The following is a 72,089-nucleotide window of genomic DNA, read 5'->3' as shown; positions in this document are numbered from 1 at the left end:
GAACTCCATTGTTGTTTTTGGAAGTGTGAAGTCCATTTTCAACTTAGAGAATACATGTGTCAAGGATAAATTCCCCATAAGGTTTTCCTAAATTGTAATTTTTCCCCCTAAACAGTTTTATTGGGACATAATCTACATAGCCTGCAATTCAATGGATCAGTCATATCAAGATTTGTGCAATCCTCACCATAATCCATTTCAGAACATTTTCTTCTCATGCTCATTGGATGAGTATTTCCCCATTTCCCCCTAACCTCCTATGCCGTGCTCTCACATAATTATTAATCCAGTTACTGTCTCTTTAGATTTACTCATCCATTTCATATGCAACAAACTCCCCCCCAAACCAAAGAAACAAAAACACTTACAACAATAACAAAGTAAATTAGAGAAACACCCCAATTGAAAAGAAAGCAGAAAACATTAAAAACCAGAACAACTTTAAAATGGGTCAAAAGGGAGATCAAATGATAAGGTGTTACATTTTAACCTAGCTATGTTTTCCATAATTCACTTTTCAATTTACTCTGCATGATTCCAGAGTTATGCACATCCCTCGACTATGGTCACAACAAATTCACAGGAGGCTTAATCTATGTGTGGCTCTTGCAAACAGGTTGTGGGCTTCCACTGTCATCCACAGCCTGGTTTCCCAATTGAAGCTGATACCATTCCCACATCAGATGTGGATTATGTTACTTACAATCCTTGGATCACACAAGCTGGGGTGCTTCCACGTGGCCTTAGTTGATGCCTCACTTAGATGACCGCTTAGATCACAAGACAAGCCTTTATGATAGCAGAGTATTACCTAGTTTCTTCACCACGCCTTGCTATAGCACCCATATCTTCAGTGATCTCTTGAGGAGGGTGAGTATCAAGCAGGGCCATGTCATAAGAACTGATTGTTCTTAGATTGGGGCTAGAATTAAATGTCTCAAAATCCCAGGCAGCTTCTGGGGTGCTTCTGAGTAGGGTTGAACCACCAAATTGCGAGCGCTTTGCCCTTGTGCCCCTCAGTGACCTAGCAATACTAAGTACTCAAAGACAAGCAGCCCGTTCAATGAAGGAGTGAAGTGGTAAGTTCGAAACGTGTCTGTTTTCAAAGTGTAGACTCACCCAGAAGACTGGAGTCGCTGTAAGACGGGGGAGTGGACATTAGGACACTTAACTTGACACAGGTGTGACCGGTGCTATTAAGTTGTCTATGTTAATTACATCTCATGGTAATAGAAGTAGAACTGGCCCATAGGGATTTCTTGGCTGTCATCCTAATGAAGACATAGCTAGCCCCATCTTTCACACCAGCTTTGGGTGTGTTTGAACCTTCAACCCTTAGGTTAGTAGTTGCCTGAGAATCAGTTGTACCACATGGGGTCCGTTCTGATACACTGTACGGGTTTACAAATAGCATGGTATCTTGCACCTAAAAGGAGTCCTGTAGGTTATGTATTGGGCTGCTAGTCACAAGTTCAGTAGTTTGAACCCATCAAGTTCTTCCTGGGAGAAAGAGGAGATGTTCTGCTCTTATAGAGGTATACAGCTTGGAAACCCACAGGGTCAGTTCTACTCTGTCCTAGTTGGAATTCACTCAATGGTAGTAAATGTTTGTTGTTGTTATGTTTGTTTGTTTTGGGGGTTGAATTTAGACGACTCTCAACATATTTTTATTAATTTGAGTGGCCTTTTTTCGCTACAAGGGAGAGGGATTGATAGGCAGAGGTGCAAGAGTTGACCCCCTGTCAGTTAACTACCCGGGGAGACTTAACATCGTTTGGGATTTGATCTGTTGAGAATAAGTGTTTAAAGTTACCCAGAGTCCAACAGCCCCTCCCTTGTAGTAAAAATTCCCTTTAAACCTATCAGCAAGGATGTTCTAATGCAGAAAAGGGGAATTAGGGCCATTTAGATAAGCAGTGGAGCCTGCAATCTTAGGGGAACCCGGTCAGAGAAAGCCTGGGGGTTTACCGGTGGCACAGCCCGGAGTAATGAAGATATCACTTGATGGTCTGATAATCCCTTGGAGAAATGTGATGGTTTTCCCTGGGAAGCTTGCTCTCCTTTGTCTCACTGCTTGAAAGTCCTCTGATTCTTGTAAAACCGGTTCATCACTTCCTGGGACTATAGCAAAGCTGGTTTCTTGTCTCATAGTTTAGGTCAACAACTTGCTTAATTTGGACTGAATCTTGGCGGCGGTTTGAAGGTCGCAAACCCAAGTGTTCCCTTCTTCTAGTGGATGCAGAAATAAATGGAGAATATCACGAATCAACTTGGTCTCTGTCTTTGGCTATGAGTAACAGGCTCTCCCAGACCCCTTTTTAGCTGGCAACATGAGGATCTGTTCCCATACAAACTCAGAAACCCCAGAGAGCATTTCTACTGTCTTACAGTGTTGCTGTGAGTTGGGATTGGCTGAGTGGCAGGCAGCATGGGTTGAGGTAGGGTTAATACAGCAGTCAGGGCAAAGGGAGAGGTTAAGGACAGCAGTCCCTGCCTCGTATGACCTCATGGGAGGCTGTGTGATGTCATAAAGGCCAGGATCAGCCCTGACACTTGTTCCCCTCTCATTGGCCCTGAGAGGTACAAGGAGAAAGGTGGTCCATTTCAGGTTTTATTCAAAAGTTGTTTTCCATTTGGAGTAGAACAGGCCAACAGCAAGGCTGAGGGGACTCAGCCAGCAGCATATTGAACATGTAAGTCCTAAGCCGTGCAGGGCCCTCAGCAGTCTCTCTCTCTCTCTCTCTCTGTCTCTCTCTCTCCTGTTCCAGGATTCTCTTTCTCAATTGGACTCTGTGGATTGCCTGGTAACAGAATTTTGTCTTTTGCAGCCCGCCGGTAAGGCCCTGAGAGCGTTGAACGTGCTGTGCTCCAGGTTCGTTGGGTGTCTTTGTTCATCCTTAAACTACTACAATGAAATATGACCCGGAGTTCAAAAAGTCCCCCGCACATCTGCTGAAGAAATTTGCAGGTAATGTAGAAAAACAAACACGCGCAAACCACACTTCTTTGCAAGGGGAGGCAAGGGGAAGGGGAGACGCTGACCATTAGCCCACATCACCCCGCAAAGCAAGGGGTGTTTCAGAAATAACTCAGGGAAACCCTTCCAAGTCTTCCTTGTCTTCAGTTTCATTGCCCCAAACACCTTAGGTTTGTGGCATAAGAAATACAGGTAACACTTGCCCGGATGGTTAAGTGATCAAACCTCAAACACGCATCCCCACTGCTGTATACATTTTCCGGCAGGAGTGACTTTTTTATTCAGGGGGAAAAAAGTATTTCTCGATAATAAAACGCCACTTTCCCTGTCCCAGGTGAGAGTGGTCTGATACAGGAGCCCTGTACCTGGGTATTTCGAAGGAATCTCACATTTGAAATGTGATTTCTATCAGGCCCATTGCTTGTACGCACTCTCATTTGTGTATAGGTTGGTATCTGCTAAAAAATGATGCCCAGAAAATGTCGATGGATGTGGGTCTGTCCTGGGGAGGAGAGTGAGATCCAAAGGGACTGAACGAGAAGAGGGGACTTCCATTTTCTGCCGTATCGATTAGGAGCCCTGGTGGCACTGTGGGTTAAATGTCAGACGGCGAATCTCAGGGTCAGTGGTCCAAACTGAGTGGCCACGCAGCGGGAGGAAGCGGAGGCTGCCAGGCCCTGTAAAGGTACAGATTCGAGACCCTCTGTAAGGTCATTATGTGTCAGAATCCACTCGGGGCAGTGGGTGGGGCTATAGGTATTGGAGTATTTTACTTTCTGCAGATGAGTTTCTCTTCATGAAATTCTTTAGTTTTAAACCAAAGGCAAGAAAGTGGAAGGAGGTTGGATTTTCTTCTGTTTGTTGGTTTTGCTTGAAGTCTAGACCTAGGGAGTGATTCCCAGGCTGGCCAACATTCCACAAAGTGTATTTTTAATTCTTACAAGCGGTTTGGAACCCCTTCTTACAGCGGGGCTTGAGTCATGGCTCTGGAATCCTGGAATGTGGCGGAGGGGCGCTGGAGCCTGGGAAGGAGGCTTGCGCGTGAGCCACTTGCTGCTCCCCAAGCCCTTTCTCAGACGTGGCCTCATGAAGTCTGCGCTACATCCCCAGGAGGGCAGGCAGGGCGCTTTCTTGGCCCTTGGGGAGAAAGGCGATGGCAAATCAGGCTGTGAGGAACTTTCTGGCCGGAGAGCAGCAGAAGCCAAACTTCAAACCAAGTCTGTCAATGAACTTGGGGCTTTTGATCCAGAACACACAGCCCTTGAACAAGGCTGGTAGGGGGCTCTGAGCCGCAGAAAGGGGCCACTGGGTGGGTCTTCTGAATGCAGCAGAGTGGTCAGGCCCGAGGTTCGCTGGGTTGTGGGTGTTCATTTCTGTTGGGTTGGCCCAACTCTTGGCTGTGAGAGAATGGCGCCGATCTGGCCCTACACCAGCAGCACCAAGCTCCTTGGGCCGTTTGAGTCCACAGGTGAAGTCTCTCTGTCAATCCATCCCATGGAGGTTTCCCTCACTTCCCGAGATCCACTCCTTTACCAACCACCACCTCTTCCCAAAGCCCCGCGGTCCTCACGTCTGCGCAGCGCGGTTGGGTTGTCATTGGTCTTGGGCTGACCCGTCTGTGGTTCTGGCAGGCCCCAGAACAGCCTGCCTGCGTTTCCTGTCCCACCAGTGGAATGCACTGCTTCCTGTTCAGCCTTCCTCTCTCCCGATCCAGCTTTCGCCTGCAGAGGAGAGATGGAAAAGACCACGAGGGGCTCCTCGGCCTGGAGGGGCCCAGCTTTGCCTTGCCGGCTCCCAGGTGGTCGCTCGCAGCAGAGGCGCCCACTCATCACTGGATTCCTGACTTCGCTCCCAGGGCCCTCGGTGGTGGATTCGAGTAGAAGGAACTCTGTGACAACTTTGACACACCACCCTCCCCGCCCCCAGCTTATTATGATGTTCATCGGTCCCTTTGGGAAGATGTTTCTTTCTCCCATGTTCATGCAGTGCGGATCAGATGGCCCCGTATGGACAGTCTGGCTCCAGGGCAGTGAGCAACAATGGTGGTTGTGGGTGCCATGTGGGTGCCTTGGGCTGTGGGGAGACCCCATGTTCCCGTCTGCAGCTGGGAATGGAAAGGAGGCTGAGGGGTTGCCGAGACTGGTCTTTCTGCACGAGCACCTGGCTCTCAGTGGGACGTGAAGGGCCAGTCTGGGGCCAGCCCAAGAGCCTCCTTTTCTGAGCCTAGAGGAACTGGGGCTGAGGGTGGCAGGGAGGAAGAGGGCTGTGATTTCTGTTTGTAACATCTCAGTTGTCCAAGGTTCTTCAAGCCAAGCCCAGGGCACACGACCTGAGCTGGCCTTCCAGAGGCTCAGAGGGGAGGTTGTTTTCAGTTTTGGAAATTACCTGCAGCAGAACCCAACTTTCCCTATGTTTAAAGATGGGCCTGCTGTATTTTGCCTTTATTCAGTTTTATTTTATTTTGATTTTTTTTCCAGTTTGGAGGGTGAATGTAAGACTACTGTCTTTATTGTTCTTGGAGGCTTTGAAGTGGCCATTTAGTTTTTTGTTGTTATTGTTTTTTTTAAGGCTTGTTGAAGAATAGTTAAGTTACAATTCTGTCTTTGTCTATTGCCTGTTGGCCCTGCCCTATTTTCAACTTTGGCCTTTGATGGCTCAGGTTTTTGTGTTGTTGACGGGCGCCCCCTGGTGGACACTGACTACAACTGTCTGAGGGTTGGAACTGGACAAAGGAGGAGGAAGATACCCCCCCCCACCCAAAGAAGATGTTACATATTACACCCCACCCTCCAGCCAAGCCTTCGTCTATCTTCTAAGTCACCAGGGCGTGGCACACATGAAGATCTGCCACATCCTTCTACGGAGTTCCAGGCCAACATTGCAGTTAGTTACCCGATATCCTTCCAGTCTTACCTTCATAGCAGAGCCCAGTCCTCGGTTACAATAGCTCACTGCACTCATGGTTCCCAGGCGCTTCTCCCTCTATTTCCCACGAAACGGCCTCAGAGACATTCCCTTCTATAAAAACTGTCAAGGATTCCGAATAACTTCCAGGAAAAGGTTGAAACTCAGCACGGAAGGCTCTCCACGGGTTGGTACCTGCCTCATCTGCTATCCGAAAATCCACAACCATTTCCCAGCTGCGTAGAGCAACATGCAACTCATCCAACATCGTGACCTTGCACAATTCCATACCTTTGTTCATGTGGAGTCCCCTGCCGCCCACACCTCCTCTGCATGCTTCAAAAATTCTACTAAAGCCGTCTGGGGTCTTAAAGGCTTGAAGATAAGCAAACGGTCATCTAGCTGAGAAGCAACAAAGCCCACATGGTAGCATCAAAATCTGTGTAATCATGAGGTATTGATGGGATCAGGTATAAGGCATCAAAGACCCAGAACAAAAAATCATATCAATGTGAATGGGGGTGGGGTTGAGTGGAGACCCTAGCCCATCTGCAGACAATTGGACATCCCCTTACAGAAAAGTCACAAGGAAGAGATGACCCCTTACAGAAAAGTCACAAGGATGCAGTATAGCACCGAGGAAACATACAACTTTCCTCTAGTTTTTGAATGCTTCCCCCCACCCCCCACACTATCATGATCCCAATTCTACTATACAAATCCAGGTAGACCAGAGCATGTACATAGGTATAGATAAGAGCCAGAAACATAGGGAATCCAGGACAGATAAACCCCTAAGGACCAATAATGAGAGTAGCGATACCAGGAGGGTAAGGGGAAGGTGGGTGGAGAAAGGGGGAACTCACCACAATGATCTAAATATAACCCCCTCTCAGGGGGATGGACAATAGAACAGTGGGTGAAGGGAGACATCGGTCAGTGTAAGACATGAAAAAATATAAATTATCAAGGGTTCAAGGAAGGGTAGGGGCGGGGGGAAATGAGCCGATACCAAGAGCTCAAGTAAAAAGAAAATGTTTTGAAAATGATGATGGCAACAAATGTACAAAGGTGCTTGACACAGTGGATGCATGTATGGATTGTGATAAGAGTGTTAGGAACCCTCAATAAAATGATTTTTGCAGACACTTCGGTGGTAGAGGTGACCTGGCTCCCGGCGGCTGGTTGTGCAGGTAGAAAAATGCCCTTCCCGTCCCCAATCATGTCGGCACCAATCAGAGTGCTGGTGACTGGAGCGGCGGGTCAGATTGCATACTCCCTGCTGTACAGCATTGGAAATGGCGCGGTTTTTGGTAAAGACCAGCCCCTGATCCTCGTGCTGTTGGATATCCCCCCCATGATGGGGGTCCTGGAGGGTGTCCTGATGGAGCTGCAAGACTGTGCACTTCCCCTCCTAAAAGATATCATTACAACTGACAAGGAGGAGGTCGCCTTCAAAGACCTGGATGTGGCCGTTCTCGTGGGCTCCATGCCAAGAAGGGAGGGCATGGAGAGGAAAGACCTGCTGAAAGCAAATGTGAAAATCTTCAAATCCCAGGGGACAGCCTTGGATAAATATGCCAAGAAGTCAGTTAAGGTTATCGTTGTGGGCAACCCAGCCAATACCAACTGCCTGACTGCCATGAAGTCAGCCCCATCCATCCCCAAGGAGAACTTCAGTTGCTTGACTCGTTTGGATCATAACAGAGCTATGGCTCAAATTGCTCTTAAACTTGGTGTGACTGCTCGAGACATAAAGAATGTCATCATCTGGGGGAACCACTCCTCGACTCAGTATCCAGATGTCAACCATGCCAAGGTGAAGGTGCAAGGAAAGGAAGTCCGTGTTTACGAAGCGCTGAAAAATGACAGCTGGCTCAAGGGAGACTTTGTCTCGACCGTGCAGCAGCGAGGCGCCGCTGTCATCAAGGCTCGGAAGCTGTCCAGTGCGATGTCAGCGGCGAAAGCCATTGGTGACCACATCAGGGACATCTGGTTTGGAACCCCAGAGGGCGAGTTTGTGTCCATGGGAATCATCTCTGATGGAAACTCCTATGGTGTCCCTGACGATCTGCTCTACTCCTTCCCCGTCGTCATCAAGAATAAGACCTGGAAGATTGTTGAGGGTCTCCATATCAATGACTTCTCACGGGAGAAGATGGATCTTACTGCAAAGGAACTGACAGAAGGAAAAGAAAGTGCTTTTGAATTTCTTGCCACTGCCTGACTAGACAATCATCATGTTACTAAATGCCCCAAAGCCGAGGAAGCTAAATGTCGTCTTTGACTCTAGTACCAAGTAATAATAAAGCTATACTTAAAGTACTTGTAGGGAGAAAAAAAAATTCACATTTTAGGGATCACGTGTTCTTGACACAGATTTGTGACCGTTTATCATCATGGTATCAGTGTTGCATTCTAAATAAAAATATATATTCAAATGAAAAAAAATGATTTTTAAACAATTCTGCTAATCCCTGGGTGGATGCCATTCCAGCTGCTGCTTCTAAGCCCAGAGGCGTTCCTCCTCTATTTCATGTCCATGCTTCACCCTTGGCTGAGTTGCTGACTCCTGTCCCTGTAGACTGCACATTTGCTTAGTGGCAGGGGCGGGGTATTGCTCCGTGTCGTAGCATCAATGGCCAGCAGTGCCCGGCAGCAGAATAGGTGCTACATGATGGAACATAAAAGACAACGAATGAATAAAGGCCAAAAGACCTCGTGCAAAGAGCGGTGGGTTGCCTCATCTTGGCTTCCAACTGGACACAGTTGAGCGGACTTGGCGGTGCCCAGTTCTGTCTCTGGAGGCTAGGGATTCTTGTCTCATGAATTTCTGCACTCTTCGTGCCTGGCGCATGCCTAGCAGCATTGAATAGGGGCTTCCCAAATATTTGTAGCATGAACATTGTTGAACAAGGGCTCTAGGATTGACCTGGACATGCATCTGCTCTGGGTGAACAAATGTAAAAGGTCCATTGGCAGGAGCCCAGGTTGAAGGGCACGGAGGCTTGGATCTCTATTGTGGAAGACACAGATATAACTCTGTTCAGTGGAAAGGATAATGCATTGCCCCGTCCTTCAGGAGGCAATCTGTGAGAAATACTGCATGAATGGTGAGAATCAAGGTAGTAATTCAACTTTTTTGCGAATACTTTTATTAACTGCATGCTAAATATTGTGTACAGACCCTGCCTGGTGCAGATAGTGGGGTTCCCTTCCCCTCAGGTGCCTCAGAAGAAGGCCTGGGAATCCACTTCTGAAACCTATTTGAACTTATTTTGCACTAAGCACAGTTCAAGCACGTGAGTCAGCACCAATTCCATGGCAGTGCTTTAGTGGATTTTTTATTTTTAACATACTGGCGATTTTTCTCTCCTTGAAGGTAAAATGACAAAGTGGACACATTTCTTGCCCTTGGCATGGAGAGCTGTCCTTGGGTTCCTTCATCTGTAAACTAGCAATAATAATGATGCCCTCATTGTCATCCGGTTGATTCTGACTCATAGCGATCCCCGGGGACAAACCAGCACTGCCCTTGTGGGTTTCTGAGACGGTATTCCCTGTGGGGAGTAGAAAGCCTTATATTTCTCCGGGTGCAGCCAGCTGGTGGTTTCAAACTGCTGATCTTGTGTGTAGCAGCCCAACCTTTCAGCCCACCCCACTTTTGCAACCCTAACTCATCTCGAAATGTACCATGCATGGCAAAGGCTCTCACATGTATTCCAACGAACCCTTAAGCCAGCCTCAGCGCAGACGGTCTGGGACCACTCTCCCTTGAGAGCTGGGAACACCTTGACTGACGGTGTTGCCCAGGGCTCCAGGGGGAGTGGTGCATTGGACGCAGCCGTCTGGCTCTCCGGTCTCTGCTTGTAGCCTTTTGTGAGCTGCCATCTCTGCACGGTCTGTTAGTTTGTCTCTAAATTTAATGTCAGTTCTCTCATAGCTGTGAAGGTGGAACAATTTCTGTAGCAGTGCTGTATGAACTTTACAAATGCCATTCATTGTATTTCTCTGGAGAGGCTTGAAAGACAAGGGGTTAAATATAATGAACCCCCGACACACAGGAACAGCCAAAAGAGGCGAAACATTTTGTAAACTCTTTGGAACCTATTTGGATCATTAGCATCGCCCATTTACTTGTTGATGGTAATGAGTTCCATATGTTCTCCTCCTCCACCGTCTTTGAGTTTCTTAGTCCCAGGAGAACTGGTATCTTTTGTTCTAAGGCAACTTGACACACACAGTCGAAAGTCCACAGTATATTAAAAAAAAACAACAGCAACCCAACCCCCCTCCCACCAAGAAAAAGCAAAAACATACAGAGTCTTTTGTACTTAGGGATGTTTATACTGTGCTGGATTATGACATCTGTTAGGAAGAAACTCATGTTAGCCCAGTGATGTGATCGTGTCAATTCTCTTCAGACAGAAAGGGTCAGAGAGACCAGGCCACTCTTGAATGTGGGGTTTGTAAGTCCTCTGGACACAGAAGAGATGTGGGGGCTGAAGCCCCTCTCATCCCCCATCAGTGGATCTAATACGCTAGAATTCTCCCAGAAAGCAAACTTTGTTCTTAGCCCTTGCTCAACTAGACCAAGAATAAATATCTGTTGACTGGGTCTCTGGTTTTGTGCTGGATGGGAACTGGCAAGTGAGGTTGCTTCGAGATTTCGCTGTGCAGTCAGCTTTGTTGAAGGGCCTTTCTGCTGTCAGGTGAAGGAGCGCGGTGGCTTTGTGGGACATTTCCTCAGCAGGTGTTCTATGGGCACAGGGCTCGGGACAACGCACTTTGTTTCCTTCAGCAACCTCGCTGCGACCGGTCTTGGTAGCAGCTCTCTCATGGCTTCATGGGACTCAAGCATCCTGTTGGGAGTGGGTGGGGGTGAGGAGATAGTTTGGTCTCCTAACAGCACCCAGTGACAAGCCTCCTGCTGTCCTTTGTGGCAGAACCTTCTCTTCCATGCCAGTAGCTATTGTGACCCCGTCTGTGTCGGAGCAGCCTTGTCCTCTACGGGGTTTTCAATGACCGATTTGGGGGTTGTAGGTCTCGAGGCCTTTCTTCTGAGTTGCCACTAGGTAGCTGCAAATAGCCAACCTTTTAGTTAGCATCCAGGCACCTTAATTTTAGTACCACGCAGAATCTTTCTTCCCCGGAGAGAAGTGGAATTTCAGAAATTCTGGATGACCTCTGTGTGGTTGTTGTTGGCTGTGCACCTGCTGGAGCTTCCCCTGGAGACCTGGTGGCCTCTCCTCGTTCCTGTTTTATTGAGCCATGTTTTGGACGTCGGGGAGAGCATAGTAGAAGATGGGAGAGAGAGCTGACTCCGGTGTTATAAGAATGGTTTCTGGTTTAGGTCCCACCTCCACGTGGCTGTGTGATGCTTAAGGTCCCAGAGTCCCTCGGAGTTTGGGGGACTTTTCTATCCTTCTACAAAGTATTCTTCTAAGTGGGACTAAACAGCAAGAGAGAATGGAGAGGCCAAGGGAAGGAGGGGGAGGATAGGGTATGCAAGATTTTCAAAGAGATTTCAGAGCCTCACGATGAACCTCTAGCTGTTCTGTTCTACCTCTGAGTAACTGTGAGACCTCTCACCCTTTCTCTCCTTGCCACTCAATAGTCAACAAATAAGCAGGCAAACGAACCAAATCGCTGCTGTGGAGTCAATGATGACTCATAAATCCTGCACGTTCACTGCTATTGAGTCCATTCCAACTTACAGCGCTGCTGTAGGATGGAATAGAACTGCCTCTATGGGACTCCATGGATGTAGATCTTTTATGAGACTTAGTGTCCCTATATAAGCCTTTCATGACCGCCATATCTTGACAGGGGCAGAGAGCCTCAGCTTTCTCCCAGGGAACACTGGTGAGTTTGAACTGCTCACCTGGTGGTTACTCGACCACTCCTTTGTCGTTGACACAACAAACAACAGGAAACGACTCCCTGCCATGGAGTTGATTCTGACCGTCGTGACCCTGCACACAGAAGAAGTGAGATATGGTGTGAAGACGTGTTGCACGGTGTGGGCAAGAAAATGATTATCCTGTTAGCCTAAGAATATTTATCAACCTCCGACGATAAAGACCTTCCTTACACTGTTCAAAAGCTCAAAGGTTACTTTGAGTACTCAGGTGTCCCAGGCCCATGCTTTGGAATGTTCCATAGCAGGTAAAAACTGGGCGATGAAGAAGGAAGGCTAGAGAGACGCCTCTGAAGTATGGTGTCGGTGAGGAATTTTTGAGAGCATCACGTACTGCTTGAAGAACAAGCACATCTCTCCTTGAGGCCATAGAGCCAGAGTGCTCCTTCGAGGCCAGGATGGCAAGACACCGTCTTCACAGACGTTGGCCATCTTATCAGAAGAGCTCCGTCCATGGAGAAGGACATCCTGTGTGGGAAAGCAGAGGGCTGATGAAAAAGAAGACTCAATGAGAGGAATTGACAACAGCGATGACCAGGATGGCAGTAAGCTGGGCAGTGCTTCGTTCTGTCTTCCATGACGACGCTACGAATCAGCTCTGACTCAAAGACACCCACCTACGAGAGGACAGGAACGGCGGCCACCGAGGGGTTGTAGAAAATCCGCAGTTTGAGGTGCCATCTGTGGTTCTGGGTGTAGTTGTGCCTCAGGATGAGTAATGAGTCGAGGGCCCTGGGCCTCAGAGTTAAGCAAGTGAAAGGTGAACGAGCTGCTCAGGTGCGCTTGTTCTTGTGGGTAGGAGGGCAGTGAAGGCCGGATCCCTTTCATTTTGTGGACAACAAGGGCACTGATTTCTCTTCATCCGAATGGTATGTGAAGTCTGTGGGAAAGGGACTGAACATCAGATGGAGTTTTCCCAGGAACGTTTAGACTTTCCCCTCGTGTGTCTGTGAGTGAGTGAAATGGACAGAAAAGAGGGAAAAGCAATGAGACAGATGGTCCAAGGAAACACAGGTGAGCTTGGACACATCCCGGGGAAGCTCATCCCTGGTTTTCACATGTAGTCACAAACCCTGACCTTCCAGACTCCCAACATGACTGCTCACACGAAGCCCTCAGGCTAGTCTGTGGCAATGGCGATTCGTGTGTGTGTGTGTGTGTGTGTGTGTGTGTGCGTGTGTCTATGAGTTTCCATCTATTTATTTTCCGACTTGGCCTCTGCTGTTCTTAAAGGAGAGGCCCACCGTTGGGCCGGCCATGCGAGGCTTCTGCCTTTGCCCTCTTCTGTAGCTTGGTCTTCCTTCTGTGAGTCTGAGCCATGCCTGAGCTGTCATGGAAATTGTAATGAAGGTAGCTGGGCAGTGGGGTCTCCACCGATAGAGTGTGTCATTTGGTGTCCGTGGATAGTCCACGGGGACAGATGGATTCAGAATACTGCTCCGAGAGAGAGAGGCTGAAGTGTCTGTGAGCTTCCTGGCCCAGTGAAGGGCTCTCCCACTCTTAGCTCATTTTCTCACTCACCCCCACCCCCAAGCCTTGTGTCACAGGGGCCCTACACCTTCTGTCCTCCTGTCTCATTAGTGATCCAACAGCATGAGTGGGAGACTGACTTAGGCTGCTGGGTCCAGGTGTTGGTCCTCATATGTAACCTAGCAGCATGATGAGGAAGTGGCAGCTGAAGATAGCTTTGGGTGCCAAGGCTAAGGGTCAGCTGGTGGCACAACCAGTCCTTCATTAACATCCTGGAGCAGGGAGCTGTGCCCTGTCCCTCCCTACATTCCACAGGGGGGCAGAGAGGCTGCTACTCACTGTTGTTGCTGTTTTTGTACTCCATGGGCTCTCCCTCCTGCTTTTAACTCCCTTTTGGGGGTTGTGGGGTAGGCTGAAGGGGCCGTGTCAGGCAGAGTGACATTTGCAGACCGCTTCAGTGCCTTGCTGATGTAAAGAACTGCATTAGGGGATTGTGAGAAGTCCAGGGACATCGTGACACCACTAGAGAAATGGGGGGTCCAAAGAAGATGCCACGAATGAAAACTGGCTGGATTCAAGAGGCAAGGTGAAGTCTCAGAGCAAAGGGAAGAATGGATTTCATAATAGAGGGGTGGAGGTCCAGAGATGATTTAAACACACTAGATCAAAACAGTGGAGATGAAACAAAACAAAACAAACCCCAAGCCCCAAATAAATACATCATGCGAACGCTTTTCTGTCTGCATAGAGATGTTGGAGAGAACCAAAGTCAGTTTATGAATCAAAATTACTCACTCTGTTCCATGAATTATTCCCTGCCCATGCTGTTTGCACAAATTAAACACCTGTCATCACCTGTAGCATGTATTTGGAAACACTTGTTCCTCTTGGCTTTGTAAGGAGGCACCTACTGTTCGCTCCCAGCGGCTTCTGTTGGCTGCACGTTGGTGGGGGAGGCGGAAGGCAGCTCGACACTCCAGCAAGAACACAGACTGCACCTTGAAATCAGATGGAAGGAACGGTGGAGCCCAGCTCTGCCAGGTGCTAGCTTGTATGAGACTTGGGGCAGATGTCATCAAATCTGCAGCTTCATTTTCAGATGAACCCAAACAGAACCTGTATACAGAAGCCACGTGCTTGTCGCCGTCATCGTCATTCCTATAATTTATCATCGTTAGAAAACGGGTAATAACAGCTCTTTCAAAAACTGTCCGTATGGACATAATGTTTGTAAAGCTCCTCACATGTGCCTGTTATGTAGTAGGGACTCAGAAGACGATACTGATGTTTGGAATTTTGAAAATGTGCTTCCTTGCACCCTGTATCATATTAAAAGCAAAACTCAGCGCCTGATCACATCCCCCCGCAAAGCCTCAGGGATACAATAAGCAAGGGCTCAGCTGCCAATCAAGACAGAGAGCATTTGAACTTAACCAAAAAGCCCTGTGGGAAAAAGACATGGTGATCCTTTTCAGCCTAGAAAACCCGATGAAGGCCGTTCTGCTCTGTCTGAATGTCCTGTGAGTGGGAGCCATGTGTTAGGTGGGTAGACTAGAGAAACAAACCCAAGAACACTCATATGCGTATAAGAAAGAGCTTTACGTCAAAGAGGAATTGTATATTAAGAAAATAGCTCAGCCCCGTGCAGATCAAGTCCATAAGTCTGAGATTAGCCCATAAATTCAATACTAGTCCAAAAATCCTTCAGACTCACACAGTCACATGCAACGATGCAAAACTCAGGAAGATCGCAGACCAGTGGGTGCAGAGTCTTGTGGATCCAATGCGCTGGAAGCATCTCCACACTGGTGCACGTCTCTACATGGCCTCTCCAGCTCTCCCTCCCAGTGTGACTCCTCAACAGGAAGGTGAAGGAGAGAGAAAGAGAAAGAGAGAGGAAGTTATAATCCTCCTCATGAGAAGGCCACACCCACAGGGGACATCATCAAGGTGTGGCCTGAGTAACAGGCTAGACTCCACTCCTTCACTCTTATTACTCTCAAGTTGTCACGAGATTATGTAACCACCACAAGTCACATTAAAAAAAAACACAACTGATTACACCCCCTATAAAAAAAATCTTCTTCATAAAGAGATTGTGCATGTGGACTATAGGGACCCTCGGGACAAGCTTTTCTGTTTATCTTCCGGCACATCCTTCTGTCATCCTGTCCTCAAGGGTCACCGGTGAAGTTACCCCCCTGCTCTGCTCGTTGTCATGGAGAGCCGCTAGCCCCTGCCCATCTTCCCCCAGCGTCTGCCATTTCACTTGGGCAAGCAGAACCTGAGGCGAGCATACAGACCTGGCATTCTGTTCAGCAAGCAGGGATGCTCTGGTTTCTAAGACCCCACTGCTTTTGGCGAGGCTGGTGGAGACAGGAAGTTAATGACAAGCCCAAAGACCCTTTTGCAAGTGGAAAGTAGCAAAAGGTAGAGCTATGATTTCTCAACACAGCCTCTATCTAGGTCGATGCACATCTGAATACAGCGTTCTCATCTCTCTTCTCCTTCCCCAAAGAATTCTGCCCTCTCTGATTTACACCACATCAAAAGGGCAGGCTTGACAGCTGGTGGGGATGCAGACTGTGTTCCTTTTCAATGTTCTTTGAGTTTGGGGAGTAAAAGCAAGTCTGAAGGGGCAGGGCCAAGGCTGCAGGGTGGATGAGGTCAGGGATCTCAAGGAAATTCTCACAAGGCAGTCCTTGCTCCCTGGAAGAATGAGTGGGCACATTTGGGCCTTTTTCTCACCAATAGAGGTTTCAATTTTCTTTAAACTTCTTCCTTTTAAGACCCTGTGATGGTCCTGTGTCCTACAAGAAAACCTGTCAAGATGACCTCATTGGAATCCCCACTAACCTTCTGAGCTGACCTCTCTGCCTTGAATTGAACTGCCCCAGCTGACCCCCCTGGAAGCCAATGTTTGTGTTTGACCATTTTAACGAAAGCCCTGGAATGAGAAAAGTGTATTATGGAAAGAACTAGTCTGCTGCCATCCACTAATCACAGAGGCCTTTGTTTGGTTGTTTTTTATTGTGAATTTGCTATAGGTTAAAGAGCAGATCATCAGTTATCAAACTTCCTGTTGTCTTGTTCTGTTCCCATAATTTCCTCTCATCACTCCCACTTCCTCTGGTTGGATATTGTTTTTCGCTTCATCCCAATAACACAGGTCTCTGTGCCCTTTGCTTTTCCCTTCCCTCTGTTTTCCTTCCATCCCTGTCCCATCAAAATCTGGTTGTTGTTGTTTTTTTCAACATGGAACGCTTTTCTTGAGTCTAAAAAAAGTCACTATGGTCTCATGCAATGTTTGCCCTTTTGTGTCTGACTAATTTCACTCAGATGTCCTCTGTGGTAGTTAGATAATTTGTCAATTTGTCTAGCCTGCCAAGCAGGTCATAGCCAATGCGGACTCTGTGTGGGCATGGCTTTCTCCTGAGTAGTCTGGGAACTCCTGTATTCCTCCCTGGAGGTGGGAGGCACTCTTTCTCTCTGTGCACTCCCTGGGAGACTCTACTGACAAGGCTCACTTCCTGGGAGATATTGCAGCTGGCAAGACACATGGAACGACTCTAGTGGCCTGAGCTGGAAGAGCCACATGGAGACCCTGCCAGCACTGAGATGCTTCCACCACCACTGGATTCATAAGTCTTCCCACTCACTGGCCTGTGATCTTCCTGCTTCTGGCATTATTGCATGTGCTTCATGAGTCTGAAGAGGAATTTATAGATTATATCGGATATATGGGCTAATATTGGACTTGATCTGGACTGGGCTGAGATGTTTTCTCAATATTCAATTGCTCTTGTATATAAAGCTCTTTCTTATACACATGAATTTGTCTATGAATTTGTTTCTCTAGTCTACCCAGACTAACACATCCTTTGGGTTCATCCATGTCACGAGGTGTCTTACAGACTCACTGCAATTCTTTAATGTTTTATAGTATTCCATTTTGTGTAGATATCTTCATACCAAGAGTTGCTTCCATATTTTTGCGATTGTGAATAGTGCTGTGACGCACATGGGTGTGCATCTATCTGCTCATGTTATTATTGGCTCTTACATCTTTAGGGCATGTGCGGAATAGGGGAATTGCTAGTGAGGTAGTTTATTGTGCCTACCTGGCTGGTAAACCCATGTGGGGTTAATTGAAGGGTGGAGAGATATAAATGGTTCAGTGAGAGTCGCCTTTCTAGTTCTTGGGTCTCTTGCTTTCTGATGATTGGACCAGGGTGCAGCTGCCTTAGGCAGTTCCCTGCTTCAGGTGGCAAGGCTCACTTCCTGCAAGACATCCCTGAGGAGAAGCCACATGAACCTACCCTGATGCAGACCTGGGTGCTGGAGAAGCCGTGTGGAGACCCTTGTCAGTGCTGAGATGCTTACACGTTCACAGACTCGGCTTTCCTCCTGCAGTCGGCATCATTGCGTGTGTTTTGTGAGATGGAGGAGGACTTGTGGATTGGTGTCAGACATATGGGTTAATGTTGTACTTGTGGGCTTGGGCAGCACTGGATTGGGATGTTTTCTTGATGCGCACTTAACCTACATATAAAACTCTCTCTTATAATTTCTGTGGATTTGTTTCTCTAAAGGACCCAGACTGACACACTGAGTCATAGGGTACTTCTATTCCCAGTTGTTTGAAGAAGCACAGTTTCATTTCCCACAGTGCTCTACCATTTTACAGTCCCATTAGCATTTTGGAAGGGTTCCAGTCACTACACAACTCTCCAGCGTGTGGTTTCCCCTTCAGAGACAGTTGTTTGGAATGTATGTTACTGGAATCCCAGTAGCAATACTTTTTGACTCCCCCTGTCTCTCTGACACACATGTACATACTACATACATCTATAGTAGAGAGGCAAGAAATGAGAGGAAGACCCCGAATGAGATGGATTGACACAGCGGCTGCAGTAACGGGCTCCAATGGAACTGTTGGGAGATGGCCCAGGCCCAGGCGGTGCTTCCTGCCATTGTGCACAGGCTTGCTCTACATTGGAAGTGACTCAATGGCACCTAATAAAGTACAAGTCCACGTCCATGTACAAAGGACCTTCCAAATATACACAGGAAAATGGAATTAAAAGAGAATGGAATTTTTCTACAGAATTTTTGAAGCTCCTCACGGAGAGTTGTGAGTTTGCTTTTCTCTCCTGCGAGACTCTGGCCCCTGAACATTAGTATCCCACCCTGCTCCAGATTTCCAGTACTGTTAAAGGAATGTTGTTAACAGACGGCTCCACACTTCTGACTGGAGGGACAGTAACACACGTGGAGTTGGAATATCTTGGGAAAGAGAGGAAAGGCAATGAGAAACAGCGAGGTTCCCTGGAGATAACTGAGTTTGGAATACCAAGTGCAATGCAAGGAAAATGAATAGGAGCTCTCGTGGCGTAATGGGTATGAGTTGGGCAGCTAATCTCCAGGTCAGCAGTTTGAAACCACCAGCTGCTTCTCAGGAGAAGGCTGAGACTCTCTTCTCCTGTAAAGAGTGACAGACTTGGGAATCCCCAGGGCCAGTGCTATCCTGTCCTACAGGATCACTCTGAGTTAGGACTGACTTATGTCAGTGAGTTTGGTTTTGTCTTGTTCGTGGTTTGGGAAGGTGGGTGGTTTCCTTGCCTCACCTTCTCCCTTGGGGCCATTTGCAGGGTGGGCTGGTGAGGGAGGGCTTGGCCATCCAGACACCAGCACGGTTGGGTTTCCTTTGGTGAGAAGGCAGTTGTCTTCTTTCTGCACTGCTCGCCCTCCCCTTGAACTCTTCCGAAGTCCCCGAGTTGCACAAATGGTTTGTGCTTGACGAGGAACTGGAGGGTGACAGCTCTGGGCCCACTGAGTGGTGCTGAGAAAGAGGCCCAATGCGATCTGCTTCTGCAGAGGTGACGGTCATGAGCGGCACATTGTCTTGCTCTGCACCACACAGGGTCACCCTGAGTCAGACTCGATGGCAAATCGTTTTTACTTTCAGGTCGTACAGGATTTCTTTTATGTATGCCATAGAAATATACTCTAGTCCAATGATTCCGTTCACTTCTTCCCCATGAAGGGAGTGAAATAGCCACATGGCTGACTGAAAATGTATTAGGCTGTGGAAATACACTGAAAACATGGTGACTTGCTCGGCATTTTCTGTTCCCCCCACCCACCCCCACCCACCATTTTCTCTTATAGCATATTGCACTTCCATTATCCTTTCATTTCTTATTATTTTCTGGTATCTGAGTCAAAACTGGCAGCCAGCTTTCTGTCCTTTTGACTCAACTTTTCCATTCCAAAACAATCCCCAGTCCACGTTGATAATTTCAGCTTGCTGTATGCTTAAGTGTGAATTAATTATATGTTACAAACTCAACATCCCAAGACTCATTGTATTAGAGCTTTGTTTTTCATTTTCTTTGGAGAGCGCCGTGCCTGGCGTACCGCTCCACCAAGATGTATTATCTTCTTAATCTTGAGAGGACCATGTTTTATTCCGTGTAATTAACTTGACATTATTTTGCTCAGAAATTTAATTCATTCCAGACCTTAGCTTCCAAGAGAGATTTGCATGACGCATAATTTACAAAGTAACGAAAACCACAACACAGGCCGGCAAATTCCGCCCCCCACCCCCACCCACCCCCTCATCCCCCGACCCACCGACATTAAACCTGGGGTGGCCATGAGTTTGAGAATGACAATGTGATGTGCATCTATGTTTTTGTGGTTTGTTTTTCTGCAGTGTGTGATATTCCTCTGTATGACATATGTGACTACAACGTCTCCAGAGACCGATGCAAGGAACTCGGGTGTTGCTTTTATAAAGACGTCTGCTACGAAAAGGCAGTTCCCAGTGAGTATTCAGGATCCTGCCTCCCAGCTTAGCGTGAACTCCAGAGCCGCTCCGGGGACGCAGGCGGCTTTCCTTGGAGTCTGTGTCGGTCGGAGAGACTCCTCTTTTGACTTATTTTTTTTTTTGGTGGTATGCCAACATGCTTCTGTTCAGTGCATTAGTGGGAGCCTGGAGACCTTGAGGAAAGTTTAACCTACAGGGTTTGTGGAAACCAAAGCCTTACCCACAGCCATTGAGGCCCATCCGACTCACACAGGCTCAGCCCTGTGGCTTACATCGTCTGAGAACGTTCATTCGCAAGTAGGATAGATTGGGTGTTGAAGACGATGTGAAGGTCCCCCTTTCGTGGAAGCATCTGGCCATTCTTGGGGGTTGGAGGAGGCGGGGCTTGAGGAAACAGAGCTATACAGACAGATTGGGGGTAGCCTGGTTCATGCTAGCCACGCAAGTGTCTCATCACAGGTGAGTTAGAGTTATTCAGGTCAGGACCAATCGAAGACAACCTCCTACAGGGCATTCTCTGGGGGCTACATAAAACATAGACCCACGACTGATGGTGTGGTTAAGAGTTAGACTGCTAACTGCAAGACTGGCCATTCAAAACCACCAGGTGCTCCAAAGGAGAAAAGACGGGGTTTCTACTGCCGTCAAGAGTTAAAGCCTTGGGAAGACACGGGGAGTGGATATCAGGGGCTCAAGTGGGAAGAGAAGGCTTTGAAAACGATGATGGCGGCATATGTGCAAATGTGCTGGACACACTGGATGGATGTATGGAATGTGATGAGATGTACGATCTCCCAATAAAAGTATTTAATAATAAAAAAGAGTTACAGCCTCAGAAACCCAAGGGGGCAGTTCTGTCTTGTCCAGGAGTCTTGCTGGAAGTCTGCGAGGCCTCCATGGTAGTAAGGTTTTCTTTTTGAAATCCCTCAAGTGTGAAATGCTTCCTGGTGGAAGGGTCTGAACAAGTAGGCACTCATGGAAGGGGCAGACCACCGGCAAGTTGGGGAGAGCCATTCACCCCTCACCATTCACCCTCGACCGCTTCCCCCATCAGGCCTCGAAGGCTTCGTAAAGCAGACACATCCTCACAAGAACCACAGCATTTCCCCCTGCCCCGAGTGCAGCGAAAGGGAGCGGGTGCAGCGGGAGATGCACAACGCATGCTGTCGTCGGCATGGGATGTTTTAATTCTATTGTCTGGATACGATCTGACATGCTGGAGCTTGGCCTTCTGGGCCTCAGCCATTTTACAAATTAGTATTTCCAAATAGTCACAGCGTTCCACTTGAAAGTTCATACTCTTCCTTGCCCTGTTTAGTGTCCCTTGAAAAGAGAAGGCAAATGAGATCCGAGAACTGACTGGGAAGCGCCATGTGCAGTGGAATGAAAGGCGTGCAAGTCATGTCTGTACAACTCCGCTCAGGTGGGAAGTCCTCCCCCCGCAGGGCAGATGTAGCTGGTACAGAATTACGGCACTGATGGTTTGGGAAAAGCCACTCGACTCTCCTTGCTTCAGGCCACCCATCTTTTCTATCTGTGCCACTCTCAGTCACAGGACACTTGCTGTCTGTGACGTGGCAGGATGACCCCGGCCCTGGTGGCACAGCGGTTAAGTGTTCAGCAGCTAACCATAAATGCCAGCTGCTTGAGCCCACCCAGCGCCCCCTGAGAGGAAAGATGAGACAGTGCTGGAAACCCTGTTGGGGTTGAGTGGATGGCGCTGGTTGGGGGGCTGTCCTCCCTCCCCCTTCTCTACCTTCAAGCTTGACCGAATTCCTCCAGGACAGCTAGAGCCCACGGCTTCCAATCCCTGTCTTCTTGTACCGAGTCTGACTTATGTAACAGAAATGTGAGTGAGGGATGACTGCTGATCCCTCAGCCTCAAAACTAGAAGCCAGCTCCTCTGGGAAGACGCGGGTACACGCTGGGACAGTGGCTGGAAGGGAGAATGCCTTAGAATGGCCTGGCTGGCCCGAGTGGGGAGTCCATCCTGCTATTTGGAGATTTGGCACCGAGTAGGTCAAAAGATGTTTGGCTTCTCCCAAAAGGGCACATCTGAGGTCCCAACTGACACAATTAAGTGACGGGAGGATTTTATGATGGAAACTTTCTATTCAGATCTGGATGTAGAAGACTTGGGGCAAAGCCTTCCTCACTCCTTTACGCCCAACCTCTGGGAGGCCCCACAGCTGCAGCATTCAGATAATCCTACATCGTTCCCTGCACTTGCAGGTGGAAGGGATCGGACGTGAATTCCTGTTTTTTTTCTCCCAAATAATTTTTAATTGCGAAAATTACAGTACCACAAAAACACCATTTGAAAGGGCAATAAGGAGTGATTTTTAGTACAGCAATAATTTTAAACATATTGCTACCAAATCATCGAAACAAAATTTCCCAAATACGAAGTTACTGTTTCCTGACATAGGCTCCATCTAGGTCTGTACCCTTCTGAAGTCAGAGTTTTCATTGCTGTAACCTTTCCCTGATTGTTCCCACGTTCGACGATGCCCCTTCCACACATCCTGCCAACACTTATGGCTGTTTGCTTTTTACTATCGTAATCTTTGTGAATATGGAGCTTCATCTCATTTGGTTTATATTCCTCTGAGTAATGATGCTACACATCCTTCCATATGATGCTTCCTGGTCATTTGTAGCTCTTCTCTTGAAAAATGTCTATTCAATTCCTTTATCCATCTTTAAATTGACTATCTTATTATTGTGGAATTATGAGTGCTCTTTATACATTTTGTCAACTAGACCTTTATCAAATACGATGATTTGTGCTTCTTTCTCCCACTCTGTGGGTTAGCTTTTCTTTTTCTTGATGAAGTCATTTGAAGTATGAAAGCATTTAATTTTCATAATTTCCAGTTTATCTATTTTTAATTTGGCTGCTTGTGTTTTTTGGTGTCATCCCTAACAAACTAATAAAGGCACATCAATTGACTGTGTTTTCTTCTAAAATTTTCCTAGTTTTCTCTCTTATATTTAGCCCTTTAATTTGAGTTAATCTTTGCATATTGTTCTAGGAAGCTGATGAACTGCTTTCTTTTGTATGTGGACATCCACTTGTCCCAACACTTCCTTGTCCCCAGGCTGTACTGTTCCCCCCATTGAATTGTCTTGGTATCTGAGGTAGTTAATTTGGTGTGCCAACCTGGCCCATAAATGCATGTGGGGTTAATTGAAGGGCAGAGGGATAAATGGCTCGTTGAGCCTCGCCTTTCTAGTTCTCAGGTCTCTTGCTTTGGGATGGTCGGACCAGGGTGCAGCTGCCTAAGCATTTCCCTGCTTCAGCTGGCAAGGCTCACTTCCTGCAAGGCATCCCCGAGGAGAAGGAGCATGGACCTACCCCAATGCAGCCCTGGATACTGGAGCAGCCGCACCAGCGCTGAGATGCTTACATGTTCATTGATTCGGCTTTCCTCCTGCAGTCGGCATCATTGCATGTCTTTTGTGAGATGGAGGAGGACTTTGTGGATTGGTGTCAGACATACATTGGACAGGTGAGCTTGGGCAGCACTGGGTTGAGATGTTTTCTTGATGTGCACTTACTCTTTATATAAAACTCTCTTATACATAGGAGTTTCTGTGGATTTGTTTCTTCAATGTACCCAGACTAACACAGCAACCTTTTCCAGAATTAACTGCACATAAATATATATGATTATTTCTAGACTCTCAATTATTTTCTGTCACTGCGTATGTTTGCTAACAAGGAATTTGCTTAGATTTTGCATATCTGAGTATGTCTTACTTTCTCTTTAGTTTTTGAAGACTATAGCTGTAAGTAAAATTCTTTAAACATTTTGAGTATTTCATCCTAGCAATTTCTAGACTCCATGGTTTCTCATAAGAAGGCTTCTGTTAACCTACTGAAAAACCTTTACATGTGATAGATTTTCAAGACTTTCTCTGTGTCTTCTGAGAGTCTGATTATGCTGAATCTCTGTGTGGGTCTCTTTGAATTCATCTTACTTGGATTCTGATGAGTTTCTGGGATGTCTAACTATTTAAAAATCAAATTTTGGAAGTTTCCCTCATTATTTCTTCAAATACTCTGTGACCTTTTGTCTCCTTTCTTTTTTTCTTTTTTTTTTCTGAGTTCAAGTTTAATACAACTACAAAAGATCAATGGGCTTATGCCCCACTACTAGTACATGATACATATCAGGCCCTGCCCAAAACAACTCAGGGTCATTTTCACTGGGGTGTAGAAAGACTGCCCCTCCCCAGCCCCTACAAAAAAATGCCTATCCTATTATCAAATACCATGCTCTCAGTAGAGTCTAAGGCCTTATGTTTGAAACACGAAGAATACAAAAGAGGTTTGTTTTTCTCAAGGCTACTCATGGCTGCCTAGCACTGAAATGGTCCAGTGCTCACTTCTGCTTGGCGAAATACTCTCTGCTCTTCTGGACATCAGGCTTGATAGTATTGCTGCCAGGCTTCCAACCAGCAGGACACACTTCTCCATGTTTATCCGTGAACTGGAAGGCCTGAACCAGTCTTAGAGTCTCATCCACAGAGCGGCCCACAGGGAGGTCATTTACAGTGATCTGCCTAAGAATTCCTTTATCATCAATGATGAAGAGGCCCCTAAATGAGATGCCTTCATCCACCTTTAAGACCCCATAGTCCTGAGCAATGGTACGCTTGGCATCTGATACCAAAGGAATGTTCATAGGCCCTAAGCCTCCTTCTTTCTTGGGTGTGTTGATCCAAGCCAGATGGCAGAAGTGAGAATCCACAGAAGCACCAATCACTTGGCAGTTGAGTTTCTTAAATTCTTCTGCCCTGTCACTGAAAGCAATGATCTCCGTAGGGCACACAAAGGTGAAGTCAAGAGGGTAAAAAAAGAACACGATGTATTTTCCTTTATAGTCAGTCAGGCTGATATCTTTGAACTGACCATCAGGCATAACAGCTGTAGCTTTGAAGTTGGGGGCAGGGTGCCCAATTTTGGCAGTTCCTGAAGACATCTTGTTAACAGCAGGGGCACCTACAGGAGCGAGCACCCGTCGTCACCAGCCGGGGAGAGCGTCTTGTCTCCTTTCTTTATGGGACTCCCATTATTTCTATGTTGGTGCTCTTGATGTCCCAAAGATATCTGAGGTTCTGTTTATTTTCTCTTGATCCAATTTTCCTTTTGGCTCACAAGTTTAGCTAAAGTTAATGGACTTATCTTCATATCTGCTGACTCTTTCTTCTACCTGCTGACATTTGCTATTGAGCCCCTCTTGTTACTTTTTCTTTTTAACATTTCAAAAGTTGTGTTGACACATAGTTCACACATTATACAATTGAATGGGTTAAGCATATTAAAAAGTTTTATAATCATCACCCAAACAATTTAAGAATATTTTCTTTGTTCTTGTACTCCTCATTAGCTCCCAATCCTGCCTCCCAACCTCCCCTGCCATAATCCTGAAAAATTATTAACACCGTTAATAATTAAAATAGATCTATCTCTCCTGGATTTCATATAAAGAAAAATATACATATATGCAAACAAGAAAGCAAAAAATACCACCCCAAATCTAATAACAATAACAAAACAAAAATCAGAAAACCTAAATAAAAAAGAAAGGAGAAAATGATGAAAACTAGAACAAATTAGAAATGGAAGAAGGGAGAACAAATGATTCAGTGTTATATTTTAACCTAATTACATCTGCATTCTACTTTCCACTCTGTCTAATTACAAGGCTATTGATATCCCTGGTCAATGGCCAGAGGGGATTCTTGCATGTGGGAACTCTGTAAGTGGATTTTGGGCTTTCACTGTCATCCATAGCCTTCTGCAAATTGGGTGCTCAGACTTTAAGCTCTAATACCATTCCCTTCTCTACTCTTGGATTTTATTATTTATGATCCTTGGATAACTCAGGTTGGTGTATTTCCTCTGTGTGGACTGGGCTGACACCTTACTTAGATGGCTGCTTGTTTCATTTTTTTTCCCTCAAAACCTTTTTATTGGGAGATAATACTGATATCATTCCAAAGTTCAACCACATCAAGTTGTATTGTCCAGTTGCTACCACAATCAGCTTCCAAACATTCTCTTTCTTCCTGAACTCCTTGATCTCCCCTTCACCTCTCCAGTACTGCATATCCTAGGAGCCCCTATTCTACTTGGCTTTATCCCTGGAGGCTCATCCATCTGGGTTTCATATACTGAGCAACTTATAACAAAAATTCAAGAGGGCTATCCCTAATGACAAAATACATCAAAGATAAACCCTAATATAAAGAAAAATTAAAACAAACACAACATGTTGAAAATCAGATAAGGCCCAACATTTTTTGGGAGGGAAAACAACAGACAAAGTTTCAACTGTTGAAGTTAGGTTTATCATTTTGATTGCCAATAGCCATTTTTTCTCTAAGATGCCATTATTTTTGATAACCTGGCCCCATCTGATTTCTTCTGTACATATTGTAATGCATTCAGATCCTCTGTCATCTCTTCATGAGGGCAAGTATCAAGTAGCGCCACCCTTCTTGTTCTCAGATTAAGACTGCGATTAAGTGTAAGCTCACCATCCATTTATATCTATGGCTTATTGGCGTTCCTGGTCCACATTGCAGGCGTCATTATCATGTCCTTGAGGCATATTGCTAATCTAGTGATAGTATTCTGATTTTTCCATTTCAGTTATTGTAATTTCAACAGAAAAAAATCTATTAACAATTGCGTCTCTTTAATCAATATTATATACTTGATGAAACATCATTTTTCTTTCTTTCTTTGTTCTTTAGACATGATTTCCTTTGAACAAATTGAAAATCGCTGATTTAAAGTTGTTGTCTACTGAGTTCAACATCAGAGCTTTTCTCAGAGGCAGTTTTTATTTATTTTTTAATTATCAGCTGAGATTTAATACAAATATCATATCATTCCAAATTTCAACCACTTCAACTAGAATGTACAATTGTTCCTACGATCACTTTCCAAAGATTCCCTTTCTAGAAGGACTCCTTGACATCATCTCCCCTTTACCCCACTTCCACCGCTGTACCTCCCTTTCCCCGAGCCCCTTATTCTACTTGCTGTCCCTCTAGGTTCATTGAGCCCAGGTTTCATATGCCCCAACCGGAAAAGCATATAACACATCTTCAAGAGGGAGACCTTGATTGACATAACATCTCTGAGATACACTCTAATATGAACAAAAACTGAAGAAAACAATACAAACCAAAAATACAGAAAAATTTGGAAACCAGACCAGGTCCGGACCACATCATAGGGGGAAATCTACTGACAAAGTTTTAACAGTTCAGGTCAGATTTATGCCTTTGATCTTCTATACTCCTCTCTCCCAATCAGGTGTAGTTTTTGTTGACTTCCCACCCCCACCAATATATGGACCATCTGTTTTTTGTTTTAACTCTCAGTTGTTGTTGTTGTTAAAAATGAGATATTTAAAATAATGCAATGTGGAAACTCTAGAATTCAGATTCCTTCCTCTATTCAGAGCTTGTTATTGCTATTTGTTGCCGTTTTTATTCAGTTTTGTGACTTTCAGAATTTAATTCAATAAAGCTTCAATTCCTTGTTTTGTGAAAATTCAGCACAGTTAACTTAGTGGTTAGCTAATGACTGGAAAGATTCTTTCCTTAGATGTTTGGAACTAGTCTGCTTGGGTCTCAGCCTGCCAAAGGACTCTGCGCTTATTTGGAGTACCACTTCAACATTCAGTCAGGCAGTGTAAGCTACCACCTTACTCTTGACTTCCTGCTTATACAGAGCCTGAAGATTAGGCAAAGGTGAAAGCTTAAATCAGCTCTGGGTATGTCCGCAGTCCTATGCATGCAGATGGTTTTCTAGATTTCTAGGAACATGTTAGGGGAATATTTCAAGGAATAGGGGGTATTTAAAACCCTCCTATAGGCCTATCAGTCCCCAGATTTTCCATGAAGGCTTTTTGGTTTGTCTGTTGTCTGACTCAGGAGCACTGGTGGCATAGAGACTATGTGTTTTGCTGCAATCCGAAAAGTCACGAGTTCACAGTCAGCAGGTGCACCTCCGGAGAGAAACGGGCTTTCTAATCCCGTAAAGAGTCTCAACCCCCTCCCCCCAGGGGCAGTTCTGTCCTGCCCTCGAGGGTCACTGTGAGATGGCAGGGACTCGATGGCAGTGAGTTTGTCTTGGATTTTTATTGTCTGGCTCAACTATTATTTACCACCTTAGGTCAATGCAACATAACAATTGCTTCTGATTTTTTCAATGATAAACAGCATAAATGGAAAAATCTGTTTGCATTGAGTGAGCTCCAAATCACTTGGCATAAAGACAAGCGGGTCTTCCCCCGCAGAACTAGTCAGTCCGATCCTGACACTTCGGTTTCAGAGGAGTCCCAGTCCTGTGCTGCTCTCTCTAGGACTCGCCAGATTGCTGGTGTTCAAGGCTACTTGGAGTTGAGGGCTTGAAGTTTGCATTAGACTATCAAATTAGTTTTCATTTCATTGACATCTTTCTCCTTCATGATGGCAAATGGGCCATCATCTTGTGTGAGTTGTAGCTCAGTGACATGGTATTATGACAGGGTCAGCTGTTTACCTTGGATAATTGATTCCTAGGTTGCTGCAAGCTTTCGGTGAACCTCAGGCTTTCTGAACAATTGATTCTATCTTTTTCTTGCTTTCATCGTGTTTTGGGAGGCAAAAGGTACGACATTCTTCACATCATTTCACTGATGCCACCCTGAAGTGACGGCTGGGACTTACTAACCATCTCGGCCAGTTGTGCCCACCTGAGTAGTGGGAAATATAACAAGGCATGGTGTTTTTTTTCCCTCAAGGAGCTCCATATTCTCCACCTGTCTTATCCTAAAACCCCTGACCTTCAGCCAGACCCTTATTTGGGAAGTGCTTTTGAGTTCTTGTCCTTTCAATGAAGAGTGCCACATCATCTTCCTGCACCCCAAAAACTCATTCTCTCCAGTATGTGACAAGCTCCTGAAGCTGAGCTTAGGGCACTGGGTAATGATTGGACCACAATGAGATGCTTTTGCCCTGTCATCTGCTTAGCATTTTATGGTATTGCCATTTCATGCACAAACCTCAATATTTGAGGGCAGCAGGTATTTACAATCCAGTTCATTTCCTTTCCATTGTGGATTTTCTTTTGTTCTTATTTTTAATAAGAGATATCCAGTATCTTACACACATATACAACTGAACTCTTTGATGAAGTTTGCTTTTGGGACCCATTATAGCAGGAAACCTCAAAATCCAACAGGTATGTGAGTTTAAATGTAAAATTTGACGTGGTATCCAGGGTGGGCCATAGTGTTTCGCAATGGCTCCAACTGCCTAACATTGCAAATGAAATGGAGGCCCAATAAAGTAGACTGGTGGAGTGGATAGTACACGAAGGTCCAAGTTGAGTGGGGGAACTCAACCACTTCAAGCGTTGTATTCCATCCCGAGTATCTTTTCATCAGGCATTTACACAAGCATTGGCTTTGTTGCATTGCTACGTAATGTCAAATATGGCCTTTTGGACTTGATCCTTCTCACTCATTTGGCAAATGAGCATCGTGCTCCGCAGCCTCTTACTTATTAGTGTCCTTAAGGAACTCAAGAAGAGACCACATGCTTTCAAGAGCGGCTTGTACTTGAAGAGGGCTCACAGCGTTGCAAGTGGGCATGTCATTCTCTCCTGGAGTCAAATAGGAATCCTCCTTCCATTCTTCTAGTTTTCATAAGCGGATTGTGTGGGCCTAGGCTTTTTCTTAACTTCTGACTTTGTTCACGCTTGAAGGGTCGGGCCATCTGTGGGAAGAGTCTGGGCAGTGAGCCCTAGACTTGGTTTCTCACTGTGCTCTCAAATGATTTTCCATTTCTTTGACATCTTTCTCGTTCAAGACAGCAAATGTACCTTTGTGCTCTGTAAGTTGTAGTATTCGGTGACAGGGTATTATGAGTTCTTTGTGCGCATAATTCCATGTTATGAAAACCTTTCACCAACTTCTTAAATTGGCTGGTTTGAAGTGCACATTGTGTTATGGCATAATCTGTATTATTAAGAACATGAACTTGGGGAATTAGCATTAGATCTTTGAGAAAGAAGTGGGAATTCAAAGAGAATGACTTGCCTTCATTCTTCAGCCTTGATTTAGGGTACATTATTTAACATGTCATTTCTTCTAAGTGTTTGACTTCAGCTTCTTTATGGGGCTTGCTGAGATGATTTCAAAACTTTGTTTAACTATCTTTGGGGAGAATTTACTAAGGTATGCCTTGAAGAAAATAACATTTTCTTCAATTGCTACTATTTCTGAATGATCATTCACAATAGATGGTTTATGATAAACCTTGCAGATAATTGGTAATAAATAGTGTTGCAGGCAAGACACTGTACAGGGAGAATAATAGAGACCCAGCTTCTCTCTTTTAGGTGCTTGCTATTGACAACAAAAACAGCAACAACAATCAGTAAAAGATCTACTGACAATTGAGTAATACTTATTGGCTAAATGGGTATTTCTTCAACAGAACTTGATGATATATAAATTCTGAGTTTATTTCATGAATTAAGACATACCATCACACTAAATTCACTCAAACCCATTGCCACCAAGTCAAGTCGGAGGAAAGTGAATCCACAGGGCTGAGAAGTGCAGTCCCAGAGGGTCGCCAAGGCTGCCATGTGCACTTCTTTACGGAAGTGCACATCCCAGCTTCCTCCAACGGAGCAGCAGGAGGGTTTGAACCACTGGACTTTTGGTTAATGGCAGAGTGCTTCGATTACTGTGTCATCAGGGCTCCTAAGAAATTCAAGAATTGGAGGGTTTCTTTCTTAAGGCCTCTTAGCCACTTTTTAACCCAATTAGTTACTTTTATCTTAACTTATTATATTCATTCAAATTATCTTAAAGGTACTTTCTCTGTGCCCAAGCCCTTTGCTACATCCTTGAACTGGGTATTTAGAGCTGTGAACAACTTACTCTAGCCCTTAGTTGTTAAAGTAGAACCTTGGTGGTTTTGATTTGCTGTCTCATGAGATGGTAGTCAGGATGTTAGTTGAGGTTGCCTTCATCTGAAGGCCCGGCTGGAGCTGGAGGATCACTTTCAAGGTGGCTTTCTTATATGGATGGCAACTAACAGCTACGTACTGTCACCAGGGAGCAGCTTTCCCTTGCCACTCAGGCTGCTTGAGTGTCCGGATGACAATGTTTTCAGGTTTCCCCCAGACCAAGTAGTCTTGATCCAAGGGAGACTAGGGGAGAAGATGAGTGTCTTTTGTGACCTCACCTAGTACCGTGTTGATTACAGTGGTCAACCCTACTTTGTGTGGGGAATCCATAGCAGGGCATCAAGACCAGAAGATGAGAATCATTGGAAGTCATCTTGAAGGCTAGTTGTCATTAGAGATTTGCAGGTAAAAATGTTAAAGTCTGTTTGTTTTCTTTCCCCTGACTTGGTGGGGTGAGCAGATGCTCATTGGAGAGGTGCTGCTGAAGTCAGGTCATTAGAAATAAGTCAATTCACTACAGCAGAACCTTCGAGAGTCCCCACTCCATTCTATGTTACAGTGTGCTAGCCTGTTGTCTTAGAACACCACACCTCCAAGTCTTCTTCCTCCGCCTTCTCCACAGCATCTCCTCACTGAGCTCTTAGGTACTGAGCCTCCCTGGTCAACAGGGGGTAACCATAGTAACAGGAATAACCTCAGTACAAGAAAAGAAAAATCAAAGGTTTGAGTTTCAACCTCCATTATTGGTCTGCCTTCAGCCCCCATGTAATAGGATTCTAAGCAACCCCCCCACTCCCCCCCCTCCCGTATCCCTGACCCCGCAACAGTAATTCGAACCCATTTCCTTGGGTAAATTCTGACTCATAGGCTCCTGGGGTTGCTATGAGGTGGAATACGATCCTATTGTCTAAGAAAGTCAAGTCCCATTAGAACCCCCTCACACGCATTGGAGGCAGCTTTCTCTACAACCATCACTTACCTTCCCAAGAAATTACACCTGGTATTATTACCACCGGTCAATGGCATTTGGAAATGGTTTAGACTGCAGCGGTTCTCAACCTGGGTGTCGAACGACCCTTTCACAAGGGTTGCTGGATTCATAACAGTAGCAAAATGACTGCCGAAAATAATGTTATGGTTTGGGGTCACCACCACACGAGGAACTGTATTAAAGGGTTGTGGTATTAGCAAGATGGAGAATCACTGATTTAGAGGGAGAGGGAGATGAAGAGCTCGAAGGGCATTAGTTTGCTTTAGTTAAGGATTTGCAGGTAAGCGTCTGAACGAGCGAGACAGCAATTCGCGAAGAGGATAACAGTCATCAAAGCAATGAGCATCATTGTGCATACATAGGCCAGCCACTAGAATCAGAACTGTGCTTGCGTTTGAGTTTTAATTTTTTCAAATGGCAACCTGTTGAAGAATAGTGTTACTCAACTACGCACAAAAACAAAACCCAACCCCCCCCCCCCCCCCGCACCAAAACAAACCAATGGCAGTGCAGTGGCTTTGGTGGGCGTGAGCCACCAACAGTTTGGTTAGCAACCTAGTGCCAGAGGGCCACCACTGTCCCCGAGCGCTCCTTGACTTAAGTATCTTCCCCAAAGTATCTGCCCCAGTCCTGAATCACCTGGACAAATGGAGATCCACATACCAGTTTCCCGAGTCAGCCCCCTCTCTAAAATCGTGAGGATGGCCCCGGGCCGTGCAGTGCTTCCTTCGATCGTGCATAGGGGCACTGCGGGTTGGTTGGCGTTGGTTCAATGGCACTAACAACAATACCCACTAAAGCGCCCTGGCCCAATGGGACTTCCCTGGATAGACAGCACCTGCAGGGAGGCAGTACCCCCTCCCCCCCCCCCCCCCCCCGAGGAAGGGGGAAGAAGGAACTGAGGAGGCATGCTCACTCTTTCCTTCCAACTCGCTCGGTGAGGAAGGAGAGAGGTTGACACGACTCCATGAATGGATGATTGGACACACAGAAGGTTCGGCCTAGAGGTCTCCCTGCTTGAAATACTCTCATGTTTTTATCGCGGAAGGGTTTAAGAGGGGACTTGAGCCATTTAGTGATTATGGAAAAACCACATGAGCAGAGGAAACTTGGTTACCAGCAGTGGAATTTGTGGATTATCCATTAGGTGTGTTTCTTATCTTTAGACATTGAGCTGAGTGTGGAGGTACGGTTTCCAGGGAGCTGGGGGTGGGGTGTGAAGACAAGATAACAGGAACCAAGGAGAGAAAGTGCCCCTGTTCTCTGGAGAGCAGAGAAAGGAGCACCATCTGTCCCACCTGGCTCCTTATTGGGCAGGTGTGGCCAGTTGTCCTCTGGGCGGCCACTCTCCACCCTGCTCAGCTGCCTTTCATGAGCTCCCGAGTGCTTTCTTCGGTCTGGGGTGAGTGTGGCAACCTCCACAGAGAGGTTCCAGAGAGGATGGGGTCAGAAGGGTCAAGCCTGGGCTGACTGGGCAGCAAGGAGGGATAAATGACAGCATTAGAGGGGAACTGGGATGTTGCAGTTGATGATGATGTTTTAAATCGATGATGCATTTGGTACCCATCTGATGGGCAAATGAAATTGCTTTTCAGTTTATGTGCAAGTATTCTCTGCCTTGATCGTGATCATCTCCGGGGCCTTTGTTATCACTATAATTTACAGGTCAGTCACTTTTGATTATTTCAAGTTTAAGGCCGGAACTTACAGGGTGGGAGAAGAAAAGAAATCCAAGCCATTTAAGTACAGCCCACAGACCCTTTCTTCACCCTCATCTTCGACTGTACCTGCTCCTTCGGGTTTGATGCTGAGGGAAAACCAGGAATCATACACTTTTGCCTATGTGACGAGGTGAGCTGTCTGTATTGGAAGCACCTGACCTTATTTTCTCCTGAGCTATTGTTAGTAGCAGTGATAACATAAGCAGCCTTTAATGAACACCTCACATGCCCACGGGGTCATCTCATCAGCTCAGCCTGACAAGCACCTCCTGGCAGAGGTGTCGTTCCCACTACCAGGGAGCTGATTCCCACTCCTAGTGATCCTCTTGAGGATTTCTGAGATTGTACATCTTTATAGGAGCAGAGAGCCTCATCTGTCTCCATTTGGTGAGTTTGAACCATCAGTTGGTGAGTTTGAACCATCTACCTTGCAGTTAGCATGACCAATGCCAAACCAAAGGTGCTGTTAGTGTCCCCTTGTTCAGACGCTTAATGTCAGTACCAAGGAAGCCTAGCAATGTGCCAAAGTCTCAGTTCTTATGGAGTAGGACTGGGACTTCAACTCAGGCCAGGTGTGTCCTAAGCCCATGATGGCTGTTTCGTGTCCAGGACTCACATGGTTGGTTATGTCCTTTGAAGTCATATTGGTCAAAGGCGCTATATAGTTCGGAGGCATCTCAGAGGTGAATTTCTCTCCTGTCATTTTAATGAAGATAAACTGGAGACCCAGAAAGACCAGGACACTTGGCCCTGTCTTCCAGCCCTAGTTCCCTCCATGGATCAGAACTGGGTTTTTGATCTCCTCATTTCAGGACCAGGCTGTTTGTACCCACAAAGCCTCTGCTTGTGACACACCACTCACGAACTGCGAACAGCAGCCTCTGTCACTTTGTCTGACAGTCCAGAAAAGCCACACTCCTAATGGAAGAGATGCTGGTCGGGTATTTTGACGGGTCTAACTGTAACTTTCAGCATGGCATACAGCTTTGCCACCCCATTTTCTGCCCCAGGGAATTTGGTGTCACGTATGAAACATCTATTTGGAGCATATATCAAAAACAAAACTGGGAAAATTGGAGGCAAAACATCTATCTTTAAAAAAATGACGATGGCAACAAATGTACATATGTTCTTGACACGATGGATGGATGTATGGATTGTGATAAGAATTGTAGGAGCCCCCGATAAAATGATTAAATAAAAAGAAATAGACATGCACAAGTACGAAATGTGCATCGTAAGCGGGGCATCGTGGAATTGTTCCGTTTTTCGTGTCTCTGATTGTGATAAAAACTCTCTTCCCATCAGAGTTGTTCAAGAGAGCAGGCGAGAAAAAGAAGTCTCTAAGAACACACATTCATCGGTCAGTGATAAAGGCGATAAGTTCCCAGCCAGTGGCAAAACGTCTCAGGAGTCATCTGTGCTGACGGGACAGAAAACTTCAACCTCGGGAGAAAGTAAGCCCACCTCTTCATTCTCTTCGGGTTTAGAGCAGAGAGCATCGCTTTATTTCCTTGCAGCATTTCCTATGTGAAGAACATTCCATCATTGCCTTGGCACTTCCACAGAAGTTTATACATTTTTTTCCAGTTTTGTATCCAAATATTTGGACTCTGCTCTCAATGTGTTTCCTGCTTCAGAAGCACATTATCTTACATACAGATTACCTTCCTCCTTGCTAGTCGCCTCACCACCACTGTTAGTGGGAAATGCGCGCGCGCGCGCGTGTGCGTGTGTGTGTGTGTTGAGGCTCAGTGGGCTGGAGTGAAGAGCAAGCAAACCTGCAGAGGGAGTCCAGTGGGTGGAATCCCACCATTTGTGCTTTGAATGTAACTTCCTCCTGGGGTGGGGTGGAGGGTGAGGGGCCCTCTGGCCACTCTGGTGGTGGTAGTGGTGGTGGTTAAAGAGGCGTGAAGACATGTTAAGCACTTCTCTGTTTTTCACCAAGCTCGGTAGTCAAAATACTTACTGACACTTTTAGGAGGCCTGTCTAGCTTCCTCTGTGTTTATCTATTAGCCACTTGCGAAGTTAGAGAAACCTTCCACCGTGTTTGTATGAAGATCATAGGGGTGTTTCCTGATAAATTAGTCACATTTACTTAATGTTTTCCTGGAGGGAGCAACCGATAAGGAAAAACTAGAAGCTCAGAGACAGGTACCCAAGCTTGGGGCAGAGAGAAATGGGACCGACCTTTTCATCAGAACTGGAATGCTGTGACCCTATCACAATCAGTGCCCGTGTAAGTGGCACTTGCCCATCGGGCACGGTGTTTGCCGCTCGCCTTTCTGTGTGATGGAGCAATAACCTCCGAGGGCTCGTCGAAAGAGCTTCTTTCTCATCTCTGCTACGAGAGACGTAGGGTTAGGATAAGGTACTGTGACCTTAGCTTAGTGGCCTGTACATAAGAGCCATGTGTAGGTCATGTAGATGTTCAAAGAACGTGATGACACTTCATTGGATTGATGACTGTTCCACTACAATGTTTTTAATACAGCGGAAGTATTAACAATATCACAAGCTGAAGAATCAGAGGGATGAAATGGATTAGAAGGAGCGAAGCCTGACAGAATTACCCAAATGAAACTGCACAGCTTGTGAAATGTGTGATGGGGCCACCTAATGAGGAAAAAAAAAGCTATTTTAAAAGTTACTTCTTGCTTTCCATTGCCTTATTTGATGTCATGTGTTTCAACTGCTTTAGTGTCTTTTTAATGCAACATATCTAGAGTCTTGTTCATTCACCCCATAATATAAAATTGACTCGTGAGATTTTAAACTTGGCTTTGGTATAAAATTTTGAAATCGGATGTGCCCTTTACACTTCCACTACATCTCAACTTAAAGCTAGGCCTATTTCAAGTGCTCAGTAATCAAGTGCTTGTGGTTGGGAGCTGTGCCCAACTCCGGAAGATATCCCACACACCAATGGGATCTCTAGGGTGGATACTTGGAGCTCTCCTAGAGAATATCACCAAGGACAGGGCGCGTTTCCTTCTGCTGAACACAGACTCTCTCTGAGTTGGGGCTGCCTCAATGGCACACAACCACATACAACATACGTATACATGAGGGTGTGTAGATAATACGCACACATACATATGCACGTGTATATTTTATTATTGTAAGTTTACACACAACATTCTTTGCCAAGTCAACATTTTCAAGGTGTACAATTTAGGTATTTGTTTAAAAGGGTTTTTTAGCTTATGCTGATAGATCATTGGGGTTGCTATGAATTGGAAATGACTCGGCACCTAATATGTACCGTAATGATTGCTGAAGAATCATCAAGACCCAAGAAGGGCAGAATCTTCAACAATCGCTTGCTGAAATCCTCCAGTTTGCAGTAAAGTGAATTTTGGTGTCAGTGACTAGCAAATGCTAATTATATACATACACATTTGCCAGCTCAGGAAAGTATCTTAATTTTAGAGTCTCGTGTGTTTTACCTTAGATTTATTTGAAGAACTTGCATTCTCCAGTATAACAGTAATTCTTATATTTATAAGTCACAGGCTTTAACATTTAAAATTTTATTATTAATATTTTAAAATTCATTTGATTTTGTTATCCTTGAGCATACCTGCAGCAGAACACACACAATTTACTCATTAACTTATACAATTCGTGACTGATTACATTCTTCAACTTGTACAACCAGTCTTACTTTTTTGAGTGGCTCTGCCTCCAATAAAATAGTCTCACTGCACCCTGGGGTCCCTGTCTGATCGTTCCAATTGCTGTTATCAATATGATTCGGTACAGAGATATCTGTTTCCCCCAAAAGCTTTAAAACATAAGTTTTATCAACCTCTAATTCCTATATCATGCAATTCAGTGGTTCGAATGTAAGATCATTGTACAGGCATCACCACAGTCAATTTTCGAACATGATCTTCACTTTTGTACTAATTTTGTGGGTCCCTATTTTCCTCCAATTCTCTCCTGCCAGGACCTTAAGGAACTATTATTCCAGTTGCATATCCTGAATTTCATCTAAAGAAAAACATCCCAGAAACAAACAACAAACCCGAAAACAATAACAGTAGCAATAGCAAACAAAAACCTCAATAAAAAAGAAAGCAGGAAATAATAAAAGCTGGGACAAATTTAAAATGGGTCAAAAGGCAGAACATATGATAAAGGTTAAATTTTAGTCGAATTACATCTGCAAGAATCTACTTTCCAGCACACTCATCAGATAGCAAGGTATTCACATCCCTGATCAATGGTGAGAAGGAATTTACCACAGACTTAATTCATGTGGGGACCTTGTACATCTGGCTTTCCCTGCCATCCATAGCCTTCTGCACACCAGGTGTTCAGGATTAGCTTAAATACAATTCGCTCCTCTGGTATTGGATTTTATTATTTACAACACAGGATGGTGTGATTCTTCCAGGTGAACTTAGCTGATACCCCAATTATATGGCTGCTTGGTTAGGACAAGACTTTAAGACCCCAGCTGCTATTGTTTGATAGCACCCTCCGATTTCTTCCCCACAATTTGCTGTAGTACTGATAGCTTCGGTGATCTCTTCATGAGGACAACTATCAAGTTGGGCCGTGACATAAGAACTAATTGTTTGGACGTTAGAGCTACAATCACGAGTCCAAAATCCATTCACATATTTATGGTTTGTTTATGGCCCTGGTCCACTTTAGAGCCATCTTTTTCATTTTATTGAGGGAATTATACCATAAGTCATCCCCCTGAGGCATAGAGTATTTCTATTGATAGTATTATTTAGCCAATCATATAGAAGTGATATAGAATTTAAAATACTGTTGAGAAAAGGGAAGTATACATGGATAAGACAGTTTCTTACACTAAAATCCTTGGATGGTTGTACAGATTTAAAACTTAAGTTAGATTGAAATATGTAATACCTTATCATTTGCTCTCCATTTTGACTGATTTAAAAGTTTTTTTTCTTTCACTTTTTTATTATTTTCTGATATCTTTTCAATTGAGGTTTGGCTAATCAGGTTTTTCTTCTTGTTTGTGTTGTGTATGATTTTCTATATATGAAATCCAGGAGAGGTAAATCTATAGAGACAGTGGCTGGATTAATAATTATCTAGGGGCATGGCAGGGGAAGTTGGGGGAAATGGGGATCTAACAACAATGAGTAAGGTAAGAAATTGTTCTGAAATTGATTGTGGTGAAGAGTGAACTACTCTTAATAGGATTGATTGATTAAATTGTATGACATGTGCAGTCTATGACAATAAAACTGTTAAAAATAAAAAAATAACTCATCTCCTTAGAAAAAGACAACAAAATACAATTTACATGATTGGCAATAGGGCAAAACTTTTATAAATGCTCATTCACCAAGTCAGAACTATACCTGTTGGTCTAAGACATGCATATGGACAGATCTGAAATTACCCAGTAGTCAAGGCAAATATTCATTACGACTTAAACTAAGTTAATGCTTGGTTTTCAGACAATGCTTTAAAAGATTTAAAGATAATCTTTGTGCAGTAGTTTCAGAGGTACATCTAGCCTTCCAGGCTTCAGAAAACCTGGGTTCCATGAGAATTTGAAATTGTGTTCTGTATTTTCATCTTTTTGATACGGATTCTCCTATACAATTGTTGATCAAAATGTTCTCCTGGATTTATGCAATTGTTCCTGGAGGCACACATCTCATTCCCTTCTCTTTTCCTGATTCTCCTTCTTCCTCAGTTGTCCTAGGTGAATTGTCAGGGTACCTGCCCTAACACACCATCACAGGTCTGGAAGGTATAATCGTACAGCAATAAGTCAAGATTATAGTAAAGTCATAGAGAGAATGAGAGATAGAAGAGAGATTGAAATAACGGAGTCAGACACATTTCATGGTAGCAATGCTCACCTCAGCCTCACTTGGTGGTCCACGTGGAAAAATGGAGAGGGGAAGGAAGACAAGGGGAAAGGGAACAGGGGAGCAAGGACAGGGGAGAGGAGTGGGGGAACTGATGAGAGGCCGAGAGGGGAGCCCCAAAGAGCTCTTTATTGTTAACCCAGGTTTATATACCTTTGGGGGGCATGCAAGCCCCCTAATTACAGGTAAAAACATAACGTCACAGCAAGGGGTTTCACTATAGGTAATACAGCAATGAGAGGGGGACAATCGGGATATACATGCAATAGGAAGAGGAGGGATTGAGGGGACACGTGATAAGAAGGGCGAATCCTAGATTCAAGATGGCAGCCTAACTTTGGATGTCACTGAGCTGGTTTGACCTGTTCTCTGGGTCTCCATAGAAACCATATCAGTAGGGTGTAAACCTCACCTCCAGGAACCAAGCTAATGGTCGCAAGACTTTAGGGAGAAGTAGTCCATTGTCCTTAACAGCAGGGAGTGGGCCCTACCTGTGGTGGGACCAGACAGTAGTCTGGCAACTGACTGCCTTCAGGGAGGTAACTTGACAATCATTTACCATTAACTGCAAGCAGTGTCCTAAGTCTAACACACATACTGGGGAGAGACGACTTGGGAGAAATCTTTCTGTTTCCCACAGGTGAATAGAGACCAATTGTATCTTGGATGGCCCCTTGGAAATGTTTAAGACCTCTAGTACCATACAATGAACTAAGAGGTAGAATAAAAGCATTAAACATAATAGTAATCCAATTAACTGGCAAGTGCCATGAAGCTATGACCCTGATTTTTCAAACAGGGGAGTGAATCCTCTCGGGGGTGGGGGTGGGGGGGGTGGGTTGTGGATGGCAGCATCTGAACTACTCTTTTTTTGGACATTGCTTATAAATGTATCTTACACACTGAATTAATTTGTGACAGGTGTACAACTTATTGACAGCAATTACATGACTCAGCTCAGCAATCCAACCCTTAATGCCATTTTCTACCCATGAATTGGGACGCAGTGCTCCATAAGCCACACCCCCTCTCCCTCCTCTCTGCCCCTAGTAATCACTAATAAACTTTGGCATTCCTATGTTTATACCTTCTTTTTCTATAAGTGAGGTCATACAATAGCTATTTGATTATTATTGATTTATTCCATTCGGTATAATGTCTTTAAGCTCCATCTGTGTTGTATATATGAAGACTTCTAGCAGCTGAACAATATTCCATCGTATGTGTGTTCCACATTTTGTGTATCCATTCTTTCTTTGATGGTAAGCAAGTGTCTGTAGGAGCAGAATTGCTGAGTCATATGGTAAAAGTATCATTGTGTTTTTTGAAGAACTGCTTCTCTGTTTTCCCCAACAGTTGTTAGTGTTTGTTTCTTTTAAAAATGTTTTTCTGTACATGAAATCTAGGCTAGGTAAATTTATGGAGCGAGTAAATGGATTCGTAGTTCCTGTGGGGGATGGCACGGCAGGTTTGGGGAAATGGTGAGCCAATAACAATGAGCACAAGAATGAAGGAAATGTTCTAAGGCGGATTGTGGTGATGACTGTACAACTCTTCTTGTTGCGATTGAACTACTGAATTGTATGATATTTGAATTAAATGCCAATATAACCTTTGGAAAAACAACTCACACCCTCACAATAATCTATCATTTAAGAATTTCTATGCATTTTATCCTGTGACATTGGTTACACTGTTCACACTATGTCAGCCTTTTCATTATTTCTCTTTGTGTTTATCTAGTCCTATCAATCTAGCTTCTCTATGCCCCCATTACCATATAATCTTTGGGTCTAATTTTGGCAATTAGAGAACCACACTTCTCACAGGCATTATTATTTATTTTATGAGTTTTGGGCTGAGGTAAAAACTAGGGATTTAAAGAGTTTCCCACAGTGAGAGTCTCAGGGGTTACTTCCATTAAGACTGGTCCAGTAAACCTGATCCTATATATATTTTTTGGAAATTGAGTTTTGTTCCACATTTTCCTCTCATTCTATCCAAGGTCATCTATTGTGCCCCTGGTTGATTATTGTAGCTGGGCACCATCTAATTCTTCTGGTTTCAATGGTAGGTGATGCCATTATGTAAGTAGACAGCAGGCAGACACTGGGTGATGAATGAGATCCATTTCTAATTGTCTTTGAGAATTAGTAGGTCAATCAGAACAGATATATACAGTTTTTATTTAGCGTTACTTGAGTCCAAGGATAAGCATTAGACTATGAACCACAAAGGTGACTGTTTAAGACTACCAGCCCTCTGCAAGTGGAAGAGGAGACAATGGGCCCCTATGAAGGTTTACAGTCTCAGGGACCCTTGGTCGAGGGTCACTAATGGCAGTGAGTTCGGGTTAGTGCAAGGAAAGCACTACTTTACAATGATGGAAAAGTTGCATCTGCAAGGTGATTGTGAAGAAAACTTTGTTGTGAATTGGGGTTGGGTGAAAACAAGGGTAACTACATCACATTAAAACATGTTGCTCAAAGATGGCGGTGCCACACACAAAAATGGTAGCAAACTGCATTGCTTTGAATGGGTGTAGTTCTTGGCATATCCTACACGTCCTAGTCTCCATATCTATAGTCCTGCCAACAATCCAGTCTTAGACATGAGGCTGCTGAAAGAGCTCCCTGTGCCTTTGCTGAGTTCCCCATTTGATGGCCTCAACCCATCATTGTTCCCATTCTAATTACGTATCACCTGAATTATAAAAATTTCAGTCGCTTCAGTTTCTTTTTCCTCACTTGTTACAGATGCATAGAGGCCAGTAGTTGTAGTTTAGAAGGCTGCTCACAAGCTTTCAGGACCCTAAATGCTACTCATCAAATTAAGTTATAGAATAGCACTTTTTATAAATTATGCTATGCCAATTGGCCAATAAGATTGCCCTAAACCACCTAACCCAGCGATCCAGTCCCACAGGTGTTTGGTTATGTCTAGGAAGTATTTATAACTGTGCCTACACTGTGCTTTCTATCTTTTGATAACTGGGCACTATCTGCTCTCTTCACCACATTTGCTTATGCACCCATGTTGTCTTCAGCGATCGTGTCAGGATGGGGACTATCAAAGCATGCCAGGTTATCAGAACAAAGTGTTCTTATGTTAAGGGAGGTCTTGAGTAGAGGCCCAAAGTCAGTCTGCTATCTTAATACTTAACATATAAATATATGTACATTGGCCTCTATCCCTTTCATTATAAACTAATATATTTACATATATACATGCCTATAGCTATAACTTTATAAATAGCTTTTGTCTCCTATTTCTTTCCTTGATTTCCTTTCACCTTCCTCCTATCCCACTATCATGCCCACTCTCCATTTGGCTCTCAGTAATTCTTCTTGGATACATTGCACTTGATTAAACCCCACCAGGCATTCTACATCCTCCTCCTCATCAATTTTAGATCTCTTGTTGTTCCCTTATCTCTGAGTTTGCTGGCTCCCAACTCCATTTCCCTACTTCCCATGTACCCTCAGAGCCCCCGGTCCCATTGTTTTCTCCCTGGGGTGGTTTGTCATGATTATCTTATATGGATAAAGGGTGAAAGAAAAACAAAAACAAACCAAAATCAAAACAAAAAAGCAAGCAAAACAAGGGGAAAAAACCCAAAACCAATGGATAGTTCCAGGTCTGTCTGCTGACTCTTAGGTAGGTTTTCTGATCAAGTGTGATGAGGTGCCAAACCCTGCCCCCTAAGTCAGCAGTCTATTTTCAGGACTTCTCAGGGACTTGACTACTTTGCTCCTCTTGCTGCCCTATTGTGGAGTGACCACTTGGAAATTTCATATGTTGGATTAGAGATCAGAAGGTCGTCACGTATTTCCAAGTAGTCAGCTCATTTTCCCTATCCTTTCTAAGAGCACAATACATTAAAAAAAAAAAATGGTTTAAAGTTCTAAACCAGTGGTTCTCAACCTGTGGGTTGTGACCCCTTTGGGGGTCGAACGACCCTTTCCCAGGAGTTGCCTGATTCATAACAGTAGCAAAATTAGTGATAAACTAGCAATGAATATAATTTTATGGTTGGGGGTTACCACAACATGCGGAACTGTATTAAAGGGTCACGGCATTAGGAAGGTTGAGAACCACTGGTCTAAACAGATCTATGTTATCTCTAAAATGATTTTGCATATTTTCTTACCCCACCCCCGCAATTGGATTCAGTGATTGTTTTTCACTTATCTTGCTTTAAGTTTTCTAATTATCTTCTTCAGCTATATTTCGTTTGTTGCCAAACTCACTGTGGGAATTAAAAATGGTCAGGTTTCTTTGTCTCTCCTTCCATTAAGAGATGAAGTTATTTCTCCTTTGAGCTGGGGTGGGTCTGTGACTTGTTTTTACTAACAGATTAAGGCAGAAGTGGTCACATATGACTTCTGAGGGTTGGTTCCAAAATACATATCTTTCTGCTCTTTCTCTCTGAGAATTCTGAGTCCACCATTCTGAGGAGAAGCCCAAGATCGCTTCCTGAGGGTAGGATATCAGGTAGAGAGAGAGTGTGTTAGCCTTTCTAGACATTCCAGCATCCCCATCGAGGCCCTCAGGCAGGTACATGAAGCCTTTCGAGGCCACCTGACCCCCGGACACCCATCAACTGATCAACCCATCAAGTAGGACTGGCTCAACTGACCCCTGCTCAAATTTCTAACCCATAGAATGTTCATCAAATAAATGGTTGTAGCTTAAGTCAGTACATTTTAGGGTAGTTTATGTGACAACAGATGGTGAATATAAACAATTCTTTTAACTGCATCCAGTGTCAGACTGTTAGACTCCTTCACTGACTGGTAAGAGTTGTATGTAGTTTAGGTATAGAATTTCCATTTAATTTTCTATAGACTCTTGGTCTCTAAATTTTTCACCTTCTAATCTTTTAATGATTTTATTACTAAGTTATTTTAAAGCCTGTGTAATAATAGTACCTTGTAGCTGGATAATTTGAAAATCTGTTGACAATGTCTCCCCCCCCAGCCCTTGGTTCTGTTTTTTGGTATGCTCAATAATTACTTATTGAACATCTAACATTGATGAAAAGCTGTGGAAATTTTGAATGAGAACTTCTTCTAGAGAGGATTTATTTTAACTTTTGGGTGACAGAATAGGATCAGATCACCGTAATGAACTGAATACATTTTTGCAAAGCGTATTATTTCTGGTTCCCATGTGTCCTTTCAGGATTTTTTAACTGGATAAGGCCTGAACTCCAGTTTTTAACTCCATCAGAAAGTGAAACATCTAGTACAGATTGTTTTTCCTTTTTCTACATTTCCGTTTACTACATTTTTCTTTCTATTCAGTGTATTTATTGATTCCATGCTATGATTTAACAATTTATCATCAATGAGAGATGAATGATAAAGATATGTGGCTTATTTTGTATTTAAAAAAATAATGTGAAGGAAACTTCTGTTTAGATTCTTTTACAAGGAGAGGCCTTGGCAGTGTATGGCATGACTGTTTTGCCCCATTTCTACAGCCCCAGGGAGTTGCCCCTTTAGGAGCCAGTGAACTTGTGAGATGGACATAGTTTAGTTCCAACACCAGAAGCCCAGTGCCTGCCCATCGCTCTGACTCTCCATGCAAAAAGGTCCGCTGCCATTGAGTCCATTTCAACTTCTAGCTACCTGGTGGGACAGAGGGGCGGGGGCTGCTGCTTAAAGGGAAATCTGGATGGGATCAGACAGCCTTTTATTTCTCCTGTGGTGGGTTGGTGGGTTTGAACTGTAGTTGGAAACTTGAGGTCAGCAGTCCAAGGTGGAACGCACGGTGTTGTGCGCTCTCCATGGTGCTGGGGTTGGTGGGGACCATTGCACCGGCCCACACCAGTAGCCCTAGATACAATGGGACCAATCACCGCCTGGTCCTCCTCCGGGCTCACCATCGCTCTCCTGTTGCAGCCACTGTGTCCTTCCATCATGTCCTGGGCTGTCCTCTTTTTTGTTGTCCCTCTACTTTACCAAGCATGATAGCCTTCTTCCGGGTCTGGTCTCTCCTGACAACATGTGCAAAGTATGTGAGACAAAGTCTCACCATTCTTGCCTTGAAAGAGCATTCTGGTTGTATTTCTCCACAAACAGCTTTGTTTATGCCTTGGCACCATGAACGTAAATCACCAGGTCTAAGCCCTGCCAGTAAATATGGTAGAGTGATTTCTCTGACCGATCTTGTCCCTCTTATTTCCTTCTCACTCAGAAACTCACTGTCATTGAATGGATTCGGACTCACTTGGACACCTTAAATAATTCATTTTCCTTTCACCAGATATTAAAACAATTTTTCTAATATTTTGGCATTTTTAATTTAAAGGTCCAACAGGCTCGATCCTTAATCTAGATGGTATTTTAATATCATAAATTCTCTCTCTTTTTTGGTAACTTGGAGAGGTTTCTAACTGGTAAAAGAGGTGGGCTTTTTTTGAATGGGTGGTCGTGGGAGCGGTTTCCTGCTCTGGTTTTCTTTCCTGTGCTCGCTCAAACCAAAACCAAACTCATGGCCACCAGGCGGATTCTGACTCCCAGTGACCCTGTAGGGTAGCGTTGAACTACCCCTTTGTGTTTCTGAGACTGAGTCTTCACAGGAGCAGAAAGCCCCCTCTTTCTTTCCATGCTGCTCTCGTGGTTAAGCAGCAGAACGAGGATCATACTGCGCCATGAGGGCTTCTGTTTAAATGAGGTCAATGGCCTAACACCTTCCCCTAGAGCAGCGGTCCCTCGATTCACAATAGTAGCAAAAGGACAATTATGAAGTAGCAATGAAAATAATTTTATGTTTGGGGGATTCCCCACAACATGAAGAACTGTGTTAGAGTCGCAGCCTTAGGAAGGTTGAGAACCACTGCCCTAGAGAGATTTTGTTCATCCTCACACAGGCATAATGAATGGGCTATTAGTAAAAGAAGTCCATTGAGAAACTAACATTCATTTAAAATCAAACCCAGGGGACTTGTACTTCTCAGCTTTCAAAATTCCCAGTCCTTCAGAATTAATGGGTAATTAATTTTGTGAAAAATTGCTTTAGATGTATTAGCTTTTAAAAGATATATTAAGAAGCATGCTCATATATATTAATTCCGAATGGCAAACAGTATAGTTTCGTAATGTGTAAAGAAGGCCAAAGACTCAAGACTGGAGGAGCTATTTCTCCCACAAGCCTGCGTCTCCATGTAGGTGTCTGCAAGTACTCCAGGAGCGGTCTGCGGATAGCTCTGGCTGTTTTCACAGGTGAGGGCTTCCTGAGAGGAAGGTGGGAGTGGGTGCATAAGCCCCTGCACAGAATACAGTATCTTTAATTGGGGACAAAGGGGAGGTGTCCAGAAGTGTTCCTGATCTGCACCACTAGAATAAGAACCTTGTCTTGGGAAAGATGTCCCAAAATGTGAGAGCACAACGAGTTAGAGTAAATCAAATACACTACAGAGAGGAAGACTCCGAAAACATATGTCTGCTCAGGATGCTTCTCACACAGACTTGAGCACCATCCAGCTCAGGGAGGTCCCGTGATGAGCACACAAATCCGAACAAAGAAATGCTTATTTGCCTAAGACATTAAATTCTTTGCTGATACCCAGTCTTTTGAGAAGTGTTGAGAAGCGAAGCTCACATCATCTGACAGTGTGACTAGGGTCTCCGTGATCTCGGAGGAACTGACATCATCCAGTAAGTATACTCATGATCTGTAATGCCAAAGAACAAACTTAAACAAAGAACATTAAACAAAGGGATATAAAAATCCATCCGGTTTCTATAAAATCCACCAGCACAAACTCTAGTCTGTAGAAATTAAAAATTTGAATATAATTTTAGTCTTAATAATTAAAGGAAAGTTCTAATTATTGTGCAGTTGGGAGATGCTGCTTTGGGGAGAATTAACATTCTATGATGAAATATGGGCCTGCACTATAATTCCAATAAGTTACACAAACACATGTGATAGTTATCATGTATCTTTTGTGTTCGCTGGAACAGAGTTCTGATTTTCATCCTACCCACACAATCCTTTATTTTATTTTCTTAATCAACAATGAAATCTGTAACAAGCCACTGGGCTCCCTTCAGCAGTTCAAGGTTCCTTAATTATCCTGCATCTTTTCTTCTGTGCTTCCTTTCCAGTATGATCCAATTTTGCAAAAAATAAAAGAGGCTGTCCTCATTTATGACTATTGTACCAATTATATCTGAGCTGTCTTTTCATATTGATAAAAATAGAAAAAAATTTAAACTCATATGAAAGACTGAAGACCTTCTGTTGAAAACATGTGCTCTTACCCTGTGGCCTTTTCTCTGACACATGCTCATTAATGCAGAGACATCTCTGCTCCCAAGGACAGAAAGATCTGGCATATACTTTTCTTTAGAGTCTCTTTATTTACCCCCCATATCACGTCTGTAACAATGTACACGAGAAGGAGGTGTCAAAAAGTTTGTGGAAAAATCGCATTACTTAAAAGATTCCATCATTTCATTAACCTTTGAAAGGCCCCATCATGTATGTTTTTACCTTGACTCTTCATCTCTGCATGGCGCACTGAGCGTTACCACTTCTTTCTTCCTTTTGGATGGTTAACAATGAGTTCTTACCAAGTTTACTGTACATATTTTTAAGATGACTTATTTTTTTTGTCCTTGTTGAGAATATACACAGCAGAACACACTGATTTAACAATTTCTGAATTCGGTTAATTCACTGCTTACATTCTTGTATGATCCTCAGCCTCCTTTTCTGAGTTGTTTTGTCCCCTTAATACAAACCCAACTCTTCTCCAAGGTCCCTCCTATCTTTTGAGTTGCCATTGCCAGTTCCATCCCACGTAGCTCGATCTTAAAAGAGCACAATGCTCCAGGCACACATTGTTTACTAGGTAAACTCAGCTAGAATTGGTTGTAAGAAGGCTTCAGAGACTATTTCTGACTTAAGGTTGAAAGGCGAGCTCAGTACAAGAGTTTCAGGGGCTCACCCAGCCTTCATGGCTCTAGCAAACCTGGGTGTAATGAGAATTTGAAGCTCTGTTCTGCCTTTTCCTCCCTTTTATCTCCCGTGGTACCCAGCAACGAAACAGTTCTGTGGTCTTATGAGAAAGTTGTTCATGGAGACAATTAGCCACATCTCCCTTGTTTCCTTTAGTTCCTAACTCCCCTCCTTACTCTGCTACTCCAAGTGAGTATAGACCAATGGCATGCACGTTACATCTCCCTCATCCAGCATGTCTAGGGTCACATTCATTTAAATCAAACTCAGGTGGCTTGTACGTCTCAGCATTCAAAATATCCCCAGTCCTTCAGAATAAATGGGTGTTTTATGTAAACTCTGCAAAAATCGCTTTAGATGTATCAGTACTGAAGCGTTAAAGTTTCAAATTAAAAATATTTCCATTAGTGGGATGTCAAAACCAATTAGCTTAACAGAAAATGTCTGTAAAAGGGCATACACAGGAGTGAAAGATGGAGGCAAGAGATGCGACAATGCTGTTTGATTTGGGTAGAGCACCCATTGCCTTAGAAATTTCCAACATGGAAACTATACACAGTAAGGAGAAAATAATTATTTTAAAGATAAAATGATGATGAACAAGTAATTGTGTAACTTTCCTTGTGGGTTATTTAAGAGGCGAGAGGTCGAGAGGACAAGAACCAGGCAGACTTGTTGTGCAAGACCATCTGGGAATGTGGAAGACATGTCCTAGAGAATTACAGATACCCGTAAACTCACTGTGCTTCAGAGGGGTCCAGTCCTTGGAGGGAGATACCCCCTGAAGAAATACTGCTCATGACAGAATTTCTGGGAGTTTGGAGAGGGAACTGCTCTAAAAGGTTTTTCAAATCGTTAGCATGTATGAGGAAATCCAGCAGGACACTGGTTTTTGAAATGCCTGACTCGGAAGCTAGATCTCATAGGGGCCCAGGTTCATCGAGGGCTCTGTTCACACTCCATTCACCCCCAGCTACTCCTCAGGAGAGAGACAAACTTTCTGCTCTGTAAAGAACTACAATCTCAGAAAATCGTAGAGGCTGTTCTACCCTGCCCTATGGGATCGACTCAATGGCAGTGAATACCATGAATAACAAAAATCAAGATTGGTTTACATCATTGGCCTTAGAAACCCCAATCTTTATTATGAACTGGAAAAGAGGATTACTAAATAATAAAACCTGTTCCATAATATAGGGAAGGGAGGACTATGTTTTGATTTGCAATGTTTCCCATCATTTTTTAAAAGGATCAAGATCATGAAAAGACAAGTCACAGACTGGGAGAAATGATTTGCTAAACATCTCTCATAAAGAATGTTTAAAACAACCATAATAAAGCATACTATTCAATGAAAAATCGACAAAAGAACTGAACAGGAATCTCACCCAAACCCATTATTGCTGTCAAGTCCCTTTCTACTGTAGTGATCCGGTAGGGCAGGAGTTAAAACTGTATCGGTTTTGCTCGCCTTTGTATGGGCATAGATTGCGCATCTTTCATCCGCAGAGGGGCTAGTGGGTTGGAATCACTAACGTTTCGGTTAGTTGCATGGACTTAACCACGGCAGCACCAGGGCTCCTTAAGGAAGACAAGCAGATGGTATATCGTTAGTTACTATTGAGTGGGTTCCTCTCATAGTGACGCTCTGTACAATATAACAAAATATTGCCTGGCCCTGCACTACCCTCACGATTATTGTTATGCTTGAGCTCACTGTTGCAGCAACCGTGTCGATTCATCTCCTTGAGGGTCTCCCCCCCACCCTTACTCTTTACCAAGCACGATGCCCTTCTCCGCATAGCCAAAGGACATGAGACAAAGTTTTACCATCGTCACTTCTAAGGAATATTCTGACTGAACTTGTGTGTTAGGCAGGGTTCTCTAGAGAAACAAAATCAGGACGCTGATTAGTGAAGTAGGTTCAGAGGGGACCTTGAAGCGTTGCATGGCTACAGGATCCACCAACCTCATGTTCAAGCGATGTACGCACCAGCAGCATGGCGAAGCAGGTCTCAGGAGCCTCAAGCTCTACTGACATGACCCACATGGCTTGGCCCACAGGTAGTGCAGCACACCAATTCAAGCAGCAGCATGCTGGTCCAATCACCAGGGAGGAAGAGGAAGATGGGATGCCAGCCATTTATCTTGGTCGCCCTCCAATCAATCTGCAACCTGACAAAACTCCACCCACATGTTCCTATTGGCCTAGTTGGCACAATAAACCTATCACAACTTCCAACACAGATTTCTTTTTTCTCTGGTAGCCCTGGGTGTATATTCAATCTTCTTCACAATGGTCTCGTAATCTATGTATAGGTACTGCATGAACACAGTTAAATATTCTGGAATTTCTACTCTTCCTGATGTTGTCCTTAGTGTATTATGATTCAGATGGTGAGTGTTTTTGCATAGTCAATAAAATGCAAGTAAGCATCTTCCTGGCATTCTCTGATTTTGTCCAAGCTCCATCTACCATCAGTACTGATGTCCCTCATTCCATAGCAGCTCCGTGCTGATGTGCTGCTGCAATCATGGTTGAATTATCCTCAGCCAAATCTTGCTAGTATGTGACAGTAATGATGTCAGTCTACCGACTGCATCCATATTCTGTTGAGTCACCTCTCTTTGGACTGGGCAGATGGTAAAGAATCATATGAACAAAACCCTCCATGTCTTCTGCATTGTACTGCTGTGGGGTGCCGTTGAGTCGACTTCAAGCCAGGATGACCCCACCTGTTGTAGCAGGCCACTTAGCGATTATCTGGATAGACGCAGATGGCCAGGTCTGTCCCCCAAGAAGCTGCTGGGTGAGCTCAAACTGCCAACTTTTGGGTTAGTGGCTGAGTGCTACACCCTGAACCACCCGGCAACCTATTATTGTTAGATGATGTGGAGCTGTTTCTGACTCATAGAAGTCCTATGTACAACAGAAAGAAACACTGCCTTATCTTGTGCTATCCTTAATGGTCGGGGCTATTTGAGCCCCTTGGTCCAGCCAGTGCATCAGTCCATCTCATTGAGGGGCTTCCTCATTTTACTGCTGACGCGCTACTTCCTGCACATCGTCTGCTTTATGACCAGTTCTTCTCGAGGGACTGGTCCCTCCTGATAACATGTCCAAAGTATGCACCATGAAGTCTTGCCTTACTCACTTCTAAGGAGCGTTGTGACTGTACTTCTTCCCACCCAGATTTGTTCATTCTTCTGACGGTCCATGGTATATTTAATATTCTCTATTAACACTCAAAGATATTAATATTTCTTTCATCTCTTGTGGGGGGCCATCCTCCCCACAACCAAATGAGTACAAGGGGTGGTTGTGTAATTGAGGGCAAATTAGACATCAGACAAGATAAAACACGCAAGGGCTCACTTCCATGATTGCATCAGGAACCAGGTCAGAGCAGAGAGAGAGAGAGAGAGAGAGAAATGTATCCTCACAAACTATGTAATCTCAGGAAGGCAGGCCATGGTAAGCACATGTAAGAGGCATACATGTTACAGGAGGAGAATGAACTAGGGGCATACATGTTATAGGAAGACACATACATAACAAAATGGGCGGACTATACAGTCAAGATGGCAGCCTAACCTTGGTCTTCTGAGTTGGCTTGACCTTAGGTGTCTTTGAAGTCTTCTCCAGGGGAACAATCCATGGTCCTTATCAGATGGAAGTGGCCCTAATTAGGGTGGGACAGACAATAGGGTCTGATTGCACAACCTTCAGGCAGATAGCCTTCAAGCAGTTGACCTTCAAGCATCTATAGTAGCAGCCATGAGTTTGCAAGTAGCACCTACAAATTGGTATTATTACGGGGGACATCGTGGGGAATAACTTATACTTAGGGGAACGTGAGTAGGATGTATTTCCAATCCACAAATGTGAAGGTTCCCTCCATGGGAGCCCTGGCCTCCCCTAATATATGAATGTTGAGAGTTTGTCTGCATGCTCTTTCTTCCCACTTCTGTTTCCCACCATCCCCTTTATTCATTTTCCAGTTTTCACATGCATATGAGGTGATTGAAAATACCTTGGTTTGGTTCAAGTGCACCTTAGTCCTCAAAGTGATATCTGCTTCTTAACACTTTAAGAAGGTGCTTTGTAGTAGCTTTGTCTTCCTCTGAAAGCTCCCTGGTTAGTGTAATAGCCATACCCAAGTCTCCACCCGACAGATGATGGTGACTGTACTTGAGGTACATGAGCCGTGAGTCCAACTCACATGTTGTTGAACTTTAGACTCCCCAAAACCTTGTTCTTCCCATGCTCATTTTGTGACTTCCACATTGACTCTCTAAATCAGGGGTTCTCAACCTTCCTCATGCCGCCACCCTTTAATACAGTTCCTCATGTTGTGGTGACCCCCCCCAACCATTAAATTACTTTTGTTGCTACTTTGTAACTGTAATTTTGCTACTGTCATGAATTGGGTGGCCCCTGTGAAAAGATTGTTTGACCCCCAAAGGGGTCGTGACCCACAGGTTGAGAATCGCTGCTCTAGAGGAAGCAGAGCTCTGAATTTAGCTGTTTTTCTCATTAATGAGCCAGATTCCTTACTTGTGGGTGCATGAGAGCCTTGGCAGATATGTGAGTGTTTCTGTGTGTGAGTGTGAGGTAGTCATTGTGCCAACCTGTCTGATAAACACATGTGGTGTTAATTGAAGGGCGGAGAGAAAAAAGGTTCAGTGAGCCTCGCCTTTCGAGCTCTTCGGTCTCTTGCTTTCTGATGGTCGGACCAGGGTGCAGCTGCCTTAGCAGTTCCCTGCTTCAGCTGGCAAGACTCACTTCCCACAAGACATCCCCGAGGAGAAATCACATGAACCTACCCCAATGCAGCCCTAGGTGCTGGAGCACCCTTGTGGAAACCCCTGCCAGCACTGAGATGCTTACACATTAATTGATTTGGCTTTCCTCCTGCAGTCAGCATTATTGCGTCTGTTCTGTGAGATGGAGGAGGACTTTGTGGATTGGTGTCGGTCATGTGGGTTAATGCTGGACTTGTGGGATTGGGCAGCACTGGGTTGGGATGTTTTCTTGATGTGCACTTACCCTTTATATAAAACTCTCTCTTATATATGAGTTTCTGTGGATTTGTTTCTCTAAAGTACCCAGACTAACACAGTGTGTGTAATGGGTGCATAGGGGGCCACTGTGGGGATGTTTCCCTTTCTCTGTTCTCAAACTTGGTGCAATGGGATGTCTATTTGGGGAACTATTGATCAGACCTTCAGGACAAACCTAGAAAGTCCCTGTGTAGGGCATGGATGCTTCAGATTGTGGGGTTCCACCTCCCACTTCTCTATCAGCTTGATTGTCAGAGCTGACTTTGAACGTTGCTGGGGAGTGTCTAGCACCCAGAAATGATAATGGCCCTGGGCTGAAACTCAAGCAATACAATCAGTCCTGAATTTACATATGGGAATAGAAGGGTCAGTGCTCAGAGGAAGGAATTTTTATGGTTCCTCTGCAGTGGAGGAGGCAAAATCTGCATCCTCCAGAGGAGCACTGCACAACAAAAAGATAATGTGAGCCACATATGCAATATTAACACACTCATAGCCAGGTAGAAGCAGGGGGAAAATAATTAAATTTAATTACTGGATTCTATTTAATCTAGTATATGATCATAAATAGGAACCCTGGTAGTGTAGGGGTTACCAGCTATGGTGCTAACCAGAAGGTCAGCAGTTCGAAACCACCAGCTGCTCCATGGGAGAAAGTTGGAGCTTTCACTCCCAGAGGTACAATCTCAAAGTCCCACAAGGGAAGTTCTACCTGTCCTCTAGGGTCACCTTGAATCCACATTGACTCACTGGCAGGGGGTTTGGTTTGTTGATCATCAATGTAAAGAAAATAAAAATCATCACCACTGGACCACTCGGTAACATATTGATAAACAGATAAGAGATTACGATATCAAGGGTTTCGTGCTGCTTCTATCCACAATCAATGTTCCTAGAAGTGGCAGTTAAGAAGTCAAATGATATATTGCACTGGATAAATCTGCTGCGTAAGACTTCTTTAAAGTGTTGAGAAGCAAGGATGGTACTTTGAAGACTAAGGTGTGCCTGATGCAAGCCAGGGTATTTTCAATGGCGTCATCTGCGTATGAAAGACTGACATTGAGTAAAGGAAACTGAAGGACAATGCATTTTAATCATGGTGCCCGTGTAGAATATTGAAAGTACCACAGACTGCCAAAAGGACAAGCAAATTTGTCTTCTAAGAATTACAATCACCGTGCTCCTTAGAGGCAAGGGTGGTGGAGGATTGGGTGGTGTTTGGCTCTTTGTGTACAGGGGTGTTATGAGTTGGAACCGAATGGATGGCATGTAACAAAAACAACAAAGCGATCATCTCAACATATAATAAATATAAAAATTGAGATACATTTAATTTATTTTTTGAAACCTGTGTACATTCCACAATTATAACATATCTTGGGCCAAACTGGCCACATTTCAAGGGCTTGGCCATCTTGTATGGACAGGGCTTTCATATGAATTGGAATGACTGAGAGGGAGGAGGTAGATAAAGGATGCCCATAGAGCCAGTACTCCCACTTCATTTGCTTGCAGCTCAGGAGTAGATATTGTGGACAACAGTGGGCCGGAACCCTAGCTGGAAAGTCAATGGATTGGTCTAGTAGTTTTGCGTGTGGGACACATTCCTATGTTTATGACTTTCTTCTCTTCTTTGTAGAAGGGACAAGTTAATCTCCCACTGGTTTCACTGTGATTAAAGTGCTCAGCTGCCAACAGGAAGATTTATGATTCAATACTACTCTCCAGTCCACTAGAGAGCAATACATAGGTTTGCATTTGTAAGGATTTACAGGCTTGGAAACCCCATGGGACTATTCTAGTCTGTCCTATAGAGCCACCAAGAGTCAAAATCCATTCAACGACAATAGATTGATTTGGGTTTTGATAAGAAGGAGCATCACTCAGTCAAACATTTGTAGGCTCTACTTAATGTATGGGACTAGATGACATCTTGAGGCTTTGTTGTTGGTTGCTACCAAGTCAGCTCCTCTTTGGGGGCCCTCATGTAAAATAGAGCAAACTCCCTCATCCTGTGACAGCTCCGTGGTCGTGGACAGGCTTGAGCTCATTTCTATGGCAATTATGTTACAAAAGTTTAATTCCCTTGCAAGGACCAGTGGTGAGAGTGGCGATACCAGAGGGTGGAGGGAAGGTGGGATAGAAAGGGGGAACCAATGATAAGGATCTACATATAACTTCCTCCCTGTGGGATGGACAACAGAAAAGTGGGTGAAGGGATATATCGGACAGTGTAAGATATGACAAAATAATAATAAGTTATAAATTATCAAGGGTTCATGAAGAAGGGGGGAATGGAGAGGGAGGGGAAAATGAGGAGCTGATACCAAGGGCTCAAGTAGAAAGCAAATGTTTTGAGAATGATGAGGACAGCAAAAGTACAAATGTGCTTGACACAATGGATGGATGGATGGATGGATGGATTGCGATAAGAGTTGTACAAGCCCCCAATAAAATGATTTTTAAAAACTTAAATTTCCATCTTTTAAAAGAGCTCTTTATATAAAATGTGAAAAGCACAAGATAAGAGTTGCTCTTATTCCCATTACCTCAAATGACCATAGGAAATATTTGATTGTAGCTGGTGGTTCCTTTTCACACGTGTCCTAACTGCACAACTTAAAAAACAAAATAAAACAGTTTTATTGGCATACAATTCATGTACTACACAGTTCAATGGTTTCTATATATTAAAAAGTTGTTCAATCATCACCACAATTATAGAACATTTTCTTCATTCCTGTACCCACTATTATGATTAGTTCTCCATTTATTCTTAGTATCCCCTGCTATATCCCTAAGAAACTATTAATTTAGTTACTTTCTCTATCGATCCACCCATTCTGCCAGGCATACTCCAAACAAAACCAACCAACCAACAAGTGAAAAATAAAATCCAAACCCAACAACAGCAACAATAAGATAAAACAGAAAAACCTTAATCCAGAAGAAAGCAATAATAAAATAGAACCAATTCAAAAGGGGGCAAGAAGGAAGGCAATGATGAGATATTATGTTTTAACCTAACTATATCTGCAGGGAGGAGTCCTGGTAGCATAATGGTTTCACTTTGGGCTGCAGTCCACAAGGTTTGCAGTTTGAAACCACCAGCTGCTCTATGGGAGAAAGATGGGGCTTTCTATTTCTGCATGTAAGGTAGTTGAGAGGCGCCAGAGACCAAATCAGTCGAATTTGAGCAAACAGGCTTTATTGGGGAGAAAAACCCAGCACGGCGAAGTTTCCTTGTCCAGCGTCCAGGCTGAGAGAGTGGCACTCTAGACAACAAGAGTGGTGTTTATGTTGCCGGGGAACATGTGAGTAGGCTGTCTTGAGTCCATATAAGGTAAAGAAGTTAGGGATTGGGAGATACAGGTATGTCCGGGTTTCTGGAATGTAAGGTGTTTTCCTGGTTCTGGCTGTACTCGTGCAGGTTGCAGAATGGTGGGTCGAGAACAAAGCGGGCACTGAGCCAAACGGGCCATGAACAAAATGGGCCGTGAGTAAAAGAAAGTAAAAACTTTCAAAGCTGCTGACAGGTTACATAGCCAGCTCTGGTCAGCTCCACAGGTGTGTGGGCGAGATTCAAGGTCACTTGCTGCTAGAAGCCGGCCTGGTATTGATCCGGCCATACACTAAAGGGTCACAGTCTTGGAAACCCACAGGGGCAGTTCTATCCTGTCCCATAGACTCGCTATGAGTTGGTATCAACTTGATGGCATGAGTCTTTTGTTGTTATTGCTATATTTGCAATCGGGGCCCTGGCGGCATAGTGCGCCATGAGCTGGGCCGTCATCCACAAAGTCAGAAACTCAAAACCACCGGATGCTCCACAGAAGAAAGACGAGGCCACTCATTCTGGCAAGAATCCTTAGAAACCCACAGGGACAACTTAGCTCCTCCCTATGAAATGTCCCCATTCTTTGTATGCACATGTGTATCGATACGTCACCCCATGGGTACACTGGCTACAAGTCAGACTGACTCGATGGCAGGGAGACTGAGAGTTTGATGTCTGCAATACTCTACTTTTTAATGCACTTTCTGAGGGCAAGACTATTCACACCCTTGATCAGTGCTCTAAGGGATGTCAATGGAAACTTAATCCTCGTTTTGACTCTGCAAATGCATTTTGGGTTTTCACTGTCATCCATAGCCCTTTGAAATCTGGGTACTCAGAATTTGAGATCTAAGAGGATTCTCTCATCTGATCCTGGATTGAATTATTTACAATCTTGGATCACATGTGCTGATGTGCTCCTTCTGACTGCACAGTCTTTTGAGCCTACTCGATCACAGACACGTGTGTCTTGTCCCTGTTCCCACTCTGGTGAGTTTTCTGTCTCAGCTCCATTGCTGGTGATGGTGGGAGGTGGAGCTATGTACTTTTGCTAAGAGCTAGACCAGTGTTTGCTGTGGAAGGGCATACAACCCATCGTCCTCTTTACCCTGCCATCATCACACTGTGAGGGAAATGGGTCCAGGTGTACGCCATCATTTTCAGCACGTAAAGGCACAGAATTCAATGGCTCAGACTTGGTCCCATGGAAAATGTGACAGGTCTCTTCTGGCCCTGAAGAAAACTCGGATTCTATGCTCAGGACGTCCTGTCTGAAATGCTAGCTTGCAGTAAATGTGTTTTGTTTTACATGTTGCATTTCTGAATTGTTTTTATTCTTAACTGCTAAAGTCTGTTATACCTTTACAATGGGGGGAGCTACTAGATAACCCTCATTGTGCAGGAACAATACTCGCTCACAATTGGACTATACAGTACCTGACAGATTATATAATAATTTCATTGTCCTCAGTTGTCTTAGAATAAAAAAAAACACATTTTAGTCTAAAAGTAAGGCTGCGTACACTATAATCTGATCTTTTGATGAAGCAAAGAAAAGCTGATTTATTTTTAGATAATGAACTTGCTGATAAGTCTTAATTTGGATCCCGTGTATTTAATTCTGCCTTGATACAGTTCAGCAAGTGTCCCCATTCTCTGTGTGCACATGTGTATTGATATGTCACCCCGTGGGTACACTGTACTTTTCGGGTCTAATTCACAAAGCAGTTGCTATTGATTCTTCACAAAGAGGACAAATAAAGTCAAGTATTTTTTTTTTGCAGAGCATTTTTCTTTGGCTCAAAACTCTCCCTTCTCTCCCATGATGATTTCCAGAGTCTTTCTTTCTTTTTGCTTGTTGCTGGGTAGCAAGCAAATAGATCTTTAAAAACGAAGCTCAATCTCTCCCCTTTACAGAGTAATTTTAGACGTTAAGTGTAGGTGCTTAACGAAAGGTCACCGGAAGCCTGAAGACCCTCTGCTGTGAGGGGTTTTGTTTCCCTCTCTCCTCCGAGCCTTTCTTCCCCCTGGAGAGAGGCTGGGAAGTAGACAAAGGCAAAGGAGTAGGCATAATTTATCTTTTTAATGTCTGCGGATCTATGTAGGAGCCCTGGTGTCACGGTGGTTAAAGCGCTGTGAACTACAAGGTCAGTGGTTCAAACCCGTAGCTGTTCTGCGGGAGCAAGACGTGGTCGTTTGCTTCTGTAAAGATCGCAACGTGGGAAACCCCACGGGGGCAGCCCTAGAGGTTTTGGTGACAGCACACAGCAACATGGGTGTTTATCGAAATGGAAAAAAGAAACACCAGCAAATGGACACGGCATGGGATGAGAGGTGAGATCAGGGTGGTGGGGCTGATGGGGAGGCGGGGTGCAGAATCCCCTCACTGGGTGATGTAGGCACCATCACAGGAAGGAGTGCACCAGGTGGAGAGGGATGTGCCAGGCCCTGGGGGAGAAGAACCCTTTTGTTTGACCCAGCACTTGAGAGCAGAGTGCCCCATCTGACTGCCAACATCACCTAATCCGAGCTTTTGTGTGGAGAAAGGCCACTGCTACTGAGAGGTGCCACTGAAGAGCTTCCAGCCCATAGCAACTAGCTTCTGTGGGATGTTGGCTCTGCACTAGGTAACTGTGCGAGGTGCCTGTGAGGCTCAAAGTCCCTCAGGATGCAGGAGCAAAGGTGAAACTGCCTGAACCTGTGGATAAAGCAAGGTCATCCATTGACAGCCTGCATGGGCAAAGGCTATGGTAGGCACAACAATGTACAGGTCCCAGCAGAAAACCTCCCAGACACAGTCTGATTTCCATTTGCACCCTTGATTGTAAGGGTTACTTTATTCTGCCTGTACTGTCTAGACCACTCTTTTCATCGATCTCTTATCAACTTTGAATAGGAGATCTAAAAATATGTCAATGCTCTCAGTAAACTGTCCATTGATAAATTCATTCACTCATTTGTTCATTTCTCTGCCTATCTGTGTAGACTCATGGTTGTCAGTAGTATTTAACTAGCTATCATCTGTTGCTGCCCATGATTTTGATGTTTATATTGCCAAGTGTGGTCAGTGCGAGCCCCATGACAGTTAGCTGCAGTGTCTGACGAGTCCCCATAATTCTGTGAGCATGCTCTTGCTGTCAGGCACAATCCATTCCAGGCTCGGCTCAAATGCTCCCAGCTGTAGCCCTCGAACCGGCCACTCCTCGAAGGACCAACCGACCGATGATTGTCTGCATCCTCAAAGTCAAGTCTGAGCAGGCTGGGTGAGGGCTGGCAGAGCTCATTTCCTCCCTCAGTGGGTGGGGGAGGAGGCTACAGCAATGCCACCTCCGACAGGCCACCCTTGTTTCTCTGCCCCCCACGCTCCCTGCTACAGGGTGTCAGCACCTGAGGACACTGTTTGCTTTTGTGTACAAACAAGCCCTTTCCCAGAAGGCAGGCCGCTCTTTCTCCCAAAGTACAAGGTCTATGCCAGTGTTACCCAGGGCCTGTTCAGGCAGCTTCATAGAGTTTAAACATTGTTATTGTGTGTGTGGGTTATTTTTTTTCAGGAGTGTGTATGCGTGGGTGGAGTTCGATGTTTTAAAACCCCACTTATCTATTCTGCTTCAAATGAATCCCCAAATGTTGTTTTATCAAACCATTTGTTGTTGCAGTCGCTGTTGATTACAGATGTACATCATTTCCCTGCAGCCTTTTTAAAGGACCAATCACTATGGTAACCACATTACAGAAAATTGCTTTGTCTCCTTAAAATACCCTTCAGAGAAAGGTCATTGGGCATTAACATTTTCCAACTCTAACAACGCACGCGGTGTTAAGAATATTGTCACCACACACTATTCTCTCTGTGTATGTTTTCAGCTGTGCAGTTTTAGGAAACTATCAAAACAGGACTAAATATTAAGAGTCAGAAGGGTTTTTAATGTTATCCCATAGGAGTTCGTGGGTTTGGAAAAGAGAAGAAAAGAGAATTTATGTTGGTGTCTCCAGTCGGAGGGCAAGCTGTACTGGCCTTGGCTCTTTCATGTAAGCTTTTGCCATTCTCCTGTGTCGAGAGCCCTGTGCGTTTGAGAGTGGGTTGGGCAAGGCCCCCTCAAGCTAGCTCCAGGGTCTTCCTGCGATGTCACCGTAACTCTGATGCACTATATTCCAGGCTCGCTTTGAGCTCGTTTCCTCCACAAAGCAGATTTGAGAGATGCTTGAATGATGCTTCCGCGGTGGCTGGCGAAGGTGCACTTCCGCAGGGAGGACAGGCGGCTCAGTTCAGCCCATGTCAGGGTCAGAGGACAGAAGGACATTTTTTTGTTTGTTTGTTACATGCTGTTTCATTGACTGTAGGGTTTTCTTTCTCCATAAAAACCCATCGAGGCTGTGTCCTGAGGGTGCGACTCTTCCATCCTTTCATTTCCACGTGAGGCAGTGAAAGCGCCAAGCCGTCACCTAAATTGTCTACATCTCAAAGCTAATTTCTGTACAGGTGGTATTCGCAGTTGAACTTTCTAGTCATTTGCTGCTGTTGCTGCTGTCTTAAAAAATCACCCTCCATCAAATCTTGTGTATGAACACGCCCCAAGAAGCTGTAATGATGAGAACCGAGCAAGGCAATCTCCTGAACCATTCCTTTCCATGCCCAAATTTTACCCATCACCCTCCTCGCCCCTCTTCCCCCCTCCCGCCCAAGGCAACAACTGCTAATTGTTCAGGTTGTGCATTTTGGTATTTACCTCCAAGTTCCCAATGGATCGCTTCAATTGCTACTGTAGCTATATCCACTTACGTGGTTATTTTTTAAGTACGTTCTGCCCTAGAGTCTTCTCATGCTTTGTACATTTTGGCTCCTTTAGTTTTTATAACACAAGAAGGCAAATACCATCATTAGCTCCCTGGAAATGCCAGTTACCATGCTATGAGGAAATACATGAGAAAATTGAGGCCCCAAATACTTAGATGCTGACCCCAAATTGTAAGAGGCCTGGAAAGAGACAGCGATGGGAACTAAGTATTACTTACTGACTCTTATATTGCTTTTTGTACATTGCTTTTTTAACTTCCTACCATAAAACATAAAAATTCATTCTCTTAAACCCTTCATTGCTCATCATTCTTTCATCTCTAGCTTTCCAATATGATATTTCATTTTGGGTCATTCAATATTTAATAGCTATATTATTATGCCCATCTCATCTTTTGTTTTTCCATTAAGCCATGTAATGTTCCAGGATCACATTTCCTTGCACAATACAGGTGTGTGTATGTGCATATGCACCCACAAACCCATATCTATGCATGAGTGTGGAGGAGCCTGGCAGTGTAATGGCTAAGGCTCAGCTGCTAACTGAAAAATTGGTGCTGGAACTCACCCACTGGCTCTGTGGCAGACCTGGGGACATACTCATTTTCCTTTTTTCCCCATCAGTTTTGTTGGCATATACTTCACAGATAATTCCTGTAATTCAATAGTTCAATCACACCCAGAAGAGTTGTACCTCCTCTCATACAGTCGACAGCCTAGAAAACCCAATGGGTTTGTTCTACTCTGTCCTATGTGATGGCTTGAGTTGAAATTGACACAATAGTACCCAACAACAACAATAACAACAAGATATTTGTGTATTGTGAGTATATAAAAGGATGTATGTATTCTGGTTTTTGTGGTTGTTTGCTTGTTTTTATCCCCTGAAGTTAGCAATTACGTTTATTTTTCTTCTTCTTCTTTGGCTTAGTTTCTGTGTGCCTGCCACGGTGATCCTGAGCGCACCAAGTGAACTAGAAGGCTGCTTTCAATCAGGTCAAATACGCCATGCCATCCCTCCCCATCGTCTCAGAGCTGGTGACTGCTGTGTCTGACAGCGCTCCCTTCCTGGAGTCTGCTTCCCTCGCGGTCTGGGGATTCCATCATCATTCTTTTGTCTTTGATGCCACATTTTCTGCCTTTTCATTCTTTCCTTTTCTAAGAACATGTCCATTAATTTCTTAATTAAATTTCTGCATTAATTTCTGAAGAAAGAATGGGATGGAAGTAACTTTTTGTGTTTCTGAGATCTTGAATATATCCTTTTTATATTTTTGTTTTCAAAATTAAAATTTTACAATATCAAAATATCTATAATACAGTGAACCAGGGGCTAAATGGAAAATGGAAACATGAAACTAAATCTGGGTTATTTGAAGACTACCTTTCAAGTAACTTCACATTTTTCTTTTCCTTTGTATGATTGGCTTATCCAAATATTTTATTCAGAGAATTTGCAGTCCTAATAATGGGTTGGAAAAGTGGAACTATAAATGCCTCTATAGCCTTTATCTCCTGTCCCTGAATGCTACAAATTAATAATGTTCTGGTTTGCTATCCCAGAGTTTGGTGGTTTGAGTTACCCAGAGGTACCTAGGAAGAAAAGCCTGGTGATCTGCTTCCAGATAATCAGTCAAGGGTTACCATGAGTTAGGATGGATTCCACAATAACTGCCAACTCTTCATCTACATCACAAACCTTACAGTGTTTTCTTGTATGAACTGTCTCCTCTCTCCAGCTCCTCTTCCTTGACTCTCTCACACACACATGAATTATTTGCAAGTACTTCAACAAGTGTCTCTTAGGAAATAGGATATTATCTAATTTAGGCACGAGATCATTATAATCCCCAACAAATTTAATATAGTTACAATGATATCATCTCATATAATATTGTCTATATTGTAATGATCTGACTGCCCCTAAAATTTTCCTTTACAAAATTTAAAATATGGGGTTAAGTATCACATACTGCATTTGTTCATCATGTCCACCTAATCTTTGCTTTAGAATAGTGCCCGCTGCCCCTGGTTTTCTTTTAAGACATCCTTCCAGAGAGTCCATGTAAGTTGTTTTGTATAGTGCTCCACAATATGATGGCCTAAGACCTTCCTCATTGTTAGATTCATGCTAAGCATTTTGCATCACTCCTGCATAGGCGATATTCTATCATACCTGTTTTATCACACCAGGAGGTGACTTATGACAATTTGTTCAATTTGGTCGCTTGATTAAGATGGTGTCTGCTAGATTTTGTCAAATGCAAAGTACCTTTTGAAATTAGGAAGACAGCTGTGAGGTGACAAATGGAAGATGTGTGGATGTTCTATTCTCCAGTAACACTTTACTCGGTGAATCTTTCCCATATTATCATTGCTGAAGAATGGTGACATTTCAATTCTATCATTCTTTTCACATTTATTAATCGACCTTCATATGTAAAGAAGAATGTACCCTATCTTATTTTAATAATTTAATATAGACTCAATGATTCTTTTAAATTCAGTGTATTATAATCCATTACCCTCATTATTCTTTTTCATTATCAAATTGTTCCAAGTTTGGTCAGTAGGAACCTCTTCCATCAGGAGCTTGTATCTTTGTGACATGTTCCATTCATCTTTTGGTGTCTCTGCTTTTGAACATAATAGATGGCTCAAACATACTTTGTACTATCCCTGTCAAAGATCTGGACTGGATTGAATTTTTAAAGAGCCCTGGTTAGTTTAAGGAACGTTAGTTGGACACTGATTAGATACTCAGTTGCTAACCAAAAGTTGCTGGTTCAAATACACCACCCATCCTATAGGAAAAAGACGTGGCAGCACACTTCTAGAAAGATTTACAGTTTTGGAAACACTATGAGGCAGATCTACTCTGTCCTGTAGGGTCTCTATGAGTCAGTTAATGGATGGAGGTTTATTGTTGTAGTTCTGGTTGATTGAGCAGGGAGTTGTATTTATAGACAAAGATCTGACACTAGAGGTGCTAATTGTGTCTGAGGTATTCATGCTTCTGGCACTTATATGGAAGCTGTAGAAGTTAAATATTTTTATTAATACTGCCAAGTCATATATAACATAGGATTTCACCATTTACTTCATCTTTGTAGGGATTGTAATCAATAACATGAAACAAAATGTATATGAATTGTTGTATAGAGCTCTGCTCTGATCTACAAACCTCATCCTAATCACAATTTAAAAAAAAGAATGAAAGAAAATCTATAGTCTGGGAACATACTTTGTCAATGAGGTATTTGATAAGGGTGTAATCTCTAAAATATACACACTTCTTCAGCAACTAACAATAACAAATCTAATAAATAAATGGTCAAAGGAAAAGAACAAACACTTTACCAAAAAGAGATTTAGGTGGCAAGTAAGCACATAAAAAGAAGCTCATAATCATTAGCCAATAGAGATATGCAAACCACAACTCCAATGAAATACCATCTCACTGCTACAAAAAAGGCAGTGGTCAATAAAACAAAGCAACAAATGCCACTAAGGTTCTGAGAAGATTGGAACTTAAAAAGAAACCATTTTATTGGGGCTCTTAACAACTCTTATCACAATACACCCATCCATCCATTGTATCAAATATATTTGTACATAGCCACTTTCTTTCTACTTGAGCCCTTGGAATCAGCTCCTCATTTTTTTCCCTCTCTCCCCCACCATCCCTCTCTCATGAACCCTTCATAATTTATAAAAAATTTTTTTATGTCATGCGTTGACTGCTGTCACCCTTCACTCACTTTTCTGTTACTACATATAACCCTGGGAAGGGGTTATATGTAGATCATTGTGATTGGTTCCCCCTTTCTACCCCACCTTCCCCTTCCCTTCCTGGTATCATTATTCTCATTATTGGTCCTGAGGGGTTTATCTGCCCTGCATTCCCTGTGTTTCCAGCTCTTATCTGTACCAGTGTACATGGTCTGGTCTAGCCGGATTTGTAAGGTAGACTTAGGATCATGATAGTGGTGTGGGTAAGGTGGGGGGGTGGGTCGCGGAAGAATTAAAGACCTAGAGGAAAGTTGTATGTTTAATTGGTGCTATACTGCACCCTGACTGGCTCGTCTCTTCCTTGTGACTCTTCTGTAAGGGAATGTCCAATTGTCTACAGATGGGCTTTGGGTCTCCACTCTGCCCTCCCCCTCATTCACATTGATACGATTTTTTTTTGTTTTTGTTCTGGGTCTTTTATGCCTCATACCTGATCCCATTGACACCTCATGATCATACAGGGTGGTGTGCTTCTTCCATGTAGGCTCTATTTCTTTTCAGCTAGAGGGTTGCTTGTTTATGTTCAATCCGTGAAGACCTCAGGCACTATATCTTTTGTAAAAATACAAAATAAAAATATTGGCTTTAAACTACATAAATGTATTGTCTCACAGTTCTGGAGGCTAGAAGTACAAATCAGTGTGTCAGCTCAGCTCCCTCTGAGTTATCCAGGGACAGATTTCATGTCCTCCAGGGACCCTAGTGATCCCAGGAGTCCCCTGGCTTATAGATTCATCTCACACGGTTATTCCTCCCTCATGGGTCTTTCTGATCTCATCTCTTTTATAAGGACAGTACTGACATTTAATTAGGATCCACCCTACTATACTATAACTCATGTTAATTCATGTTGGTTAATGACATTGTCAAAGACTTATTTCCAGGCCAGGTCATGTTCATAGATACAAGGAGCTAGGATTCAATGTATCTTTTTTGCCGGGGAGGGATGGGGGTACACAGTTCACACCATAACAACTAAGTATAAAAGATTAGTAAGTCTCCCAATTTAGAATTAGTGGGGTCCACAAATATATCTTTTTAAATCATCAAAGCTCAGTATAGAATGTCATATCAGGGGAACCCACCACTTTTCTGTCAGTTTGTTGCGCTGTGGTGGCTTGTGTGTTTCTGTGAGGCTGGAAACGATGTCACTGGTAATTCAAATGCAAGCAGGATCCCCTAAAGCTAACAAACTAAGAACAGATTATGAAGAAGGAATTAACCGCCCTCGTCAGAGGAAGTAGCCACTGAAAACCTTAGGCATAGCTTTGAAACACTGTCAGATACTGACGGCCTAAAGAATGGAAGCATAACTTTGTCAGAAATAGGGCCAGAGTTCGGGCCCCCAGGGTAGGAAAACACTTGCAATGGGACTGAGGGGGAGCTGCGTTTTCCAAGTAGAGTTGACCATGGTGAAGTGAATGGAGTAGAGTCTGTGGGATTGGACCCGTTGGGGTCTCCATTTGCTGATGGGGGTCACAACCCAAGGTAAGGAGCACCAGCTGCAAAATCTACTAATAATAAGAACTTGGAATGTACCAAGTATGAATCTAGGATGATCGCAAGTCATCAAAAATGAAGTAAAACCCATAAAGATCATTATCCTAGGTGCCAATGAGCTGACTAGACTGGTATTGACCATTTTGAATCAGAAAATCAAATGGTCTACTCTAACAAGAATGACAAATTCAAGAGAAACGGCATGGCATTCATTATCAAAAAGGACATTTCAAAACCAATCTTGAAGTACAAGGCTGTTTGTGATATGATTATATCTATGCGCCTTCAAGGAAATCCAATCAATACAACTAGTTTTAAAATTTATGTACCAACCATCAAAGCTAGTGAGATAGTTAAGTTTATTGTACCAAGCTGGCCAATAAACACATGTGGGATTAATTGAAGGGCAGAGAGATAAATGGCTCAGTGAGACTCACCTTTCGAGTTCTTAGGTCTCTTGCTTTGTGATGGTCGGACCAGTGTGCAGCTGCCTTAGCCAGTTCCCTGCTTCAGCTGGCAAGGCTCACTTCCCACAAGACATCCCTGAGAAGAAGCCACATGGAACCTACACCAATGCAGTCCTGGGTGCTGGAGCAGCCGTGTGGAAACCCTTGACAGCACTGAGATGCTTACACGCTCACTGATTCAGCTTTCCTCCTGTAGTCGGCATCATTGTGTGTGTTTTGTGAGATGGAGGAGGACTTTATAGATTGGTGTCGGACATATGGACTAATGTTGGACTTATGGGCTTGGACAACACTGGGTTGGGATACTTTCTTAATGTACACTTACCCTTCATATAAAACTCAAAGTATGAGTGTCTATGAATTTTGTTTCTCTAGTCTACCCACACTAACTCAACCAGCGATGAAGAAATTGAAAAATTGTACCATCTTCAGAAACTGATCAAATGTACAATCAAGATGCATTGATAACTATTGGTTATTGAAATGTGAAAGATGGCAACCAAAAGGAAGAAACAGTAGTTGGAATATAGGGTCTTGGTGATAGAAACAAAGTTGGAGAAACAAAGTTGGTGATAGAAACAAAGTTGTGAAATAAACTTGGCAAGACTTTTACCTCAAACTCACCTGTAACCATTGAGCTCAAAGTTGAAACTACCTAGTGTAAGAAGCAGATGACTACTAGTCCAAGGCTACAGAACAGGTGGAAGTTGGACTTTGGTTCAAATCTCTTACCTTGAGGGTGCTCTATGAGTGGTGGCCCACAACTATCATATACTTACTATTTTAATGCCTTCCTTGCTTCCTTATGACATTCATTAATCTGGTACATGGGCTCTGCTGCTGTGAATAAATATTATCAGATGATTTGCCCTATAACCAAACACCATTGTTTGTGTAAATAGGGTCCTGTCACTTAGGAGCTTAATCTGTCTGTACAAGCCAACAATTCATGTATTGCAGTTCATAGTTGGCCTATACTGGCTTACTTTCTTTTTCTCAACAGTCTTTTAAATTCTAAACCACTGGATAAACTAATGATACTATCAATGTTTAGGGGTTAGGCATTGGGCTGTTAACCACAAGGTCAACAGTTCAAAACCACCAGCTAGCTCCCAAAGGGAAGGATGAGGCTCTCTATTTTTGTGAAGATTTGCAGACTCAGAGACTCACATGGGGCAGTTCTACCCTGTGTTAGAGGATCGCTATGAATCAGCATTGACTTGATGGCAGTGGCAGTGATGCCCCAGGGGTCGACTAATCATGTTCTTGTGGTAGTTACATAATTTGTTGTCAATATGTGTCTATTCTGAGTGAAGGGGTGGAGTTTAGCCTGTCAATCAGGTCACAGTTTGATGACCTCATTTGGAGGAACTAAGGAGATATAAATAGCTTGCTTGAGGCAGGACACAGATACACTCCCTGTGAGACATTCTTGTTGAGAAGATACATGGAGCTATGCTAGAGCCATGGAGCTGAAGGAGCCATGTGAAGACCCCTGCCAGTGCTGAGATGCTTCCACCGCCACTGGATCCACAAGACTTTCCACCCACTGGCCAATGATCTTTCTGCATTCACCATTCTTGCTTGTGTTGCATGAGTCTGAAGAGGAATTTGTAGATTGGTGTCAGACATATGGGCTAATATCAGACTTATGGACTGGGATGTTTTCTCAATATTCAAATGCTCTTGTATATAAAGCTGTTTCTCATGCACATGAGTGCTTATGAATTTGTTTCTCTAGTCTACCCAGACTTACACAGTTCTCCAATATAAAATGACAATAATTTATCTTAAATTGTGAATGCCTGACTTTCAGAAGGCTATGGATGACAGTGGAAGAACAAAATTCATTTGCCCATGGAATTAGACTCTAGTGAGTCCCCTACAATCATAGTTGAGGGACATGAATAGCCCTGTTATCAGACAGAGAGCATTGGAAAGTCAATTGTGACAAATATAGTTGGGTCAAAATATCTTATCATTCATTCTTCCTTTTGGCCCATTTTAAGGCCGTTAAAAAAGAAGAAGAAGAAGAAAAGAAAAGAAAAGAGAAAGGGCTTTGAATAGCCTTGTATCATGCAGAGTGCATTGGAAAGTGGTTTGGTGCAGAAGCAGTGAGGTTAAAATTTAGCACCCTACCATTTGATCTCCCTTATTTACATTTGTTCTAGTTTTTAATATTTTCTGCTTTCTTTTCACTTGAGAATTTTATCGATTTTACTTTGTTAGGATTGTTTGTTTTTAATGGTTTTCTGGATATGAAATATAAGATAGATCAATCTGTAACTGGGTTCATAGTTGCTTGGGGACCTGGCAGGGGAGGTTGGTGGAAATCTGTAACTGGGTTCATAGTTGCTTGGGGACCTGGCAGGGGAGGTTGGTGGGAATCTGTAACTGGGTTCATAGTTGCTTGGGGACCTGGCAGGGGAGGTTGGTGGGAATCTGTAACTGGGTTCATAGTTGCTTGGGGACCTGGCAGGGGAGGTTGGTGGGAATCTGTAACTGGGTTCATAGTTGCTTGGGGACCTGGCAGGGGAGGTTGGTGGGAATCTGTAACTGGGTTCATAGTTGCTTGGGGACCTGGCAGGGGAGGTTGGTGGGAATCTGTAACTGGGTTCATAGTTGCTTGGGGACCTGGCAGGGGAGGTTGGTGGGAATCTGTAACTGGGTTCATAGTTGCTTGGGGACCTGGCAGGGGAGGTTGGTGGGAATCTGTAACTGGGTTCATAGTTGCTTGGGGACCTGGCAGGGGAGGTTGGTGGGAATCTGTAACTGGGTTCATAGTTGCTTGGGGACCTGGCAGGGGAGGTTGGTGGGAATCTGTAACTGGGTTCATAGTTGCTTGGGGACCTGGCAGGGGAGGTTGGTGGGAATCTGTAACTGGGTTCATAGTTGCTTGGGGACCTGGCAGGGGAGGTTGGTGGGAATCTGTAACTGGGTTCATAGTTGCTTGGGGACCTGGCAGGGGAGGTTGGTGGGAATCTGTAACTGGGTTCATAGTTGCTTGGGGACCTGGCAGGGGAGGTTGGTGGGAATCTGTAACTGGGTTCATAGTTGCTTGGGGACCTGGCAGGGGAGGTTGGTGGGAATCTGTAACTGGGTTCATAGTTGCTTGGGGACCTGGCAGGGGAGGTTGGTGGGAATCTGTAACTGGGTTCATAGTTGCTTGGGGACCTGGCAGGGGAGGTTGGTGGGAATCTGTAACTGGGTTCATAGTTGCTTGGGGACCTGGCAGGGGAGGTTGGTGGGAATCTGTAACTGGGTTCATAGTTGCTTGGGGACCTGGCAGGGGAGGTTGGTGGGAATCTGTAACTGGGTTCATAGTTGCTTGGGGACCTGGCAGGGGAGGTTGGTGGGAATCTGTAACTGGGTTCATAGTTGCTTGGGGACATGGCAGGGGAGGTTGGTGGGAATCTGTAACTGGGTTCATAGTTGCTTGGGGACATGGCAGGGGAGGTTGGTGGGAATCTGTAACTGGGTTCATAGTTGCTTGGGGACCTGGCAGGGGAGGTTGGTGGGAATCTGTAACTGGGTTCATAGTTGCTTGGGGACCTGGCAGGGGAGGTTGGTGGGAATCTGTAACTGGGTTCATAGTTGCTTGGGGACCTGGCAGGGGAGGTTGGTGGGAATCTGTAACTGGGTTCATAGTTGCTTGGGGACCTGGCAGGGGAGGTTGGTGGGAATCTGTAACTGGGTTCATAGTTGCTTGGGGACCTGGCAGGGGAGGTTGGTGGGAATCTGTAACTGGGTTCATAGTTGCTTGGGGACCTGGCAGGGGAGGTTGGTGGGAATCTGTAACTGGGTTCATAGTTGCTTGGGGACCTGGCAGGGGAGGTTGGTGGGAATCTGTAACTGGGTTCATAGTTGCTTGGGGACATGGCAGGGGAGGTTGGTGGGAATCTGTAACTGGGTTCATAGTTGCTTGGGGACCTGGCAGGGGAGGTTGGTGGGAATCTGTAACTGGGTTCATAGTTGCTTGGGGACCTGGCAGGGGAGGTTGGTGGGAATCTGTAACTGGGTTCATAGTTGCTTGGGGACCTGGCAGGGGAGGTTGGTGGGAATCTGTAACTGGGTTCATAGTTGCTTGGGGACCTGGCAGGGGAGGTTGGTGGGAAATGGGGAGTTAATAATGATGAGAACAGGAATGAAGAAAATGTCCTGAAATTGATTGTGGTGACGATTGGACACCTCTTCTTGATATGATTGAACTATCAAATTGTATGCTATGTAAATTGTATGCAAATAAAACTATTGGTAAAAAAACAAAAAGTAAGATCAATAGCACAGGCCTTTTTACAACAACAGAAACGGCGACTATCCTCATGGACTTCTTCAGATGGAATACACAGAAATCAAACGGACTGCATCTGTCAGAAGACACAGTGGAGAAGCTCAATATTAGCATGCATAAACAGGCCAGGAGCTGACTATGGAGCAGACCATCTGTCATTCATGTGTGAATTCAGGATGAAGCTGAGC

General features: G+C 44.2%; 1 protein-coding gene and 2 pseudogenes across 1 annotated transcript; 2 read left to right on the top strand and 1 right to left on the bottom strand.

Moving 5' to 3' along the window:
- The first annotated feature begins 7,013 nt into the window (after nucleotides 1–7,013).
- Nucleotides 7,014–8,294, top strand: LOC142461448 (malate dehydrogenase, cytoplasmic pseudogene; annotated as a pseudogene).
- Nucleotides 8,295–18,667: 10,373 nt separating this feature from the next.
- TEX29 (testis expressed 29) lies at nucleotides 18,668–36,433 on the top strand. Its single transcript, XM_075562690.1, has 5 exons — nucleotides 18,668–18,671; nucleotides 19,993–20,103; nucleotides 33,683–33,752; nucleotides 35,117–35,265; nucleotides 36,304–36,433. Exons 1-5 carry the CDS (start codon nucleotides 18,668–18,670, stop codon nucleotides 36,345–36,347), a joined length of 378 nt encoding a protein of 125 aa, XP_075418805.1. The 3' UTR covers nucleotides 36,348–36,433.
- Nucleotides 24,191–25,106, bottom strand: LOC142460821 (peroxiredoxin-1 pseudogene; annotated as a pseudogene).
- Nucleotides 36,434–72,089: the final 35,656 nt, after the last annotated feature.

This window comes from Tenrec ecaudatus, chromosome 11 (genome assembly GCF_050624435.1).
Source record: "Tenrec ecaudatus isolate mTenEca1 chromosome 11, mTenEca1.hap1, whole genome shotgun sequence".
NCBI classification, from domain to species: domain Eukaryota; kingdom Metazoa; phylum Chordata; class Mammalia; order Afrosoricida; family Tenrecidae; genus Tenrec; species Tenrec ecaudatus.
This window is presented reverse-complemented; position numbering and strand designations above follow the sequence as displayed.

Coding starts and splice junctions, on each gene's coding strand:
- TEX29 (XM_075562690.1), top strand. Junction 20,104..33,682: donor CTACGAAAAGGCAGTTCCCA/GTGAGTATTCAG, acceptor ATTGCTTTTCAG/TTTATGTGCAAGTATTCTCT. Junction 35,266..36,303: donor AACTTCAACCTCGGGAGAAA/GTAAGCCCACCT, acceptor TTTTTAATACAG/CGGAAGTATTAACAATATCA.